At 37.1% G+C, this 72,089-nt stretch overlaps 1 protein-coding gene and 1 pseudogene across 1 annotated transcript; both read right to left on the reverse strand.

The window, feature by feature from the left end:
* Positions 1-29,355: 29,355 nt before the first annotated feature.
* LOC149248631 (calcium-transporting ATPase 2, plasma membrane-type pseudogene) lies at positions 29,356-30,718 on the reverse strand (annotated as a pseudogene).
* A 1,068-nt stretch (positions 30,719-31,786) lies between these two features.
* On the reverse strand, positions 31,787-36,979 carry LOC149248632 (calcium-transporting ATPase 2, plasma membrane-type-like). Its single transcript, XM_089450660.1, has 4 exons — positions 35,651-36,979; positions 32,428-32,537; positions 32,166-32,320; positions 31,787-32,070 (listed from the first exon to the last, which is right to left on the reverse strand). The coding sequence occupies exons 1-4, from the start codon at positions 36,977-36,979 to the stop codon at positions 31,787-31,789; spliced, it is 1,878 nt and encodes a 625-aa protein (XP_089306786.1).
* Between the last annotated feature and the right edge of the window lie 35,110 nt (positions 36,980-72,089).

Here is a 72,089-nt window from a genome sequence, read left to right on the forward strand (position 1 = left end):
CATTTAGAAGAGAAGTGTTTACAAGAGGAATTGCACAAGAACAACATTGAATATTATGAATACATTCAAGCCAACATTGATACACTATTTATGCGGTGTTGATACATTATGGAGAAAAGTTTTTTAATTGAATTGACTTTTGCTTTGGAGCAACTTTCAACATTTTGGAGTAGGGTTCATTTAAAGTGCTCAATATAATGCATTTCTCATGTATACCTTGTTTTCCTTACAAAGTGTTCTCTCAACAATATTCTTTCTTTCAAAGTGTTCTCACAACAATATTTTGCACTGCTCTTACAATGTTTATATGTCATATAGAACAACATTCACTTTGTAGCAACATTCCTTCAATATGGAGGAGCTCTGATAAGCCATCTGGAGTAGCATTCAGTCAATGATGCAGAACAATACATTGCAGGTTTTAAAGCATTAAATCAATGATGACAACTATACTAAGGACTCTTTTACAGGCTACAAGACATCTATAACCCTTGCCATTGATGTCAAAAGGAGAGGTAAGCAGAGGTTATGGGCAACAATGAGAAATATATTTGAGGAAAAAAGGGGGAGGACTAATGTGTTGCCATCAATGTCAAAGGGGGAGATTGTTGGCAATATTGTCATTGATGGAAAATGAGCAGAAAGCAAAGGCACAACACAAAGAACAACAAGGAAAGGAGCAACAACAAGGCAAGGAGAAACAACAATACAAGGAGCAGCAAGAAGCAAAAGAAGACAAAAGAGCAGAAGGAGGAGGAGGAGTTGTGATACATTAAAATGTTCTTATAATGTTGCAGAGATTACTATATTGAAGAATTTGTTGCGATGTAAAATTGTTGATTGAGCTGAATTGTTGTGATGCAAAGGCAAGACTCTAAGGCAAAGGCAAATATGTTGCAAAGATTGTTGTGATGCATTAATGATAAATATTGTTATTTGTTGTTGACATTAGATTGATGCATTTAATCATTACATATGGTTGCAATTAATATTGGATGGATTGTTTATTTCTGTGTTCCAATATTCAAGATATGAAGAGTTTGGAAACGAAATAGTGGAAGGCAAAGAGTTAAGCCTATTCACTTCATATTCCTATGTGGGATACAAACAACCAACAAACTATTTCTATAAAAGATGTGATTTTGGAAGGCATAAGATGTTAGAGAATGAGAGAATGTGAGGGAGATGATTGAGCTATTATGCATTAGTTACTAGAACTTATGAAGTTGATGTGAAGCAGATTTGAAGGGAAGAAGATATAGAAATAAAGATGGAGATATGCAGAAATTATGACCAGGTAAACCAAAACATTGTTATTTCTTGTTTGCATCAGGAGATGGTAGTCTCCTTTCAACTAGTGTCTTGATAAACATCAAGTTAGAGCCTATTGAGGTAGGAGCCTCCTGTGGGTTGTAGCCTACAAAAACATAAGGGAGTTGGAGCTTCCTTGCAGTTGCAACTTGCAAAAAATTGAGGTAGCATTTTCTTGTAGGTTGGAGCCTACAAAAAATCAAATAAAATAAGGAGTAGGAGCTTGCCTTTGCATCACAACAATAATAAGATCGTGGGTTTCTCCCTTTACGAGTTTCCACAAATATCTAGTGTCAGTATGTGTTTTTATTATGTGGTGATGTGATGTTGTGATCTTATTACTTGTCGTTCACATATTCAATATGTTGGTCATTATTTGTTAAGTTTCTCATGCAATGTTTCATTTAATGACATTAAGGAAAAGATTTTTAATGTCCTTGAATATACTAAACTGATTCACCCCCCTTCTTAGTTTAGTCAAGTTTTCATCAATATAGGTACTTCATAATTGTAAAAATAATCTTTAGTTAAATAAAAAAGTTATATTACAACTTCAGTTATTTTTCCTTGTGTATAAAAATATTGAAACTAGCCTTCAACCATTTTTCCCTTGTGTAACAATGCCTACTTAATTCATTAAATATTCAAATTACAAAAGTGGTTTGGTTGAAGAGATCTCAATAGTTAATGGCTACTCCAAGATTTAATACACTAAGATGAAGATATCATTAACCCATCATATTAACCCATATTAATACCTTCTTTTCAAGGAAAAAAAATAATTTTTATATTTCTAGAAGAAAAGAAAGCTACATTATGTATGTGTTATAACGACCAAACTAAAATAAGGTATTTTCAAAGTCCAACAAACTACTTAACTAATTCCATCTTACATCATTTGAGATGAAATACTATTGGCATAAAGCCTACAAGAAAATAAGGTATCAACCTCACAATATTTACAAAAAAAAAGTATATTTGTATCAGATAATATCTAGTGATCTCATGAAATCTATAAATGAATAGAGAGAAAACAATCTCATATTTCTAGACATAAAAAGGAAGAAGGCCCTGTTGAAAAGTGCAACTAGGTCCGGTCTTCGTAATGACATGTAATTGTGATTTTATGTAAAAGATGAAAAGAAGAAAAATAAAATTATTGTAATACTTACATCATGGGTTTCATGAGCAAGAGATTTTATTTTTTAGTTAAGGCTCCCATTGTGATCCCTTAGGGATTTGGCCATCTAGTCATAAAAGTCTAAAGAGTCATTGTAATGTAATGAAGACATGTTACACATTGTAAAGGGTCATATTTGTTTTTGTAATTCACCCTCCAATACCTTGTCACTTGTCCTCTCTCAAGTCGGCCTACAATGAAAGGATAATTCTAAAAAGGTGAAGTTGGCCTACTCTAGATATCATGTCGGCCTAATGGACATGGACAAATAACTATATATAGCAGTGCTTGACCTCATTTGGAGGACATCAATTCTGTGAAGCAAGTCTCCAATATCAAGTGCGCAAATCATCCTAGAAGAATCCCTAAAGTTAGCGAAGGAAGAAAGAAGGATTGTGAAGGATAGTGTCATCATTGTGGAATATTTTTGGACTAATATACCCTCTCGCGTGCAAGGGTTGCAAGTTCGAAGTTGGCAAGGAAGGATTGAATATTGCAGTCACTTAAAAGTGATTGTTTGGGAGGAAAACTTCGCTCAAGGAAGCCAGGTAAGAAAGGGAAAAGAGTCTCCCTATTAAGGAGATTATTCAAGAAGAAAAATTGATCTAGGGTTTCTGCTGTCAAGAAAGGAGTTGTAGACCTACAAGAAGAGGTTGAAATTCTAAAGGAAGCCGAAAAGAGGAAGAAGAAGAGAAATGTTGAAGAAGAGGCTTGTGAATTGGTCTTGGAAGGGATCTAGTGTCAAGGGTCTTTGTCATGGTCTTGGTATTCGTCAATTTAAGGTTCTATAAAAGGAATTTTGTTTAACTTTCCTCTCAAAGAGTGAGAGGTTTTGGCCCTGGCTGATCGCCTATATACTACGTATCTTGTCTTTGTAGTGTTCATGAGATGGTAATTGTCTTGATGAAAAGAACACAATAATAACATAAGAAGAGAAGATCATAATCAAGAAGTAAAAATACACTCATAAGCAATTAGAGAAATCACCTAACTATTGATGCCCTATATTTCTCAATAGTTCCAAGGCCACCATCCTCTCTCTGCTCCTAGAACTGCAACACTTATATATGAAAAGTAACAACTTGCTTGGATGGTGCATCTACCAATACATTGTGTTCTCTATAAATATGATCAACATTGATATCTCCACATTGATCAAAACTATATGGATCTTATCTGATCAAAATAAAGGTCCCCTTGACCTACATAATCGCTAGTTTAAAGTCTCAATACACTCGAAGGTTAGCTATATTATTTTCCAAAGTCAATATCAATAGAGTTAGAGTGCATGTATCTTTGTCGAATTGTTAGTAACTCTTCCAAACCTAATATTGAAAGTGAATATATTGTTATCATACAAGAATAACGCACCCCATTTGCATAGGGACCACAATTACCTTGATTGGCTCCGTCAAAGAAACATAAGCTCAAGAATTGTCTATAACAACATTTGTTCTTAAGCCTTTTGTTTTATTGGTTACTTGGTACCTTCATAAACATAATTTATTTTATTAAAGATTTCCAAAGCAGAAATATATTTTTGAAGTTAAAATAACATTACATTTCTTGTAATCCATAAATCCCATGGAACTATAATGGGTAGACGTTTGTGATTGGCCATATAAAAATATTCCATCCATTTTTTGAAACCCTATAAGCGTTTTCCCTTCCCATCTCTTGAACCTCTTAATAAAATAATCACCTTCTTCCACTCTTTTTTAGAGAAAGGGAAATCCATCAAAATATGTTTAATGCTCTCCTCATTATCTTTGCATAAGGCATAAAGACCTAGCCCTTAATACCTCCTTTGAAGAAAATTCTAGGTTAGAGCCTTGTTGCTAAGTGCCAACCAAAAGAAAACATTAAAGTTAGGATGTGCTTTTCATTTCCATAATGTTGATTTTCTTAAGATAATTCTGATCTTCTAATTTGGTAATTACTTTTCAACGATTTCTTAATCAAGTTGTCTTATGTCACATAAATCATTAAGCAATCATACATAGAAAATCTCAACAATAATGCAATAATGGAAATAGGATCATAAGGAGACAACCAAGCACACAAAGAGACACAAATTTTCACCTGGGAAACCCAAACTTGGGAGAAAACCCAAGAATTGTTTCTAGGAGAAATTATTTAGTTCAACAAAGTTACAATCTGATTTTCATAAGTCAAATTGGGTCAAACAGACAACAGAAATCCCATAGGTCAAACATGGTTAGTACAAAAACTTGGTCAAATGACCAATAACAGAGCTCAATCAAATACCTCACACATGTGTTCAAACTGCCAATTATAGACTTAGTTAAAGCCTCATAAAACTTCATAAAACTGACCTCAAAATAGCTCAGTCAAAGCCTCAAAAAACTCAGTCAAACTTACATCAGAACAACTTGGTCACAGTGAAATTGTGCCTTAGAAATTCGGTCATTTTCATCATAATTTTGGTCAAATTGTGCCTCAGAAATTCGATCAAGTGCCTCATAATTTTAGTCAAACTATCCCTGAGAAGGCTCAATCAAACATTGGGCAATGCTAGTCAAATGTCTTTGATCTTCTCTCTCTCCTTCACATGTGTAAAAAAAAAATAGATGATTTGTGTGATCTGAATTGATTTTCCAAATGAGGAGGTCAAATTTGTATATATAGTGGTCAAATCAAGTGGGTTTTGACCAAGTGTCACACCCATTTAACTAGTGGGTCCAACTTGTCTCTTTGGAGCCTACATGAGCTCAAAATTAATAATTTTAATTTCTTTTAAAAGGATGATTTGAATACCGATCATAGGTACCAAAAAATCAACACTCCCTCTAAGATATGGAGGTATTCAACTTTGATTTTCTCATATGTCCTCTTTGTTGAACAATTTATCCATCCAAAGAAAAGATTGAATGAGCCTACTATGTTAATGTATCCATCCACTTGATGTTCTATCATAGAATCACGTGGAAAGCATCATGGATCAACATCATGTAAAGGAACTAGTTACCCACTAGTTAAATACCCTTTGCAAATGGATCTAGTCACATACTAGCCAAATACCCTTTGGTGATATGGTCAGGTACCCCCTAACCGGAGTTAATACAAGACTAATCCTATGTCACCAACTATCCAAGTCGTCACTTGGAACCAGGTCAATGTTACTAACCAATGGTGAAACCCTAGGCTAATTTACCATTCCTTCATGTCATCACATGATCCTTGAATTGTAAAATTCTTACTCGATGTTATGGGGAACTCAATCTACCCACTAACCAAGTAACCCTTGGAAATATGGTTAGAACCTTTTGACCGGGGGAGCACTATGGGCCTTGAGCTCTCTGACCAATCTCCCTTTCCACATTATATGGCTCCTAGTCAATACCCTTAACCTATGGAGACTATCATCCCCTTGCTGCTACAACATCAACACTCTCTCTAACCGAGGGAAGCATTCTCAACCAATCCAAGATTGTCCCTAAAGCAAAGAAACTTCATCCTGGGATAGAGGCTTTGTGAGAATGTCAACAACTTTCTCATATGTAGAAATGCATAGGAGCCACACTAATCCCTTATGTACCATGTCTTAGTACTTGATCTCAATGTTCTTTGACATGTCATCATGGTCGTTTCCAACACCTAGTTTGAAGCCACACTGCTTCACAACTTGCCAAACTAGTTGCAATATACTCAAACTCTATAGTGTTGAGTGCGACATATGTTTGCTTCTTGTTCATCTAGGATATCATAACAAAACCTAAACTAAAGAAACATCATAATGTAGTCTTCCTATCTCCTAAACTCTTTGCTCATTTTGAATTTGTATATCCCTACATTTGTACTTCATCATTTGAGATATATCTCTATCCATATCCAAAGGTACCATGTCAGTGCCTCAACACATATTTCGTCGCATGCCTTGACTCAACCATAACCTGATCGAATTCCTTCACTAAATCTATCACCACAATTTCTTTTTGATCACCCTGATTGGGTGCTCCCTCTATCACTGAAATAGATCCTACTGTGGCAATCCTGGCTGCTCCCTTTTCCATTACTACTTCCTAGTATTTCAAGCATATATTTTGTCTGGCATGGTCCACTCATAGAAAGGCATATTTCTCTTAGAGACCTCCCATCTATGAGCATCTAATCTAGTAATCTTACAGTCCATCATCTGAAGGATATCAATAGTATAATTCCCTTGACCAAGGAAGTAATGCATCAAATCTAGATCCTTCATCTCAAACTCAGAGGTCAACTCCCTCTGAAGCTGAAGCAAGGCTTGGATTCTCCCTCTATGGAATCAAATCCTCCTTCCACTATTTATCCCTATTTCATGTGATTCATTTTATGTAGAAATTTCTCTATAGATCAGCTAGCTCTGATACCATGTAGAAATTCCTGCAAATTCTCTACAAATATACCTCTAAGATCTATGTAGAAAATATGACTGTAGATTAACCCGATAATGCAATATACCAAAGCAAAATACTATAATCTACTTCTAGTATCAAACTTGCGGAAACTTAAAGATCTAGTTGAATCAAAGTTGAACACATATAACCATAAGAAGAATAATCAATACACATGAAACACAAAAAATACTCAGGGGAAAGCCTCAGCTAAAAACCCCACTATCTGTATTATCATATAAGGTGGAAATACATCAAGATTACATAAAGCTTTAGCTCTCACAGCTAGCCAACTCTCAGTACAATCCTCCTGGATGCTCATAGGCAAACAAGACTTCTCACAAACAACCCTCCAAGCCTCCTATTTTCTTGCATTGTTTCTCCTGGGTGATCCTATTGTTACCAAGTGTAACACTGATCACTCACACTGATCTCACACCCTGTAAAACTGCGCAATCCTCAAGGAACCTTACCTTGACTGCATGGATGAGTTTCCTTTATAGGAAAACACATGCAACTGATAGTAACCTGTCCTTGACATTTAGCTCAACTGGGTCTTTCTCTGAATAGACATGCATGAGTTTCTGATGAGAGAATCTTCAGTTATCTGGAGTACACTGGTTGAGTGCATGCATGCATCAACTGACTGATAACTCACAATTAGTTCCTCAAACAGTTTGGAACTAATTTAACTGGACTTAACTTAGTAAACTGAGCTAACTAATTACAACTCAAATATAACTCAATCTTATCTCCTTAATTAAGGGATAATCTCCTTAATTTAAGGGATAATTGTTGCATGACTTCAGAAAGACTTCTAACTTGAATTTCTCCAACTAATTAATCCATAATGAATTAATTAATTATTTCCAAACAGTTGATGAGACTAAATTCAAATTTAATTCACAATTTTAATTCAAGGACAAATTAAAATTGGAATTTCTTGATTCTATTTTTATCATTTCTTGTTGCTATTTCCAACATTTTATTCCTGTCGGAAACAAGTCATATAATAACAAAATCAACGAAGATTCATCAGATATTCATTAATTAGAGAATACCATGCCTAAGGTATGTACAAAGATTTTTTTTTCAGTCTGCAGACATGAGATTCCCTCTCATGTACCTCAAAGACTTGTGGTAGCTCTATGTACACTTCTTCTTCCTCAATTTCTCCATTGACGAAAGCAGTCTCCACATCGATCTGATGCAGTTTCCAACCCATAATAAAAGCAATAGAAATAATATTCCTAGTAGAAGTGTACTTGGAAAAATGTCTCTTCATAGTCCTCTCCGTTTTTCTAGGAGGGCCTTCTTGCCATGAATCTCACTTTGTACTTTTCAATGTTGTCATATACCACATGCTTGATCTTGTAGATCCACTTGGAAGTCACCATTGACTTCCCTTCAAGTCTCAACACAATTTGTCACACATCATTCTTCATTATGGCATCCTTCCAAACTACTTGGTTGTCTACTCCCTTTGAACTAGGAGCTCTTTTGGTCATCTGGCACAGTATAGATGTCAGTACGATTTCCTTCTCTTAAACACAAATCACCCTTGTTGAGTTTATGCTTGATCCTAGGAGAACCCTCTTGTCACAAACTTTGCTTCATTTTTCTCGATGCTTCTATCTGCTACCAGATATTTGGTAGTCTTCATAATGTACTTTCAAACCTCATTAGGAGGCCATGGAAGAAACGATTATAACCAAGTAAAAGATACAAGACAAGAGGTTGAACAATAAAGTAATAATAATCAAGGAGGAAATATAAGTACTTATCTTTTGATCTGAGGATTGTAAGGAACTGCCAACTCTCTCTTGATCCTTGCCTTCTTGCAGAAATCATTGAATCCATATACAAATTCATTAAGCTAGAAATGCTAATCCTCATCATCAACTACTAATGCATGTAGCTTTCCTCTCCTGCCTTGCATGAATTTTATGAGCTAGGGTTTCTTCATTCTTGAGTTATCTAACCATACCAAAAACTTAACTATGGGCTAATGACATTTTCATGCTACCGAGTGCATACTCCTTCTAGCATTCAACATTCTTGGTCGCGTTCTAGAGTTTCACAACCCCTATGGAATTTTACATTCAAGTCATAACATTTAGGTATTATAGGGTTTATAAACCCTAAGTTCTTAAAAAAATTCCATCGCACTTATTAGTGAAAATTATCTAGCTCTGCATATATGATGAAATTGTCAACAAGGTGATCACCTTATTCCATCACGTTATCATCCAATCAAGGATGTTTCATCTCAATCAAACTACCAATATCCACTATGGTATTATAGTCCAAGCAAAGGCATCAAGATCAATGATATAATATATCCTTTGTAACTCTTGTACTCTACCTCTTTATTGACTAGCATTATTTCTTTTGACTCAAGCTACAACACCCCTCTCATGATAGTACTTGGCTCATAGCAATAATAGTGCAAATTTTCTGTTCATACAATAATCCAATGCTCCACTATTATATAATCACAAACAAGGTCCCTTTCTCACAAACAAATATTGTTAGCATGCATCATCAATAGCATCATGGAAAATGCATGGCAGTTGTATAAAATTTGTTGTAATGAAATCAAAGCATCTTCTCAGGCTTTCAATACTGCTACAAGTATACCTTCGTTTCCTTCAAGCTAGAGTATAAACAAACCACACTATTCTTCATTGAATTATAGCCTAATAGACTTTCCTTTTGATCAGATTATCTTCGTTTTCATACAGACTACAATATTCTTCTTTGAACTGTAGCCTAATAGAATTTTCTTTTGATCAGATTAGTTTGGTTTTCATTCAATCTTATCAAGCAAATGCATTCTTTGACTCTTTCCACAGTTTGGGTCTCAAAATAGGCCTTAGTCTTGGCCTTAGACACTCTAAAATTTTCATAGAGAGAGAAAGAGACTTTAGAAACCACAGATCATAAGATCATATTTACCTTAGAAAACAAATTGGACCAATGTGCCTCTAATTCGTCCTTAGGTTAGCAAGTTTTTTTTTCACAAATTCATCCTTAGAGAAGTCTCAAATTTTTCTTCTCCTTTTGAGTCTCAGTCTGCTGAATAGCCCCTTCACGACAAACTTTCCAAAAACCTGTCTTTTTCAAGTTCTTTAATGGCTACTCTTTCACCTAGGCTTTGATACCATGTTGATTTTCTTAAGAGAACTATGATCTTCTAATATGATAATTACTATCAAATTATTTCTTAATCCATTTTCCTTATATCACATAAATCATTAAGCAATTATACGTAGAAATTATCAACAAAAAGTTAATAATATTTGTAAAATCATAAAGAGACAACCAAGCACACAAAGAGACACAAATTTTCACATGGGAAACCCAAACTCAGGAGAAAACCCAAAAATATTTTCTAGGAGAAATATTTGAGTTCAACAAAGTTACAATCTGATATTCATAAGTTGAATTAGGCTAAACATACCACAGAATTCCCACAGGTCAAACCTAATTAGCACAACAATTTCGCCAAACTACCCATAATAAAGCTTGACCAACTGCCTCATAAATGCAGTCAAACTTTCCATTACAGACTCAATCAAAGCCTTAGAAAACTTGGTCAAACTAACCTCAAAATAGATTGGTCAAAGCCTTACAAAATTTGGTTAAATTGACCTCATAATTTCAGTCAAATTGTGCCTCTGAAATTCAGTCAACAACCTCGTAATTTATGTCAAAATCGGCTTTAGAAATTTTGTCAACTACCTCTTAATTTCGGTCAAATTGTACCTCAGAATACTTGGTCAAACATTAGTTAATGTTGGTCAAACTTCTTTGATCTTATTCTCTCTCTCCTCCACACTTGTGAATAAAAAACATATGATTTGTGTGATTTGAATTGATTTGCCAAATGTGGAGGTGAAATGTGTATATATAGTGGTCAAATCAAATGGGTTTTGACCAAGGGTTAGACCCATTCAACTGGTGGGGATGACCTATCTCTTTGGACCCTACATGAACTCAAAATTAATAATTTTAATTTCTTTTAAAATGATGATTTGAACACCGACTATAGTTACCAAAAAATCAACACATAAATAATTCAAGAGCATACCATAGATATCAAGCATAATATAACCCTTACCTGAGAAAAGGTGATGGTTAATCTTTTATATCATATCCCCCCCTTCTAGCCAACCAAAGGGAAAGAGGCATTTCAGTGGTATCTCTTTTCAGTGCCCAAACTATTCATTCTATGCGAAAAGGCAATTGGATGGATATTGTGTGGCAATGGTTTTTTAATTAGGTTATTAAACAACTGAACCTGTGGGGATCTAATCAATCATGTTCCTTTGCTTTTGCATGTAAAAGGATGTGGGGTAAGCTTAACCAATCAATGGCCAAACTTTAATTGCTTATTTTTGGCACTCCTGATGATTTTTCGCCATTTGAAGGAATCATAGTGAATGAAAGAAAATTGTTGATGGATGCTAGTGAGGCATTGAAAGCATAATTACAATGGAAGCAGAATACAATTGGAATTACATAACCAATGAGATCATTACCATTGATCAACTAGAGCATTGCGTTTGAAATATAAAGAAAAACACCAAGGATCAAAGAAAGTAAAGTGAACTTGAGTCTCCTAATGGATCAACACAAGTTTCTATATGGTCAAAGATGTGAGGATTTTTTTCTCATTGAAAAACCTAGAGCTAAGAGAATACTAATTATTGAAATCCCCATATCACTAGAATGATAATGCATTATTATATTTACTTACTTTTTTTATTTTTAGTAAGTGGGTTAGAATAAATAGGGGAACTAAGGGATGAAAAGGGGTTCCCAATGAAGAGACTTTCTAAATTGTAAGAAACTATTTTTTGAGTAATTTAAAATATTTGAAGGAAACAATTTTTATTGCATTCCATTGGAGTTCCACTACTACCAATTTTTTATTATTGTTCATAATAACTAGTACTTCAAGTAAGACATGAGGGTTAGTTCAATTGGTCGAGGTCTCGATTCTAAAGAACCTCACCATTGGGAAGTCATGGGGTCAATTCTCCTTAATTCCATCAGGGTTAGGCTTTGATTAGTTTGGCCGATGGAAAGTGAACCCTTTGGGTAGATATGCCTAGATTTTCCTTGGAGAAAAACTAGTACTTCAAGTAAGGACTATTAATTGTGTTACTAATTATTCATGTAGCATGAGATTATTAATTCTTATGAATGTTTAACATAAGGTTTAAATGAAAATTTGATGGGTCACAGTTGTTTTGGACTATTATATTTATTCCTTGCTCATGTGTAATGAAGGCTGGTAATTATTAGTTCATTTATTTTTCTTACATAACCCATTAGGTGATATTGCTCAAGTTATTTTTTTCTTTTCCTTTTTAGTAAACCAAAGGAATCTACAATTGGGTTTGTCTCATACTCGCGTGAGATGGGGTCGATTTTGGATGCTACCATTATAACTCTTGGGGCCTATGAACTATCCTCCTCTCCATAGACTAGGTCACAATCTTGAACCTTGGATCTCTTAGTTTGCATGATTTCACTTCACCAATTGAGTTTCCCCCCTGCGACTTGCTCAAGTTATCTTTGGTAAATCGTCTTGTGTTTAGTTTCTCTTAGCATAGAAGTGAATTACATGTGGTTAGCTTCATAGTGCTCTATTATCAATGTTTAAATTTCATCACATAAAAGTAAAAAGAAGTAATGAACCTCCACCTTCGTTCATTAATCCCATAAAATACCAAAGGTTACTAGACCTTAACCTGGAGGATAGTACTACTCCAAACAAGGAAAATTCTAGATGAGAATTTTCTTGAGGTATTGATCCCATTTATTGGTGTAGATAATTCTATCACCTTAATAGAATTGGAGTTAGAAGTATGGTTGAATGTCAAGTGATACAAACATACAAAATGAATCTTGAAAACCTTGCTTCCAAACTATATCAAGCCGAGGTCCTGAAAATATCAAGTCATAATCCTAAGGTAATATTAGGAGAATTACCTATGCTTATGCAAGGTATATTGGCACCTTTCTTGTCACACCCTTACTTCCTAGGCATAAAAACCCTATAAAATTTGTTGAGTTAACCTCAAAACACACCCTTGTCGACACAATTGAATACCTTGTAGAATTAGCCATTCAATAGATTGACCAACCATTTGGAGGAATCCCTACTACCCTAGATGGATCTTCCACCATTTCACATAATGATAAGGGTTCAAGGCATTCAAGTTATAAGGGTGAGGAGTCGAAAGGGGAATCAAAGTATTGAAATTGTGAACCCAAAATTCAAAAACATGGAGAACAACAATAATGTTGATCAACCTTTGTTATCCCATGATGCTTTAACTCTTCCAAATCCACTTCATTGGTTACCCAATCACCTAGATAAACTCTTACCAAAATATGACCCTAAATGCTCAGTTTCAAAATGCCTTCTTGGATAAATTTTGCAACGAAAACACAATTGGATCCTTAAATTTTTTTATTTATCTTTGGGTCCAAATGAAAAGGTTAAAGATTTAAATCAACAATTTACCAATTTTCTCAACAAATTTCAATAGGACACAACCCCAACTCAAGAGGTGGAGATTGATATCTACGTCAATGCCTCACCCACTACTATTTCTATGTTTATGAAGAGATGTAGCAAAGATTCATTAGCAGTTAATTTTGAGGAGGCTAAGAAAATTGAGTTTGAAATGAAAAGTTGCAAAGAGAGTTGAAACACTCTAAGAAAGAAAAAAATCCAATTGGTCTAAGAGAGGTCTTTTAGAGGAAAATTCATAACCAAAATAAAACCTCAAGGAGGATGACAAAGAAAATGTTGATTTGGAGAGTTTACAAAGAATGACTAAAAAATTTCAAATTAAATCAAATATATGAAGAAGATTTCATGGGAAGGTATATCTAGCTCAATTCCTTAAAAAAAAAAAAAAGTCAAGAGACTGCCCCATTTTTTAGAAAGCCATAGAACCTCCTTCTGCAAATATCAACATTGACATGGGGAAATGTAGCATATGGATCAAGCACAAAAATTTTGAAAAACATGTTTCCAGTGGATAAATTCCATGAACTTGATTGCAAACAAACTCCTGGATGGGTGGTCTTTAGTCGATGAAACTATGGACCAATCTCAGGGAGATGGGGTGGATGAATCTTCTGGAGGCATTAAAGATATGATTCTATGGGATGTAATGCAAAGTGTAAATATGATGGATGATGACTATGTCCATGATGAATCATTTCTAGTCCAAAACAGGAGTAAAGGTTCATTGATTCAAGTCCAAAGCCCCAAAATTTAGAACTCTAAGGAGCCAGTAGGAGCTTCAATAATCATTAAACTAGCGGTGCCTATGTTTTTTGTAGCCATTGAACCAAAAGAGATAGCTTTGAAATACAAAGCAATAGAAGAAATAAATAAGATAAAAGAAAATATTTCAAGCATGGACCTTTATAAAATCCTACAACAACATAAACTGTTGCTACAATCCTTGAAAGGAGAAGTAACACTAGGCTCATTTGTTGTATAGAAGAAGTCTATTTCTGATAATTCTCCTCAATTGGAAATTAACATTTCTTTGGCATGAAAGGAATTCAAACCTTCAACACCCCCTTTCTACTAACATTAGAGATTTTTAATTGAAATGTGCATAATTGTTTGTTTGATTCAGGTACATTCTCTAATGTTATTTCTTATTTTACGTGCAAGAAACTCAACATCACTTCTACCAAAACTCTACACATATCATTCAACTAGATAGATATAAATTAAAGGTTGTAGGAGAGATTAAAGATTTCCTTATTATGGTAGCTTCGAATCCAAACATTCATCAAGGAATTGATATCGTGGTAGTTGACATATCAAAGGAATATGGATTGTTACTGAGTCAAGATTGGTCTCAGAAACTACAAGAATATTTTTCCATAGATTAGTCACACCTATGGTTACCCCTAATTGTTCAACCTAAAAAAATAAGAATTGATTGAGAAAAATACATGAAACACACCATCGTAGATATCAAAGCCACAAATGAACCTTCATCCTTTGATTATTATATTTGGAATTTGATGTGCCGCCTACCCATATTTTTAAATTTTCTTGTCAAGAGTTTGACACACCTAATAACTAAAATTTAAGAGAGGATGTAGGGCCAATTTTACCAACCATCCAACATCAATGTCACAATATATTATACATATGGACCATGTACTTTGATGGTTCTAAATCCTAGGAAGGTGCAAGAGTGGGATGTATGTTTATTGGCCCAAATAGCAAATGTAATTTTCTTTCTTGTAGGATAGGATTTGATTGTACGAAAATCATCATAGAGTATGAATTTGTAGTAAAAGGATAGAAGAAGGTCATCAACATGAGTATAAGGTGTCTCGAGGTTTTCGGGGACTTAAAAATAATATTAAGGAAAATAAGAAATTATATCCACTACAACTCAACCCATCTTTGGAATTATCAATTATAATTTCAACAACTAATATATTACTACTTAGCCTTTAATGTCATTGTGATTCCCCGATCTCAAAATTTGGTAGCAAACTCATTAGCGATTGTAGCATCGATATTATCACTTCTATAATATTATAAGGCCTCCATATTCTCTGTTGAACCCTTATATAGGCCATATATTCTAGATAATATCACTACAAAAGAATCTTAATATATCATTGAATTTATTGATGATGGAGATAACTTCAAAGATCTATTTATAGATGATGATCATGAGCTTTGGAGGGTGGTTGAGGAACATGAATCCTTTTCATCTAGTAATGAATCTATAAAGGAGGAGTCAAAGTTAAAGTTGCAAACCATTCCCAAAGAGGTTTCCAATATTGAGATTCATTTTGTTTTAAAAGATAATTTAAGGGAACACCTAACATAAAAAATTGTAGCTCTGACCTAAATCACTGAGTGGTAAACCTAGTGTCTATGGAAAATCCCAAGCACATAAACTTAGGGAAAATTATGTTGGAAAATGAAAGAAGGGCCCACCTTAAACTCTTCAAGGATATCAAGATGAATTTACATGTTCCTACAAAGATCTCAAAACCTATGACACATGAATTATACAACATATCATCCCATTCAAAGAGAATGTGAAACATTTTTAATAGAAGCTAACAAAATACCATTCCTCTATTGAACCAATAATATAGAAAGATATAAAGAAGCTTCTTAGTGCCAAAATAATGTTCCAAATTAGACATTAGGCATGGGTAGCCAATTTGGTATTGGTTCACAAAAAGAGTAGATAAATTTATCTCTGTGTATATTTTGAAAATCTCAATAAAGCCTCGACCAAAGATAACCATCCCATGCCTCCCATGGAGTGACTCCTACAAATAGTTCCAATATCAAAAATGTTTTTTATCTTATATGGTTTCTCTAGTTACAATAAAGTGCTAGTAGCTAAAGGAGATAGGGTAAAAACCATCTTTTATACTAAGTGGGGAACACTCACATACAAATGCATTCCTTTTGGCTTAATCAATGTGGGATCTAACTTTTAGAGAGCTATAGATTTAACTTCTATAGAATGAATAATAATAAGACTGGTATTCTATCTCGATGATGTCACTATCTATTCCAAGAATAAATCAAGTTATATTCAAAACTTAAAAGAAATATTTGAAAGATGTTGAAATTTTGCACCACATGAAGTCCATTGTTTTGGTGTCACTGCAAGAAAAATATTAGGTAATATCATATTCAAAGGAGGCGTCTTCATCGATCGAGAGTGAGTTAAAGTGATTACTAGAGTGCCATTTTCTCAATAATAAATCCATGTAATCTTTTTTCAGTAAAATAAACTTTTTGAGGAAGTTTATCCTTGATTTTGTTGAAATAGTTAAACCTTTACAGAAAATAATATGTAAGGCTTCAAATTTTAGGTGGGGCATTGAGAAAATGGAAGAATTCAAGAGAATCAAGATTGTTATATCTTAGGCTCATGTCTCATGTAGCCCTAATTTCAATAAGGATTTGATTCTCTACACATTCAACTTAGACTAATCTTTAGTTGTTGTCTTGAAACAAAAGAATGATGAGGGAAATGAAGCTCCCATCTCTTCCATGAGTACCAACTTGCAAGGAGTTGAACTCAATTATCCCACAATCAATAAGCAAGCATATGTGGTTTATAAACAAATAAAAAAATTCAGATCCTATATCTTAAAAAAACATGCCAAGGTTATAGTTCTACATACTATTATGTGAATGTTATTCACTCAACAAGAGTTGGGTGAAACGAGAGGTAACTAGATGAATGTAGTCCAAGAATTTAACCTAGAAATTAAACCTGCTAATATTGTCCAAGGTCAATGACTATGTAAGTTAGCTATAGAATTTTCAAGCCCCACTGAGACAAAAGAATAGGGTTGAGAAAATGAAATATCCATGTACTCTCAATAGATGGTTGTATTCATGTTAGGATAATCCTAGTATGATGACGTGGCATATGTTTTAGAAAATGACACTTTCCCTAATCATATTACTGCTAAAGAAGAAGGGAATTCAGGCTTAATTTAGCACATTATGAGGTTATTAATTCAATCCTATTTCATTGAAATTATGATGAGGTACTATTGAAGTGTTTGTAGAAATAAGAAATACATAAGGTTTTAAAAGAGCTTCATGATGGACCAACATGTGGGAATCTTGCTAGAGAGATGACTACTCACAACATCCTATGTGCAGGATATTAATGGTCAACCTTGTTTAGGGATGTACATGCTTATGTTAGAAAATGAAAATGAGTGCAAGGAGAGAAAATAAGGCCTCTGTTTCTTTGCAACTCATAGTGATAACTCGACCTTTTTACCAATGGGGGGTAGACATAATTAAGGAGATTAATCCTCATTCTTTGAAGAAACACAAGAAAATTTTGACAGCAATAGATTATTTCACCTAATGTGCTAGGTTTTTTCCCATTACAAATATATTATTTTAACACTAATCAGTAGATATTTTTATAAATCTGCACTCGGATAGCAGCAAAAACCAGGAGATTACATTAGGTGCTTGGATCAAATTCTTCGATAGAAGAAGATATGCTTAGAGTTTATACGACACTAACATTACAATTATTCACTACATACATCTTGCTAGCATAGTGGTAGCTATATAGCAACAAAATTGCCCACATAATAACACACATTTACAAAATTTTGTCATTCACCAATTGAAGAGTCAACTGACATGGATTCTGTTTGACCTGCGTCTGCATTTCCATCTAACGATTGAGATTGTGTAGCTAGGTGTGCTACAAGGTTCTCTAATTGACTACAAAGAGCATCTATTTATCATTTTGGTGGTTGTTTTAAAGCTGGAATCCATGCATTCATTTAGACTGGTCTGCTACCATAATGGAGAGCTAGAGAAGCAATGGCATAAGAGTGTGAGAGTCAATATATTAATTTATAGGAAGGTGAGGGAAGAAGGGGCACTTGGAAGACCGCGTCCCTACATTGTATTGATTGGTCTTGTTCATCATCGGGCCTTCCTAATTCTAGAGTTTATTGCTAGCTAATGCAATGTTTAATTCCAAATTGTGAACCAAACGAACCAATGCTTGAATACCCAATGCCTCAAGATGATTCCAAAGACCGACAAAGTTCAAATTAAGAGTACTAGAGAGAAAGGAAATTACTCGATTCTTCCACGAGAGTAAGGGAAGTTAACATTGACCAATTACCATATGAGGTAGTAGGCTACTAATTAATACCTTTCCCAAATATCCACATGTTCAATGTATGGCCTTCATAATTTGACAAATTGGGTGCACAGAAAAATGATGCTTCCCTTTTTTTCGAAGCTCTAATGGTAGAGCATGGTTGCAAGTAGCAATTTTAAGAAAGCAACCTCGTCTAGGCCGGACCTCTGCACCTAACTCTCGACCAAAGCCTATGGGCTTGATGGGGCTCCCCAATCATTAAAGAGGTGAAACCATAACTTCATTCTAATCTGTCAACCTTCAACCTCCCTTAATTGGATAAGAAGGAAAATTAGATCATTAATTTCCCTCCCATATGAGAGAATTAATCTCTATACTGCTTGCACGAAGGCCATTCTTCCTACCTATGTAAGAAATGAAACTACACATTCAAGGGACCTGAACTTGGAATGCACACAGAGAGAATTTATGAGCCAAAACTCACCATTCAATCTCCCTCTAGACGTTGTGAAAGGAGGCATATGGCCCCATTCCTCCACCTAAGAGACTCTACCACCAAATGTAATGAAAACCTCCCTAATTTTTGTTTGAACCAAGGGCACATTTATGTGCAAGAGGTGGTCTATCAAATCAGAAATTTCCTTCATGATTCTAATGATTTTATGAAGTGAATACACATAGATCTTTAACATTATCATTTCTAAATAATGGGATGGATTTCCAACCTTGTTTCCCATTTATATTTTCTTTTTCCTTTTTCAAAGTGCAGACTTGATTAGCTTGTTTGTCCACCTCAGAGTTTTGGATCCTAAGAATATTGTATAATTTTTTACGCTGAAAGGATTCAAGGATGATCATAATTCTTAGAAGAAGGGGATTCAACTTATTGCTCTTGGAGGTGGAACCGTTTTTCAAAAATAGAATGGCTATTAGGCATTCCCCAACAATTATAATTCTAGCTATTCCTTTTACCTTGACAATCTGGAGACCTAGAAGAAGCTCTTACATCTCTACCATATTGTTAGATTCCTTGCCAAGACCCCAAGAATACTTAATTTCATGTTGTTCAATGGGATCCCAAAGGATCCCTCCCCATCCTACCACCCCAGGATTATGCTTTGATGTTCCATTAAAAAAATAATCCAACAAGATTTGAAGGTCTTCCAATGTTCAAATTCTGCATCAAAGAGATGAAGTTTCCAACTAGGGTTTAGGGCATGAGGTTGAGGAGTAAGGGGGAGAGAGTGCAAGGATTGACAAGGGATTTGATCCGTTGAATTTACAATTAGTCAAGGGAGAGGTCTCTTTCATGCAATTAGATCCTGTTGTGCTTGTCACATAGAGAGAGAGCTTTGAGAGATGATATTCTAGGGGAGAAAACTATGTCCTTGTAGAAATTTGATAGAAATTGCAATTTCTTAAGAAATCAAACTAAAATCGGGAGACACAAATTCTACTCTACTAATATGCGGAGTGAAAATCACAATTTAGAACAATATGAATATACATGCAACAAGAAAAACCACAAGTACACAATGATTTCTTGGGGAACCCAATTGGGAAAAACCCCTCAAGCCTCTTTGCATTAATTATTTGAATAGATAAACTATTACAATTGCATACTCTAGCTCTAAGCACCACTTGCAAAAGTAAAATTGTTCTCTCTGCTGAATGAGAACCTCTTTCCAACGCTTAACCAATTTATGGCTCCTCCAACCTCCTATTTTGTTGCACAATTATGAGCTAATCCAAGCTCCTAAACAATAGGGAAGCCCCTATTACCTTGCACAATTCCCAATGAATTAAATTCTTGATTGCATGCAAAAACCTGTACACTCAACTAGTATACTATTAATATTACACTAGCCTTTGTCTCCTCCACTCCAGCTTGGAAATTCGAATTCGATGCATGTTTGGGCTAGATCTCTAAGTTAGATTGTGCTCTTACTACACAATTGACCTTCAACTGACTCTATTAATTGATAAAGGTCTGTTAGTTGAGTACAACTGACAATAAGTGAAATAGATTGCTAAAATTTAGTAATCAACACATGCATGACTAAACTCCAAGCCCACTAACTCAAATTTGTTGATCTAGCTAAGTGACAAGAGTCATGTCACACTAGTTAACTGCCTCCAAGTTGTCTTGTTGATGTGGAAATTCGATTTACTCAATTTGACTAAGGCTAAAGTCAAATTGAGCCTTTCTTGCTAAACTTTCTAACACTCCCTCTTAGAAAGAAAGGTATTTTTCACCACCCCTATCCTGCACCTATGTAATTCGAATTCACCTCTTGACAATGCCTTTGTAAAGATGTCAACATCTTTATCCTCAGCTGGAATGTATTGTAGCAACATAATTATCCTCTACACATAGTCCCACAAATGATGATACCAAATATCAATGTGCTTCGACCTGTCATGAAATACCAGATTCTTAGAGAGCTTAATGCAACTCTGATGATCACAATATATCATTGCCAGAACCATCTCTTGACTGAAAACACCCACAAGTGTTTTCCTCATCCATATGGCCTCACATGTTGCTTGACTTTCAATCATGTATTCAACCTTTGTTAAGCTGAGTGCTACATACCTCTGCTTCATTCTATACCAAGAAATAACTGTTGACCCAACACTGAAGATAACACCTAAAGTACTTTTCTTATCTGATGGAATCCCTGCCCAAACTTCATCGGTGAATCCTTGGAGCTTCACTCCCTCTGTCCTCCCGTACCATAATCCATACTTGGTAGTGCCTCTAAGGTACTATAGCACATGCTTTGTTTCCTTCAAATACAGTTTGATAGGCCTCACCATATCTTGACTAAGCTGGTTTACTGCATAGCATATGTTGGGTCTTGTGTTCACAATATACATCAAATACCCCAAAAGATGCCTATAAATGGTAGCATCAACCTCTTCACCTGAAGTGGCATTCTCCTTCCTATAGTTTGTAGCTAGAGGTGTGTCCATAGGCTTGCAATTATCCATGTGAAATCTCTGAAGTATTTTAGAGGCATACTTCCCCTAAGACAAATAATTCAACATCACCTTGCCATACTTTAAACCTGAGGAAGTAATGCATTAATCCCATGTCTTTCATCTCAAATTCCCTTGCAAGAACCTTTTTGCAAGAGTGATCATTTGCTCATCACATGTCAATATTAAATCATCAAAATACAAAACAGGAATAAGCAACTTAACATCTACCATAATTTGATAGAGGTTCGAAGTTGCTTCACTTTTGGTGAAGCCCAATCCACTGAGATAAATATTGATTTGAGTGTACCATGCTCGAGGCACCTATTTGAGACCATACAATGTTCTCCCCAGTCTCCACACATGTCACTCCCGATAATATGTCTCAAATACTTCTGGTTGCTCCATGTAAATTTCCTCCTCAGCAACATCGTTGAGAAAAGTGATCTTCACATCAATTTGGTGGATCTTTCACCTCACCTGCGCAGTTAATGCAAGAATTGATCTGATGGAGGAATACCTTGCAACATGGGAAAATGTTTCCTCATAGTCAACTCTCTCTAAATAAGAAAATCATTTGGCCACAAATCTAGCATTGTACTTCTTGATGCTCCCATCAATTGCATGCTTCACTTTGTACATCCATCTGTAACGAACCATTGATTTCCCTTCTAGTCTCGACATAACTTCTGTATTTTGTTCTTGATAATGGATTCATATTCTTCACCATGGAATCTGTTAGCGCTCGAATTTGCCTCAGGCTGAGGAAGGCGAAACTCAAGGCAACATCAAACCAAGCTCAGCCTCGTAGCTAGCCCTACGAGGACAGGAGAGGGCTCTCTCCGGGTCTATCTTGGCAAGAGGTCTTCAAAGGGGCTGAGATGACCGATATGAATACTGATTTTAGGCTAGTAAATTGATAAGATAGTTTGATTTAAGATTTTTAGGGTTTTTTTGGAAAACAGGGAAAGGCAATTTTGGGTGCGGGGACGTGACACAGTTTTTGCAGAGGTCTTTTTGGGGCAAGGTAGGCAATCGTCCTGATGTCTTTAAAGGAATTGAATGGATAGAAATGACTGGTGAGGAGCTAAGGAGAGCGAGAAAATTTCAGGAGTTCTCCTTAAACAGATGAAAACATAGATATTAAACAAACTTAAAGGCAGAGCATACAAGATTATGAATTCTACCTTAACACTTCATTTGTTTAATTTGCAGAAGAGAATAGTAGGAAAATGATACACATAACAAACTTACAAGTACATGAGAGAAACACACCATCAACACAAATAACCACAGGAATCCCAAATAGTGCTGCAAAACCCTGGTCTTTCCTTTGCCAAAATTGCTGAGATACAATGTGTAATACAGTCTAAGCTTATCCCCCAAGAGTCCAACCATGAAAATGACTAAGAAAATACATAATATAGGCAAGCTAACACATTTCCTTGCCTCTAGGGGTCGAGCTCATCATCCTAGGAGCTGTTTCAACCAATTCTAAACTGAGCACTACAATCTAGGCAGTCAAAACAACTTGCCTCTATAAGTTAGGAAACCAATTCATTCATTAATTTTTTGCTATTTTATGAATGAATCTTCTAGAATAGGTAAAAAAAGTGTCATGTCATCATGAAAATACATTAGTTACATCAAATAGGGTGAAAAATCCCATGAAAAGTCAAAACTAGTCAAAAGTTGCGTTGTCCTGAGCTGTAGATGAAAAATTGGCAAATTTCCCTGATGCGTAGCGCGCATTTGAGCCCACTTTTGGGGCACTTCCTAGCATCAAAATGAGGCTCAAGTGGGATTTTTGGAAAGGTTTGGATGTCTACTTTCCAACCCAAGTGGAATTTCTCAATTTGGTGCCCATTTTCCCCTCCAAAAATGCAATCTCCCAAGACTGTTTCCTGTGTGTCCAAAAAGTGGCAGAAGGTCATTTTGCTTGTTTTTTGACCTTTTGGGGGCCCAAACCTCAATGAAATGTCTTGGCAGTGGCTGAGCAAGTGTAATTTGTCATGACAAATCCAAAAATGCAGAGTTTTTGTGAAATGGACCTCCCCATCTTCAGGGTAGCGCGCGGCGCGCTACGCGTTGAGGGCAAAAACCTGTTTTTAGCAAAAAAAAATTCAAAATTGACCAAAATTGCTCCAAATTTTCTGAATTTTGAGCTGGGGGTGTATCATTGAGCACCATGCTCCTTCAAGGAGGCTTCGGCCAAAATCTGAAGTGGATCGGGCCTTTTCCTCCGTTTTAGTGCCTTGGCCAATCGTCCTTTGAGTACCTTCATTTTCGCTTTGCACACATGCATGCGGGCCCAATAATGATTCTTCATGTGGTGGAGCATATCTTTGTCCTTGTTTGCCTTGGCTAGCAACTTCTATAAATGAGTGTTCACCCAGATGAGCATAGACCCTTGCTCAATAGGTGTCAAATCACCGGGTCTCTTGTGGGCCAAGTTTCGGTCTTCTCGGATTCGCCGCAACTCATCAAAAGTGTGTTCATCTTCTAGCTGCTTGTTACACTGCTCCAAGTAGTTGATTTTCCAATTGGCCGTTTCCAATTTCTGTTGCAACAAGCGATTTTCAGCCTTCTGTTGCTGAATGATCTCCTTTAGCTCCGAGCTAGGAGAACTGATGTCAAGGTCAATAATGTCTATGTCCGGATCACCTGATGGTCCCTCATCAATCATGGGCTGCTTGCCTCTCTCCCGTACCTATGCTACTGTCGAAAGCGAGGCCCCTTCCACCTGATGTGGAGATAACACTCGCTGTGCTGATGAAGAAGGCGAGTCCCCTTCCACCTGGTGTGGAGATAATACTCGCCGTGCAGATGCAAATAAGGCCCTGTGGCCTCTCTGATATGTAACACATGTTGGAGTGCTGACATGCTCGGGATCTGGAATGTGAAACTGATGTGAAGGCCCTCCCTCATCATGGACAATCTCAAGGGGTGGCTGTGGCACCGTGAAGAAGTCGCTAGAGATGAAATCCTCCCAAGCAATACCCTGCTGTGCCAACTGATGCATCACTATGATCTCGATCAGTGCATAATGATATATACTCTTGTGTTGCTGTGCGGAGTTCTTCCTTTGCACTAAGGGCACCATCCTCTCTATATTTCGGCACTTGAAAAATGGAATGTTCATCATTCGTACTCGGGTGAAATGCATCAACAAACGGATATGGTACGAATATAAACGTGAAAATCTGCCCTCACAAGTGAAATAGCGCATAATGAGCCTCATCAAGGGTGCATACTCATCCCTTAGGAATCTGAAGGGAAAAATAGCAGTTAGGTGTCTCATACACCCGGGTTTGATATATGGTTCATAATGAAATCTGTCTAGTTGCTGGCACTTGTTCCACTCCTCCCAAACATTTGGTATCCCGGTGGCTTGAGCAACAATTTCGGGTGATAGGGTGAAGTCCACTCCTGCAAGGTTCACCTGACCATTGTGCAAATGTAGGAAAAATAAGCGGACTAGTTCTCTGTGATGTTGAATTTGCGAGATCCGCTCACAATATCCAAAGCATGATTGATACTGAAAACATGTCATTGCAAGTGGACAAGCTTGCAACTGAGCCAAAGAAGTGGGCTCCTCCCTGACATGCCGACCACCTTTACCACCCTTATGATGCCTCCTTGGCACTTCTATCTCCGGTGTCGAATCACTGTCATAACTCTGCTCATAATCTGATTCGGTTTCTAACATGGTTTTGAAGGCAAGATGGCTGAAATGTATTGTTGACTTTGCACCCAATTAACTGCTGTTTGACTTTTTCAAATGCTGTCACCAAGGGGACATAAATACAAGGGGATTGTTAGGGAAAGGGGAACATGAGGGAATTAGGGACAATAAACATAAATAAGGAATTTAGGGAAGGCAACATGGGAAATCATAATATTGTGGGATTTTAAGGTGAAGTAGGGTTTGGGAATTTAGTAGGTTTTAGGGATTTTAGAGAGGAAGATTATAAAATTTTATGGGAAAATTTGAAGGAGAATGTTGGTGAAGATGAGGGAAAAGAGGGATAAAAAATGGGCAACCTTGGACAACAAAATACTTTGAAACCCTAGCACAACTAAGTCTTTAAATTTTGCACAGCATTGTAGGGTTTTAACTTCTCATTTTCATGGCATTTTTAACATATTAATTTCTCATTCATCTTGCAAAACCAAAACTAGCCATGGAGGAGAGGCCTACCTGAAATTTGCTTGAGAGAAAAGAGGATTTGGTAGCTTGCTGGCAGTTTATTGGGCGAAAAACCCAACGCGTAGTGCACCTTGCCCAACGCGTAGCGCCTGAGTAAAAATGCACTGGAAAAGTCGCGCTGATGCGTAGCGCGCCCTGGGTGCGTAGCGCGCCCCTGAAACTGCCCAATTATCTCAATGACTCTTGAAATCGCCTTTGCAAGGATTCACTTGGCTTGTGAGAGGAAAATGAGTTGCTAATGAAGAGTGATGTGCTTTTATAGGCTCCTTTTTTATTTTTATTTGCCGAAAACCCACTTTATAATGTTTGAGTGTTGACACTTTTTGAATTAATTGGCTCTGACTTCTGGTTTCCTTTTTTTGAAAAAAATTGGTTGAAATGATGATTTCTTCTGAAAATTTTTGTAGGGATGGCTTTTGAGATGCTTTAGCAAAGGAGACCAAGGCTGCGCTTCAACATTTGGAGAATTTGAAATTTTGACAATTTTTTACAAAAACGAGATAATGACCTTTGTTTTTCAAAAACAGAGTTTTGAAAACAAGGTGAAAATTTAGCTGTACAATAATGAGAATTATTGAAATGATGTTTTATGAAGGACATCCCTTTGGCCTGCTGGTCCTTTATGACCTCTCAAGACAAAAATTGACTCAACCCTAGACCTAAGACCTCGAAATTTAAAACAAGATGAATGACCCTTTGAAGATTTTATTTACTTAAACAAACCTGAACCAGCAGTGCCAAACAGGAGGGGAATAAAAGACACAAACTCCTCCACCAGAGTTATGGCATGCCTAACGGAATGCAACATGATCACACTGATGGGACACCTAATCATGAAATGCAAAGAGCTTTGATCTCTGGTGGAGGGCTACTAGACCGACTCTAACATTGGCTCCAATGGGGATGGTAGCTCCTTGGAGATGCCAAGAACCTCAGACCTCTGGGAGAGCAGACCAGTGCGTTCAACCATTGGGCGATGGAGTCATTATTTACTCATTTGACACAAATTGACTTAACAAAAAGACTGAAAACTGACTGACAAATGACTCATGACTGACTTAACTAAAACAAGAACTTACAAAGCTTATTGAAGGGCAGCAGTCCATCAAGATTTGAAATCATGATGACAACCACCTGTTTTCTTACAAGACAATATACCATCAAACTATATCAAAATGCCAATGCAACTAATCAAGTAGATGCCTTCTTGATTGATTCTCCTGATCAGATCTTCTAGTCGACAATGAATACTGGTAATTGGGCATCCAAAAATATAGTCGACCATAATCTCCTTCATCACTGAATATTGCAATAATCACCTTCACTGCTGACTGCAACAGATCTGCCATTGGATCCTGAAAAACATGAAGTCTTGCCATTGCCACCTCCTGCTGAAAGAACAAGGTATCCTTTGTTACAATTTCTGATCTACCTTCATCATGTGCTTCGGTAAAAGTATGCTCATGAGCTTCAAAAAACTCTGAACAAATGGATGGGCAGATCTCTTCTTGGAAAAGCATTTCAGCACATGAAACATATGAAGAGGAATCTGAATGGAAATCCTGAATGTTTTGTTCTTCTGTGGTGTGAATGTGTTGTAGGTCATTTGTATATGATATGACGGCCAGGTTTTCATGTTCCTTATTACATTCTTCAATCATAAGGAAAGAAACTTCAGATGATCCTTGAAGCACAATATTATCATTTATGTTGTCTACCACAAATTCATTCAGAGAAACTTTTTCACTTGCTTGAGCAAAGATCTCACCTTGCTGTTCATGAGCTGACTGAATGACCTCCTTATGAAGACTCGGTTCTAATGACAGACTGGTAGCACGACTGAGAACATTTGAATCCATACCGCTGTCTATGATCTCAACAACAAAATTCTCCTTTTCAGGATTCAGCACAAGGTATTCTTGGTCATCATGATCTGAATGTTGATCTGAAATAGCTGACTTGACTGCATCACATTCTGAAATTGAACCTTGACTACCCTGCACGTTGTCTTCTTCTGTGGGCAGATCTGAAACGACACTTTCTCGTTCATTATTTTCAGCCATATGACCATCTTCAGCCTGCTGATCTTGACAAGTATCCTCTAAGATTTCTGTGTGCTGCTGAAACGGATTTTCATACAGGGCTTCCATGATCTCTTCATCCATGAAATTATCATCTTCATAAAACTTCTCAAGGTTTTCAATAAAACTATAAGCATGCTTGCAACAGTCTTGAACTAAATTTAATGATGGATAAGAGTCCTTATATCTTTCAATGAACATAGCATGAAAATCCTTTAAACAGTAAATACAAGCAGGCGGCAAACTTTCATACCATGATTGGGCTTTACCTTCCAGAGTGGCCAAGAATATCTTCATCAAGCAATCTTCAGGAAAATCAACCTTCAACTTGCGAATATGCATGTGAAATCTAACCAGATGTAGAGAAACGTCCTTCCTACTGTTATCTCAAAATCAGATCCTGATAGGCTGCCGGTCAGGTTGACTCTAAGTAACTATTTCAAACCTACTTTAGGCTAAGGCTTAGCCTCCTCAACCTGAGAGGGCTCTCTCTAGATGGGTTAATGATTTTGATTAAGATAAGATGGCTAACTCTTGTAAAACAACTGTAACAAATATAAATGCTGGAAACATATTAAACAACTATCCATTGGGCCTATGGAGTCAACAACACCTCAACATAACAAAGATCTTGACCTTACATAGAAGTCAGGGCATTCAGCGTTTGAATATTCAGAACATACACTCATATAGGACCACACAGTTTATAGATGCATACAGGAAATCAAAGCACATTCAGTGAATTCTGAGTGATTATACATCCATACCACTGTAAACAAAACTAAGGAAAGGACAGCATCACACATTCTGAATATAAGAAATCCTTCTTGAATCCTGAGAAGTAAAATCAAAATTATATTACTGAAATGAGTCTTTACATAAGCCAAATACAAGCTGTGTCATAAAATTTTCCAACCCTGATTACATTGCTGTTTCAGCTATATATAGAGTTTTTATTCTAACTAATCGAGATTCCTCCTCAAGCATGAGGGGAATTCGAAAACTACTCCTATTGACACCTATTAACCTTTAACTAACTAATAAATACAACTGACTGTTGACTGGAGTTTTTAGAGATCTAAATCAAGTAGGATTCTAACACCGTGTTATGCTAATAATAGCCTTGATTACAATGGTTCTTGTTCTTTGACATCTGGTTCCCTTCTGGCGGTGGCTGTGATGGATGTTTGTAGCTGCTTGCTGGCCTTTAATGTCGTATCCTTTTACCTCTGCTGAGAAACAGGAAACTGTCCTTGTTTTTATGCCTTTGTTTTCCTCAAAGATATTCGGAAGTAATTAGCCATGTTCTTTATCCTTTAATTACCCAAAATGGAGTGCCACGTCCTTGATGTGCTGTAAGCCTTTCTCATGTACCTGTGTGATGGCAAAATCTTTCAAAAAGATTTGCCGCTTTGTCAATCATAATTGATCAACGGAATTGTAACATGCAGCTACAGCAGTTTCGTAGCGCGCTACGAAACTGCTGTGTAATTTCAAAAACACAGTCTTAGACTCTACTCTGTTTGTATACCTTATCTTCAATTTCATTGCCTGAAAAAGGAGCACCAGATTTGTCTTGTCCTTTAATATCTGAATCAGAAGTGACACAGCTACCATTGCTAAAAACCTGTTCAAGTAGATTGAAAAGGTCCTTATCATGCTTATTTTGGTGTTGAACACCACTCTGCTTTTTTGCAAGGTATCTTATTTTCATGGTCCTGAACTTGGTACAAAACTTCCATGGCGATACACATGTGCCACGCGATACATTTATCTTCTCTATATCTCTAGAGATTATTTCATTGAACACCTGGCAGAAGACAAATGTATTAAAGATCAGTGTGTTTAAAATTGATTCTGCATCAGAACCATGTAGCTGAAGAAGCCGTATTCCTTCCATCTCCAAAATTGCTAATACAATGAGTTGATAGACACTTTGGCCAATTATATTCCTCCACATAGAATTACTGAAAAAACTTTGAGTTCTTCCTACAGGTAATCTTTTCATCAACTCATCATTTGGAGGTTCTGTTGCCAGTGCCAAAGCACCAAGTGTATCCATAATCAGATTGACCCAAAGCAACTGAACTGCAGTGAGGGGGGCAGTTCCTGCTATACATGTTGAAACAAAATTCAAAACTAGAGCAACCACATTAACTGTCAGCTGGAACTGCACAAATTTTTGAATGTTTACATATACTGAACGCCTCCATCTTGCTACATTTACAATTGTTGCAAAATTATCATCTAAAATCACCACATCGGCACTCTCCTTCGCAACCTCAGTCCCAGCTATGACCATAGCAAGCCCAATGTCAGCTTCATGCAAAGCTGGTGCATCATTTGTGCCATCACCTGTCACAGCAACAACTTCTCCCAGAGTTGTGCGCAACTGTCTCACCAAGGTGTGCTTGTCCAATGGTGAAGATCTTGCCATAACCTGAATTTTTGGTATCAGAGTCTTCATCTCTTCTTCGCTCTTTACACGAAAATCAGGTCCTTCAATTGTCACACCATCATCTGTTAAAATGCCACACTCCGCTGCAATTGCTTTCGCTGTGTTAATATTGTCACCAGTGACCATCCTCACTGTAATACCTGCAGTTCTACAGAGTTCAACAGCTTCTTTGACACCGGGATGCACGGGATCCTTGATGCCAACAATGCATATACATGTATAACCAATTGTAAGAATGGTTTGTCTCTCTGGATCAAAATAATCTTCCAAGTCTATATAAGCAAGGCAAAGAGTTCGAAGAGATTCAGCAGCAAAACCATTAATGATATTGTTAAGATCACTACTTGCTATTTCATCCAGTGCAACAACACTGCCACTCCCATCTAGACCCTTGTTACACATTTTCAGAATGTTTTCCTGTCTCTTCTTTCAATTTCTCGGCTACATCTTGAACTTCAACGGCATGGAAAGAATTATCCTGGCAATTGATTGATCCTTTTGCAAACATTATTTCAGACTTGCTAAAATACTCAGGGGCACGTATTCTTTTCCAGAAATCCTCGCAGTCATTGTTTACTTCTGAAGCCAATAGCAGTTCACAAACTTTTTCTTTGGTTGCAACATTCCGGCCTGCCCCACAGCCCATTGCTGTAGCACCACCAACAGCATTTGCCAATACTAGAGTGGTTATCATAGGCATCAAATTTATATAACCAACAACAATAGAAGCTGCAAAGCTATCTCCACATCCTACAATATCTGCAACATCAACCTTCAATGCAGGTGCATAGAACAATCCTTTTGATGTCACCATCATTGATCCTCCAGAACCCATTTTGATAATTACCCACTTGGTGAAAAGTCCTCTATGAAGTAAATTTTGAGCAGCCAAAGCAGGGTTTGCAAGTCCAGTCAATGACTCAGCCTCGTCAGTACATGCACTAGTAATTTCTTCCCAGATATTGTCAAAAGACATAGCCCCTTGTAGAAATTCAAAGGAATCTCCCATTCCTTCATCTTGAAAGAAACCAACAAAGGACTTCCCTGGGGCCACAGAAAGAGGACGTATCTTTGCCTGTAATACTGTTTCCAGATCAAAGTGCCTGTCTGGGAACTTCTCTCTGTAAGCTTCTACATCACAAAGATTCCTCCACTCTAAAGATCCATCTCGTATCAAGGTATCAAACTGAGATTTTATAGGCATGGAATTGGGATTATCATGCAACCAATCAGCAATAACAGTCACCAAAGCAGTACAAGCACTCTCCCCGGCAGCCTTTTCACTATGCTGATCAATTGAAGCAAATAAAACTTGAGACGACAACTTCATCTAACCATCTCTACTAATAAAATCTTTCTGTTCCCAGCTGCCTATGGTGAAATGGTCATCGCCAAAGTCTAAACATTCACATCTGTCCTGCGATACTTCATTGTCATTCTTATGATATAAAGGAAGAGAGTCGATAGGGCAACATAATTGTCAGTGGTCAAAATCAATATCATCTCCACCCTCTTCTCCATATGCTTTATTCAACAGCGTCTCTCCCCTTGCTCGTGGTGACCGAAAATTCAATTTCCTCCTTTTCCAAGAAAGAAGGCTCCGCATGGAAGGAGGTTGTACAAGAGTATAATCAGAGTCTGATGAACATGGCTCCTCAATCACCTTGGAACTTGACTCTATATTTGCTTTATGATTGATGATCCAATTGTCATCAACTCCATCTTCTCTAAAGTCCAAATAGAGAGCTCCTTCAACACGATTAGCTGCAGCCAATGTCCCATAACTAAAGGAATTCCGAAAACTAAATCTATCCTTATCCTCTGGTGTTCCTTATCAATAAACATATATGAAGGCTCACGATAAATAACAGAAAGACTGTTGAACTCATCAAATATACGGTCCTTGACTTCACTGCTCTGAGTATCAGCAAATACAGAAACTGCTTGTTTAGGTGGATTAATTACACGCTCTGCGGATACTTCCTTAGAAGGTCTTTCATGAGAACCAGAGTTTCTGCAGTGACATAATCCTTTTCCATCTCTAGGAACGGAAAAAGGCGGTCAACAATGGCATTGACATCATACTACTGCAATGCAATTTTTCCAACTGCTCGGACAGACTCTCTTGCAATGGCCACATCAACATTTGCGGCATATTCACTGAGCTCCGTCACAATATCATATGTATTACTCTCATTTGCCACGGCTGTAAGCATCTCAAGCTTCAATTTCTTCACATATGAAGGATCACTGTAGCGACAATAAAAATGCTTATAATCTGATGAAAACAGTATTGGAGCACGTGTCACCAACAGATGTAGATGGCTCAAGACTAGACGAAACAAATTGATTGTAGCTAACACTACAGCACTATCGGATATGATAGCCGAAGTGTATAGGCTGACAACTGTTGATGGATTTTGATGGATATGACAGCTGTGAAAGAATGGCTATGGATTCGAACAAATCACCAATTTCGTAGTGCAGCCAGTGCAAAATATGAATTATGCGCTACAAAATCATCTAAAACATGTTGCGCTGCGAAACTGCTAAAAGGATTTATGTGCTGCAAAACCACTTTAAAATGATTACAGGCGCTATGAAATCACCTAGACAATTTCGGCTTTGAAATGAGTTTGGACATATGATATCCATGTGAGATGTGAGACCAATGATAGACTAAAACAGAGAATGGACCCCGTTATATATACCAACAATACTCTTAACAAGATTCCTATTCAAACTATTTAGACTCTAAAACCAGATGAAAAGACTAGACCCAAAATTTACACCAACCCTTTGGCAAACAATCGAACTAATGTGAACAATTTAGAAATTTTTCTTCAGTGATAACAGTGGCTCCACTTGGGATAGTGTGCTCCTGTAGTACACTAAGAACTCGTAGGTCCAGTGCATTATTTTTTTTTTTTTATGACAAACGGAAATTTGCTTGACAAACATCCCTTTCCAGCTTCTTGGGTCTTCACCTCGGGCTTAAGCTTGATGACCACTGTAGGAGAAAGAAATCTACATCTACTGAAAAAATGCTCAGTCAACCTTGAGCTTATTTGCATTTTCCTACCTACCTACCCTAACAATTCAAATTTCTTTCAGCTCAATCAATGTCAAATTTCCAATGTAGCCAATCATTTGTCTTATCTGATATTTGAGTTCTTTGACTGCATCGGAGTTCAGAGCCACAATGATATTGTGATGACCACTGCCACTGAAATTGCCTCTGATCTTCATAGAAAAACTGAAACACTGGAGAGTGAAACTCTTCCATGTATTTAGCTATAGGATCCCAGAATGCATGACCAGCTTGATGATTCTTGTAACTTTCTGGTTGTGCAAACTGATCTTCAACAACAGTGTACAGTTCCTCAATCGTGAAAGAGAAAGGAAGCAACACTCTCTCCTTGTGTTCTGCCATAGAAAGCTTCTGAAAATAATGATCATGATTATGAAGACTATATGCCTGAATTTGACCTTCTAAACCTTCAATGTCTTTCTCAATGTCCTCAGCAACTTCATCCAAAAATTTCATCTTATCCTCTGCCTTACACTCAAATGATTTTAGATACGAGGACAAGGACAAAGAAAAATTTTCATTTGTTTCTCCATTACTATGATCATTATTCCATTGTTTGAAACCTTGAATTGAAGGAGAGTTTGCCACCAACTCTGATCTATCTATCCATTCCTCCAAAAACATAAACCAAAAGTCTTCAAATGACTTAATGGATTTGGCAGGAAAGCTTTCAATCCACTGTTTGCATTTCCCTTGGAATGAATCATAGAACAACATAATGCAAACATCTTCATGCTTAACCCTAAGAAGCTCGGTAAAATCACAAAAATCTGATATATGCTTCAAAGTTAAACTCAAATCTTCTCCGTTGAATTTTGGACCATTCCTTAGAAAATATGCATCCTTGGGAAAATGATTTGGGAAACCATGAATTCCTGAAAAATTTATGCATGCATACCTTGAAATAAGAATGGTAGCATCTGGGTCCTTCATAACTCCAGTGGAATCACCATGAATGTATGAATTTTGAATTCTTCAACAATAGAGTCGCTAAGGTAGATTGCAGCCTCGAAAATTCTTCTGAGCTCCTGCTACCTTCAGAAGTTCAGTCTCTTGATTTCAGGAATGAATAATCTTCAGACTCCCGGCAGACGCACCAAAATGTTATCTCAAAATCAGATCCTGATAGGCTGCTGGTCAGGTTGACTCTAAGTAACTATTTCAAACCTACTTTAGGCTGAGGCTTAGCCTCCTCAACGTGAGAGGGCTCTCTCTAGATGGGTTAATGATTTTGATTAAGATAAGATGGCTAACTCTTGTGAAACAGCTGTAACAAATATAAATGCTGGAAACATATTAAACAACTATCCATTGGGCCTATGGAGTCAACAACACCTCAACATAACAAAGATCTTGACCTTACATAGAATTCAGGGCATTAAGCATTTGAATATTCAGAACATACACTCATATAGGACCACACAGTTTATAGATGCATACAGGAAATCAGAGCACATTCAGTGAATTCTGAGTGATTATACATCCATACCACTGTAAACAAAACTAAGGAAAGGACAACATCACACATTCTGAATATAAGAAATCCTTCATGAATCCTGAGAAGTAAAATCAAAATTATATTACTGAAATGAGTCTTTACATAAGCCAAATACAAGCTGTGTCATAAAATTTTCCAACCCTGATTACATTGCTGTTTCAGCTATATATAGAGTTTTTATTCTAACTAATCGAGATTCCTCCTTAAGCATGAGGGGAATTCGAAAACTACTCCTATTGACACCTATTAACCTTTAACTAACTAATAAATACAACTGACTGTTGACTGGAGTTTTTAGAGATCTAAATCAAGTAGGATTCTAACACCGTGTTATGCTAATAATAGCCTTGATTACAATGGTTCTTGTTCTTTGACATCTGGTTCCCTTCTGGCGGTGGCTGTGATGGATGTTTGTAGCTGCTTGCTGGCCTTTAATGTCGTATCCTTTTACCTCTGCTGAGAAACAGGAAACTGTCCCTGTTTTTATGCCTTTGTTTTCCTCAAAGATATTCGGAAGTAATTAGCCATGTTCTTTATCCTTTAATTACCCAAAATGGAGTGCCACGTCCTTGATGTGCTGTAAGCCTTTCTCATGTACCTGTGTGATGGCAAAATCTTTCAAAAAGATTTGCCGCTTTGTCAATCATAATTGATCAACGGAATTGTAACATGCAGCTACAGCAGTTTCGTAGCGCGCTACGAAACTGCTGTGTAATTTCAAAAACACAGTCTTAGACTCTACTCTGTTTGTATACCTTATCTTCAATTTCATTGCCTGAAAAAGGAGCACCAGATTTGTCTTGTCCTTTAATATTTGAATCAGAAGTGACACAGCTACCATTGCTAAAAACCTGTTCAAGTAGATTGAAAAGGTCCTTATCATGCTTATTTTGGTGTTGAACACCACTCTGCTTTTTTGCAAGGTATCTTATTTTCATGGTCCTGAACTTGGTACAAAACTTCCATGGCGATACACATGTGCCACGCGATACATTTATCTTCTCTATATCTCTAGAGATTATTTCATTGAACACCTGGCAGAAGACAAATGTATTAAAGATCAGTGTGTTTAAAATTGATTCTGCATCAGAACCATGTAGCTGAAGAAGCCGTATTCCTTCCATCTCCAAAACTGCTAATACAATGAGTTGATAGACACTTTGGCCAATTATATTCCTCCACATAGAATTACTGATAAAACTTTGAGTTCTTCCTACAGGTAATCTTTTCATCAACTCATCATTTGGAGGTTCTGTTGCCAGTGCCAAAGCACCAAGTGTATCCATAATCAGATTGACCCAAAGCAACTGAACTGCAGTGAGGGGGGCAGTTCCTGCTATACATGTTGAAACAAAATTCAAAACTAGAGCAACCACATTAACTGTCAGCTGGAACTGCACAAATTTTTGAATGTTTACATATACTGAACGCCTCCATCTTGCTACATTTACAATTGTTGCAAAATTATCATCTAAAATCACCACATCGGCACTCTCCTTCGCAACCTCAGTCCCAGCTATGACCATAGCAAGCCCAATGTCAGCGTCATGCAAAGCTGGTGCATCACTTGTGCCATCACCTGTCACAGCAACAACTTCTCCCAGAGTTGTGCGCAACTGTCTCACCAAGGTGTGCTTGTCCAATGGTGAAGATCTTGCCATAACCTGAATTTTTGGTATCAGAGTCTTCATCTGTTCTTCGCTCTTTACACGAAAATCAGGTCCTTCAATTGTCACACCATCATCTGTTAAAATGCCACACTCCGCTGCAATTTCTTTCGCTGTGTTAATATTGTCACCAGTGAGCATCCTCACTGTAATACCTGCAGTTCTACAGAGTTCAACAGCTTCTTTGACACCGGGACGCACGGGATCCTTGATGCCAACAATGCATATACATGTATAACCATTTGTAAGAATGGTTTGTCTCTCTGGATCAAAATAATCTTCCAAGTCTATATAAGCAAGGCAAAGAGTTCGAAGAGATTCAACAGCAAAACCATTAATGATATTGTTAAGATCACTACTTGCTATTTCATCCAGTGCAACAACACTGCCACTCCCATCTAGACCCTTGTTACACATTTTCAGAATGTTTTCCTGTCTCTTCTTTCAATTTCTCGGCTACATCTTGAACTTCAATGGCATGGAAAGAATTATCCTGGCAATTGATTGATCCTTTTGCAAACATTATTTCAGACTTGCTAAAATACTCAGGGGCACGTATTCTTTTCCAGAAATCCTCGTAGTCATTGTTTACTTCTGAAGCCAATAGCAGTTCACAAACTTTTTCTTTGGTTGCAACATTCCGGCCTGCCCCACAGCCCATTGTTGTAGCACCACCAACAGCATTTGCCAATACTAGAGTGGTTATCATAGGCATCAAATTTATATAACCAACAACAATAGAAGCTGCAAAGCTATCTCCACATCCTACAGTATCTGCAACATCAACCTTCAATGCAGGTGCATAGAACAATCCTTTTGATGTCACCATCATTGATCCTCCAGAACCCATTTTGATAATTACCCACTTGGTGAAAAGTCCTCTATGAAGTAAATTTTGAGCAGCCAAAGCAGGGTTTGCAAGTCCAGTCAATGACTCAGCCTCGTCAGTACATGCACTAGTAATTTCTTCCCAGATATTGTCAAAAGACATAGCCCCTTGTAGAAATTCAAAGGAATCTCCCATTCCTTCATCTTGAAAGAAACCAACAAAGGACTTCCCTGGGGCCACAGAAAGAGGACGTATCTTTGCCTGTAATACTGTTTCCAGATCAAAGTGCCTGTCTAGGAACTTCTCTCTGTAAGCTTCTACATCACAAAGATTCCTCCACTCTAAAGATCCATCTCGTATCAAGGTATCAAACTGAGATTTTATAGGCATGGAATTGGGATTATCATGCAACCAATCAGCAATAACAATCACCAAAGCAGTACAAGAACTCTCCCCGGCAGCCTTTTCACTATGCTGATCAATTGAAGCAAATAAAACTTGAGACGACAACTTCATCTAACCATCTCTACTAATAAAATCTTTCTGTTCCTAGCTGCCTATGGTGAAATGGTCATCGCCAAAGTCTAAACATTCACATCTGTCCTGCGATACTCCATTGTCATTCTTATGATACAAAGGAAGAGAGTCGATAGGGCAACATAATTGTCGGTGGTCAAAATCAATATCATCTCCACCCTCTTCTCCATATGCTTTATTCAACAGCGTCTCTCCCCTTGCTCGTGGTGACCGAAAATTCAATTTCCTCTTTTTCCAAGAAAGAAGGCTCCGCATGGAAGGAGGCTGTACAAGAGTATAATCAGAGTCTGATGAACATGGCTCCTCAATCACCTTGGAACTTGACTCTATATTTGCTTTATGATTGATGATCCAATTGTCATCAACTCCATCTTCTCTAAAGTCCAAATAGAGAGCTCCTTCAACACGATTAGCTGCAGCCAATGTCCCATAACTAAAGGAATTCCGAAAACTAAATCTATCCTTATCCTCTGGTGTTCCTTATCAATAAACATATATGAAGGCTCACGATAAATAACAGAAAGACTGTTGAACTCATCAAATATACGGTCCTTGACTTCACTGCTCTGAGTATCAGCAAATACAGAAACTGCTTGTTTAGGTGGATTAATTACACGCTCTGCGGATACTTCCTTAGAAGGTCTTTCATGAGAACCAGAGTTTCTGCAGTGACATAATCCTTTTCCATCTCTAGGAACGGAAAAAGGCGGTCAACAATGGCATTGACATCATACTGCTGCAATGCAATTTTTCCAACTGCTCGGACAGACTCTCTTGCAATGGCCACATCAACATTTGCGGCATATTCACTGAGCTCCGTCACAATATCATATGTATTACTCTCATTTGCCACGGCTGTAAGCATCTCAAGCTTCAATTTCTTCACATATGAAGGATCACTGTAGCGACAATAAAAATGCTTATAATCTGATGAAAACAGTATTGGAGCACGTGTCACCAACAGATGTAGATGGCTCAAGACTAGATGAAACAAATTGATTGTAGCTAACACTACAGCACTATCGGATATGATAGCCGAAGTGTATAGGCTGACAACTGTTGATGGATTTTGATGGATATGACAGCTGTGAAAGAATGGCTATGGATTCGAACAAATCGCCAATTTCGTAGCACAGCCAGTGCAAAATATGAATTATGCACTACAAAATCATCTAAAACATGTTGCGCTGCGAAACTGCTAAAAGGATTTATGTGCTGCAAAACCACTTTAAAATGATTACAGGCGCTACGAAATCACCTAGACAATTTCGGCTTTGAAATGAGTTTGGACATATGATATCCATGTGAGATGTGAGACCAATGATAGACTAAAACAGAGAATGGACCCCGTTATATATACCAACAATACTCTTAACAAGATTCCTATTCAAACTATTTAGACTCTAAAACTAGATGAAAAGACTAGACCCAAAATTTACACCAACCCTTTGGCAAACAATCGAACTGATGTGAACAATTTAGAAATTTTTCTTCAGTGATAACACCTACCATCATCTTTAAATGTAGGCAAATTCCTTGACCAATCTACCTTCAGAATTTTATTTGGAAAACCAGGGATGTGATCTCGGCTCATGGGAGCGTATCTTCTTGCAACCCGATCCATCTTGAAAAGCTCAAAGCTACTAATCTTCCTGCAGTGAAGTCACCATGAAGCATTGATCTCTGGATTTTTCAGTGAATGAAGTCGCCAGGTGAATTATTTCAGCCTTGCCAGTGTCTAATCGGTGTCCACCATCAACAATCAGATCTGAACTTGATACATGTACTGGGGCAATTAATAAGTTAGATGTGACGATTACAAGCTAGACCGGATATTGACTGAAGCAGCGTTTATCTACTTCCACTAATGCAAAGCAAAAGCGTTTCGAAGGCTACCTGGCATAACTTCAGGCTCCGTCTATAGCTTATAAAACAAATGACATCAACAAGCAAACCATTTGTTCTTCCCCAGTATGGTCGCCAATATGTTAGCGCTCGAATTTGCCTCGGGCTAAGGAAGGCGAAACTCAAGGCAACATCAAACCAAGCTCAGCCTCGTAGCTAGCCCTACGAGGACAGGAGAGGGCTCTCTCCAGGTCTATCTCGGCAAGAGGTCTTCAAAGGGGCTGAGATGACTGATATGAATACTGATTTTAGGCTAGTAAATTGATAAGATAGTTTGCTTTAAGATTTTTAGGGTTTTGTTGGAAAACAGGGAAAGGCAATTTTGGGTGCGGGGACGTGACACAGTTTTTGCAGAGGTCTTTTTGGGGCAAGGTAGGCAATCGTCCTGATGTCTTTAAAGGAATTGAATGGATAGAAATGACTGGTGAGGAGCTAAGGAGAGCGAGAAAATTTCAGGAGTTCTCCTTAAACAGATGAAAACATAGATATTAAACAAACTTAAAGGCAGAGCATACAAGATTATGAATTCTACCTTAACACTTCATTTGTTTAATTTGCAGAAGAGAATAGTAGAAAAATGATACACATAACAAACTTACAAGTACATGAGAGAAACACACCATCAACACAAATAACCACAGGAATCCCAAATAGTGCTGCAAAACCCTGGTCTTTCCTTTGCCAAAATTGCTGAGATACAATGTGTAATACAGTCTAAGCTTATCCCCCAAGAGTCCAACCATGAAAATGACTAAGAAAGTACATAATATAGGCAAGCTAACACATTTCCTTGCCTCTAGGGGTCGATCTCATCATCCTAGGAGCTGTTTCAACCAATTCTAAACTGAGCACTACAATCTAGGCAGTCAAAACAACTTGCCTCTATAAGTTAGGAAACCAATTCATTCATTAATTTTTTGCTATTTTATGAATGAATCTTCTAGAATAGGTAAAAAAGTGTCATGTCATCATGAAAATACATTAGTTACATCAAAGAGGGTGAAAAATCCCATGAAAAGTCAAAACTAGTCAAAAGCTGCGTTGTCCTGAGCTGTAGATGAAAAACTGGCAAATTTCCCTGATGCGTAGCGCGCCTTTGAGCCCACTTTTGGGGCACTTCCTGGCATCCAAATGAGGCTCAAGTGGGCTTTTTGGAAAGGTCTGGATGTTGAATCTCCAACCCAAGTGGAATTTCTCAATTTGGTGCCCATTTGCCCCTCCAAAAATGCAATCTCCCAAGACTGCTTCCTGTGTGTCCAAAAAGTGGCAGAAGGTCATTTTTTGCTTGTTTTTTGACCTTTTGGGGGCCCAAACCTCAATGAAATGTCTTGGCAGTGGCTGAGCAAGTGTAATTTGTCATGAAAAATCCAAAAATGTAGAGTTTTTGTGAAATGGACCTCCCCATCTTCAGGGTAGCGCGCGGCGCGCTACGCGTTGAGGGCAAAAACCTGTTTTTAGCAAAAAAAAATTCAAAATTGACCAAAATTGCTCCAAATTTTCTGAATTTTTAGCTGAGGGTGTATCATTGAGCACCATGCTCCTTCAAGGAGGCTTCGGCCAAAATCTGAAGTGGATCGGGCCTTTTCCTCCGTTTTAGTGCCTTGGCCAATCGTCCTTTGAGTACCTTCATTTTCGCTTTGCACACATGCATGCGGGCCCAATAATGATTCTTCATGTGGCGGAGCATATCTTTGTCCCTGTTTTCCTTGGCTAGCAACTTCTCTAAATGAGTGTTCACCCGGATGAGCATAGACCCTTGCTCAATAGGTGTCAAATCATCGGGTCTCTTGCGGGCCAAGTTTCGGTCTTCTCGGATTCGCCGCAACTCATCAAAAGTGTGTTCATCTTCTAGCTGCTTGTTACGCTGCTCCAAGTAGTTGATTGTCCAATTGGCCGTTTCCAATTTCTGTTGCAACAAGCGATTTTCAGCCTTCTATTGCTGAATGATCTCCTTTAGCTCCGAGCTAGGAGAACTGATGTCAAGGTCAATAATGTCTATGTCTGGATCACCTGATGGTCCCTCATCAATCATGGGCTGCTTGCCTCTCTCCTGTACCTGTGCTGCTGTCGAAAGCGAGGCCCCTTCCACCTGATGTGGAGATAACACTCGTTGTGCTGATGAAGAAGGCGAGTCCCCTTCCACCTGGTGTGGAGATAATACTCGCCGTGCAGATGCAAATAAGGCCCTGTGGCCTCTCTGATATGTAACACATGCTGGAGTGCTGACATGCTCGGGCTCTGGAATGTGAAACTGATGTGAAGGGCCTCCCTCATCATGGACAATCTCAGGGGGTGGCTGTGGCACCGTGAAGAAGTCGCGAGAGATGAAATCCTCCCAAGAAATACCCTGCTGTGCCAACTGATGCATCACTATGATCTCGATCAGTGCATAACGATATATACTCTTGTGTTGCTGTGCGGGGTTCTTCCTTTGCACTAAGGGTACCATCCTCTCTATATTTCAGCACATGAAAAATGGAATGTTCATCATTCGTACCCGGGTGAAATGCATCAACAAACGGATATGGTACGAATATAAACGTGAAAATTTGCCCTCACAAGTGAAATAGCGCATAATGAGCCTCATCAAGGGTGCATACTCATCCCTTAGGAATCTGAAGGGAAAAACAACAGTTAGGTGTCTCATACACCTGGGTTTGATATATGGTTCATAATGAAATCTGTCTAGTTGCTGGCGCTTGTTCCACTCCTCCCCAACATTTGGTATCCCGGTGGCTTGAGCAACAATTTCGGGTGATAGGGTGAAGTCCACTCCTGCAAGGTTCACCTGACCATTGTGCAAATGTAGGACAAACAAGCGGACTAGTTCTCTGTGATGTTGAATTTGCGAGATCCGCTCACAATATCCAAAGCATGATTGATACTGAAAACATGTCATTACAAGTGGACAAGCTTGCAACTGAGCCAAAGAAGTGGGCTCCTCCCTGACATGCCGACCACCTTTACCACCCTTATGATGCCTCCTTGGCACTTCTATCTCTGGTGTCGAATCACTGTCATAACTCTGCTCATAATCTGATTCGGTTTCTGACATGGTTTTGAAGGCAAGATGGCTGAAATGTATTGCTGACTTTGCACCCAATTAACTGTTGTTTGACTTTTTCAAATGTTGTCACCAAGGGGACATAAATACAAGGGGATTGTTAGGGAAAGGGGAACATGAGGGAATTAGGGACAATAAACATAAATAAGGAATTTAGGGAAGGCAACATGGGAAGTCATAATATTGTGGGATTTTAAGGTGAAGTAGGGTTTGGGAATTTAGTAGGTTTTAGGGATTTTAGAGAGGAAGATTATAAAATTTTATGGGAAAATTTGAAGGAGAATGTTGGTGAAGATGAGGAAAAAGAGGGATAAAAAATGGGCAACCTTGGACAACAAAATACTTTGAAACCCTAGCACAACTAAGTCTTTAAATTTTCCACAGCAATGTAGGGTTTTAACTTCTCATTTTCATGGCATTTTTAACATATTAATTTATCATTCATCTTGCAAAACCAAAACTAGCCATGGAGGAGAGGCCTACCTGAAATTTGCTTGAGAGAAAAGAGGATTTGGTAGCTTGCTGGCAGTTTATTGGGTGAAAAATCCAACGCGTAGTGCACCTTTCCCAATGCGTAGCGCCCCTCTGGTGCGTAGCGCCTGAGTAAAAATGCACTGGAAAAGTCGCGCTGATGCGTAGCGCGCCCTGGGTGCGTAGCGCGCCTCAGCTGATGCGTAGCACGCCCCTGAAACTGCCCAATTTGCTCAATGACTCTTGAAATCGCCTTTGCAAGGATTCACTTGGCTTGTGAGAGGCAAATGAGTTGCTAATGAAGAGTGATGTGCTTTTATAGGCTCCTTTTTTATTTTTATTTGCCCAAAACCCACTTTATAATGTTTGAGTGTTGACACTTTTTGAATTAATTGGCTCTGACTTCTGGTTTCCTTTTTTTGAAAAAAATTGGTTGAAATGATGATTTCTTCTGAAAATTTTTGCAGGCATGGCTTCTGAGATGCTTTGGAAAAGGAGACCAAGGTTGCGCTTCAACATTTGGAGAATTTGAAATTTTGACAATTTTTTACAAAAACGAGATAATGACCTTTGTTTTTCAAAAACAGAGTTTTGAAAACAAGGTGAAAATTTAGCTGTACAATAATGAGAATTATTGAAATGATGTTTTATGAAGGACATCCCTCTGGCCTGCTGGTCCTTTATGACCTCTCAAGACAAAATTTGACTCAACCCTAGACCTAAGACCTCGAAATTTAAAACAAGATGAATGACCCTTTGAAGATTTTATTTACTTAAACAAACATGAACTAGCAGTGCCAAACAGGAGGGGAATAAAAGACACACACTCCTCCACCAGAGTTATGGCATTCCTAACGGAATGCAACATGATCACACTAATGGGACACCTAATCATGAAATGCAAAGATGATCCAGGTGGATATTGGTGGCCACCTGCCAAGTCCACCTAGACCCCCACCATTGTCCCTCTTGACATTTTCAGTTTCCTTAATTATAGCACAATTTACTATTTTTAGCAGTTTTTGGGTCCTAAACTTCCGGAGCCGTTTTGAGGCCCTAAACGACGTTTTTTTGGGAAATCCCGCTCCCTGCGATTTTTTAGGTAAAAAATCGTTGTTTGCATTATAGTCCTCAGAAAGATCTTTTCAACGGGCTATCATGCGCGTAAAACGGAGATCGTATGCCAAAGTTACGACCCCGGGAAGTTGATGTACCAATTTACCCAAACGGGGCCCATAGTTTGGCGTTTTCATCTTCTAGGGTTAGGTTTTGGAATGTTAAGGGTTTTCCATTGTTTCTCAATAATAAATAGGCCTTCGAGCCTCATTGTAAAGACAGTTCGAAACAGTTCAGAGGCATGTAGCCGACACATCTCTTCTCAGAGATAAGCTACCATCGCCCTAGCTGGGTTATTTCTATTTGTAAGCATATTTCAATATTCTCCATTAATTAAATGAAGTATTATTTCCGCGGCATCTCTGTTTTTATGGTTATCGCATATTATTATTTCTGTTGCATCTCTGTTTTTATGGTTATCGCATCTCTGTATTTATGGTTATCTCTGTAATCTATTGCGTTCCTGCTTAAATCCGTATCAAAAGAGCTTTGATCTCTGGTGGAGGGCTACTAGACCGACTCTAACAGAATCAACCCAAATAGATTGAGAAACTGCTTCCTCAAATGAAGAAGGGTTTGAATTAATGAGCTTTGTCATGAGATCCATGTAACTAGTGTACCTCTCTGGTGACATCCTTTGCCTGCGCTGTGATGTAGGAGATCCCACATGCTCCCATGCATCCTATATCAATATCTTAGCTTATATGATTCACTTTATCCCTTCTATGGATGCTTATGGTTGAGTGGGTGTCTCCGCTTAGCCTCCTCTATGCTCCATTTTTGGTTGCTCCAAAACTTCTTGAAGCTCACTCTAAGGCTCCTCCTTTGGATCTAGAAGCTCCTTCTCTGGTGAGATACTCAACTCTCATTTCAGAGAGAATCACATAGCCTTCTCCTCATCAAACTTGACATCTCTCCTCACTAATGTCATCCTTAGTGAAGGTAAATACTCCTAGTAATCCTGTGGAGTCTTGTTGTATCCTACAAAAACTCCCAACTTTTTTGTAGGCTCAATTTTCTTCCTTGAATCCTTGGAGACATGACAATAAACTGAAGATCCAAAAATTATTAAATGAGACATATGGCAGGCTTTCTCCCAGATAAATCTTCTTCCGGTGTGATCATACCAAGTATTCTATGAGGACTCTGGTTCTGCAAGTAAACTGCTATGTTACATGCTTCTACCCATAGATGCAATGACAACCCCTGATCATGTAGCATAGCTCTTGCAGCTCCAACTATGCTCCTATTCTTCCTCTCAACTACCCCATTCTACTGTGGGTTATGGGGTGCTATCAGTTCTCTTTGAATACCTTCTTTGGCATAGAAATCCTTGAAGTAATTCGAAACAAATTCACCTCCATTTTCACTCCTGAGAGACTTCACCTTCTTCCCAGTCTCCTTCTCAACTAATGCCTTAAATTATACAAATTTGGAAAACACTTCATCCTTTTTCTCATGAAGAAAATCCAGCATTTTCTAGAGAAATCATCAATAAAAATTACATAGTACTTATGTTTTGTTGTGGAGGCTGTAAATAAGGATCCACAAACATCATAGTGGACTCGCTCAAATATTTCATTTGCTCTGCTATCTCGGCCATGGAAGGTGGATTTGACATATTTACCTATTGTGCAACCCTTACAGACATCCTGCTGGTCAAGGGAGTATTTATGGAGACCATTGGTAATTTGCTACGTTATTTTTAAGGAACCATGGTGTATACGACCCAATCTCCTGTGCCAGAGTTCTCCAACATCTCAACTCTGCACTTTTTTTGCCTTGTTGCTCAATGCAAAAAAATATCCCACATCAAGTTTTTATAGGTTCTTCAATCAAAATCCACTATGCTTCACTTTCCTGGTAGCTATGTGTCTCAAAAAGGCTTTCCCTTTACTAAACATAACATCATAGCCTCTATCCTCTAATACTGCTATAAAGACCAGGTTCTTCTTCAGCCCAGGTACAAACATAAAATCTTTAAGGTGAAGAGGGGAAGCTTTCTCCCTCTCAAAGGTGACAATACCAATTCCTGTAGAAATGTACCTCCCGTCATCCTCCAATTCAATATGCACATGGAGATCCTTCTCCTCCAGGCTATAGAAAAATTTCTTGCACCCTGTCATATGGAACGAGGCATCGACGTCAAGGTACCACACACTCCCCATAATAGTGCTGGCCATGCATGCTATTAGGGTGAAGTCTAATTCGAATTCTGAATCCAATGCTTCACCTCCTGCTCCTCCTGAAGGCTTCTTGTTAGACTTCTTGTGTGGACATTTTGTTGCATAGTGCTCGTATTCATGGAAGTGGAAACATTTTATCTTGCTCAAGTCTTTCTTCTTGCCATTATTTTGGCTAGATTTAGGTTTTATTTGGGTCTTCTTTCCTTTTCCATTCTTCCCCTTCCCAACCAAGGACAAATATCTTCATCCTCTACTTTGGATGATACTCCATCTCTGGTATTTCTCCTGATCTCTTCTTGAACCAAATCAGACCACAACCTTTCCCAATTTGGTAATTTTTCCCTTCCATTCATAGAGTCCTGGTAGTTGTGCTAGGATTTTGGAAGGCTTAGAAGGGCTATGATCACTATATCACCTTCTACAACATTCTCCCCAACCCCTCCAAGCTCATCTCAAACTTGAGTGAATCTAGAGAGATATTATGGAATGGTATCATTTTTCTGCATCCTAATGTTTCAAAGTTTGTCTTTCAGGGCCAATTTTCTATGGTCATTGCTATTTTTGAATAGTTCAGTCAATGTCTTCCACATAGAAAATGGTGTTTCTTTTCCATGGATATTTGAGACCACATGGTCTCTAAAACCTTCCAAAAAAAATCTCCTTGTCTTTGCAACATCCTTCTTCCATTGGGATAATTGTTGTGCATTAGACTATTGGGGTTTCATAATGTCAGTTTTAACATATTCTAACACACCATTATCATCAAACATTACTTCCATTTGGTCCTTCCATGCTATGAAATTCAAGCTACCCTCCCGGGCATACTCCAATATCAACGCATTGAAAGACATTCTCCCGAATCTGAAGCAAATCCACTATACTGAAGCTGCAAATTCGAAATTCTTGAGGGAAAAATTCAAAAGATTGGTTTTAATGTGATTTTAGGGCTTTAATACCATGTAAAAATTTGATAGAAATTGCAGCTGCTCAAGAAATTGAACTAAAACCAAGAAACATAAATTCTACTCTTCTAATCTACAGAATGAAATTCACAATTTAGAACAACATGCATAGACATGCAACATGCAAAAAAAACAAGTACAATGGTGATTTCTAGGGGAACCCAACTAGGAAAAACCCCTCAAGCCTCTTTGCATTAATCAGTTGAATAGAGAAACTATTACAATTGCATATTCCAGCTCTTAGCATTACCTACAAAAGTAAAATTGTTCTCTCTAGTAAATGAGAACCTTTTGCTAGAACTTAGCCAATTTATGCCTCCTCCAGCCTCCTATTTCTTTGCACAATTCTAAGCTAATTCGAGCTCCTAAAAAATAGGGAAGTCCTTATTTCCTTGCGCAATTCCCAAAGAATTGATCTCCTGACTGCATGCAAAAACTGTGCACTCAACTAGTATACAATCAATGTTACACTAGCCTTTGTCTCCTCCACTCTAGCCGGGCACTTCGAATTCCATGAAAGTATGCGATATTTTGTGGTGATTGATCATTTAACTATGAGATCTCTTAGTTAGACTATTGTCTCACTGCACAAATAACCTTCAACTGACTCTACTAATTGTTAGAGGTTAGTTAACTGAGTACAACTGAACATAATTGAACTAGATTGCTAAAAATTAGCAATCAACACATGCATGACTGAACTTCAAGCCCACTAAATTGAATTTTTTGATCTAATTGAGCAACAAGAGCCTTGTCACACTAGTTAGTTGTTGTCATGCTGATGTGGAAATTCGATTTACTCATTTGACTAAGGCTAAAATCAAATTGAGCCTTTCTTGCTAGACTTCCTAACAATCCTTGAATATGACATTATTTCAAGAGAGCCAACCTATAACATCCCCTTGTTGATTCAATGTGTAAATTAAAAAAGTATAAGACCAAGGACATGGGACAAGTATTCCAAGCTTAATGTTGGGAAAAACATAGTGATGGGTATCACTAGTGATTAATTTATGGCTAAGGAAATTGACAAAGGAAAAGAGGCATTAATTGGCATTTATTTATGAAAATAAAGGAAAATAGGAGAAAAGGGAGATGAAAGGTCACAAATTTTCATGAAAGGGAAATTGAAGTAAACATGAAGGAAAATTAAGAGAATAGAGGCCTCAATGATAAAAATGCTTCTAAGGATCAATTGCTAGCTTTTTGTTAGTTTAGTTTTGGAGCTCTCTTCTATTCTCTCATACTATTGCACTCTGGAGCACTCTAGTACTCACTTGGATTTGGAGAAAGAAGGAAAAGGAAAGAAAGAAAGTGCAAGGGAATAGGTGGATCAACAACTACAGTGGGATTTCTTTGTAGGTAATAGATTGCATGTGTGATTTCCTTGTTGATTTATGGATGCACGGTATATGCATGTGATTATGTGGTTATGTATTGTCATTGGCATGGAGGATTGTCTGGATTGACAGTGGTTTTAGCCATGCATTTCCATTTCCTAGATATCCATGGTGTTATGGGTTTTTCCACTTGATTTTTTTTGTGATTGGTACTTATAATTCCTTATGGTTATGGGTTGGAACAAACGCTCTGGAAGCCTTGGAACAACTTGGGTTGAGTTACTAGTCTTGGACCGTAGGTTGGTAAAAATTATCTAGAGCCCTTGGTGGGTTGAGTTACTAGTCCCTGGATCCGGGTTGGACAAATGCTCTAGAGCTCTGGAAGGATGTTGGTTGAGTTACTAGTTCCTAGAGTCTTGGACAACTTGGGTAGAGACCAATTTGGTTGGTGTTAGTGATGTCTGAACATGAGGTCGAATCATTGGTTGAGGGTTGATGTGGTTTGGCTTCTAAAATTCTTTGTTTGGTTTGTCTTGGTTTATTCCATGAGATCCCACATTCATGCTTAGAATATGGCGCGTGGGTGATTGGTTGAAGGATAAATTTGGTTCAGCCCAATCTATGACTGGGTGGTACATGGAAGTCCCTGACTTGGTTGATATTTTCATATGTTAATAAGATATATTATTCTATTGTGATTCATGTATATTTGTAGCAAATATGTTAGTGATATTGGTCGATTTTCCATGGTTTCTATGCTGGTAATTTTATGGTTATATGTTGGCTATATGATGTGTATCATCTATTGCTCTCGTCATGAATGGTTTATTTATTGATTGGTTGATGAATGTATGGAAAAATAATTGTTGTTGTAGCTATGTGAAGAGAGAATAGGGCCTTCTTAGTGATTCTCAAATGAATCTCAGACTATTATGATCATATATGCATTCATGACATGTAGCTTATAAGTTTTCCATTTGTTTGACTAAATGTCTGTTATGTTTAAGGCAGTCTAGGTCAAGTTCTACCACTAAGTTTGAATGTGTATTCTTGTTGTTATGTCACCTATGATTTTGAAAGGTCTCGAACAATTCTAGGAAGTGGTATGGAGAATGACCTTGAATCGTGGCTCAAATCGTGGGACTGCAGCCTCTGGAATGGACAATTTGGGTCACAACCTCACTCAGGCAGGCCTGTGAGTGCAGTTGGAGGCCTTTAGCCGCATGGTGGCCTTGTCATTCATGTGGTTGGGGGTTAAGTTGTGTGAAAATGATCCCCAGTTCAAGGTTTGGTCTCCTAGGGTGGTTCTTTGGCCCATGAGTGTCCTGTAGCCTTGAGGGATGTTGTGAGTTGTCATTTTGTGGTAAAATTATTGGCCCCACATCCTTAATTGGAGATGGGATGTTGGCTCATGTCATAGTAACTCCTCATCTCATGTTTACTCAGGTAGACCATTGAAAGAGGGTAAATGTGGGAGGGGTGGTTACAGATTAGTATCAGAGCACCCAGGCTCAACACTTGGACTGGATGAGTGGAATGTGTTTGTCATGCATGCATGTTCGTTGTCCCGTGTGTTCATTAAGCATGCATTGTGATATTCATTGTTTTATTTGTGTCATCATGTAGACGTTGATGGCGTTGATGTTGAGATTATTGATATGTTGATTTTATTATATATACATGTGTCGTGCTAACCCAGATTGATTATGCATATGAGATAGCCTCCCCTAAACTTCACTGAGGTATGTTTGATCATGTTTATATTTGGTTTATTTAACATGGTATGTTTGTAGGAAGAAAAAGATCAAGATGACTAGCAAAATGGTGGACTACAGTTCACGTGATTCTCCCTACATATCATATGAACAACATGGTGATGAGTATTCTGCTGACATAGCATATACATTGAGAAGTTTGAAAGCAGAGATCATAAGTTGTAAGCTGGATGATGATAGGATCATTCAGTCACAGGAAAGACTTTCCAGAGCACAGGAAAAGCAAGCGAAATTTAATACAGTCATCCTTTAGAGTGTATAAAAATGTAAACTTTGAAACGAGAACTGATACTGTTACCCGTTTCATAGAGATAGAAAAAAAGTGACCTGATTTTGAAAAGGAGTGATGCAGGACACACATGTTTTTTTTAGAGCATAGTTTTTGGCACTTTAAATTTTTTTATGTACATTGTGTTTTAGAATGGTAGCGATTTTCATGCTGATTTAAAAAAGTGATAATTCTGTATCAGGCCCTTTTTTTAAAAGCCCTATTTTTTGACTTTAAATTTTCTAATGTATGAAATGTAAATCATTATTTTCTAAATTTAATAATTTTTGAAGTGGTCTTCTTCTTCATATTTTCTAGTTTTTATTTTATTTTTTTGTAGTGAGGTTTTTATTGTTTTGCATATTTAAAGAAGAAGGCTGATATTTTAAATTTTCGATATTCTACATATTTATAAATCGTTATTAATTTTTCAATCCACATGAAATAATTGTCTCTAAAAAACAATAATTTTTAACAATTGACATAAAAATAACCATTTTTAACATAAATATAACTAAAAAACTACACGTTTTGATAATTTTTTGTAATTTATTGCTAGAATTGACATGTCAAAATCACAATTTTGATAGGAAAATTTTAATTAAAAATGGTTAGATAATAGTTTTTTTTTCTTTGAATTTCATGTCAAAAAAATAATAATAATCACTTTTTTTTTCCCAAAAAGTAATGATTAACATAAAAATTAATGCGAAAATCACATAATACAAATATTAAACGCATAAAAACCTTAACTGAGTGCTTATTCTTCTCATAATATGTCAAATTAAAAACATTACAAGTATAACTAATTAATAGTTACAAAAAATGAGCTTGATTCCCAAGCATAACATAAATTTACTCAACAATTTCACATAATCCAAACTCTTCGTCCTCTAGAGTTTCATCATTGACTTCTTCCACAATATTTTCTGCTTCATTTTGCTCATTTTCCTCTTCTAATGGATCTTTGATGTCTGCGAATCTCTCAATGTATGCCTTTCCAATCATTTCGTATAATGGTGGTTAGGGTTCCTTTGCCTCTTTTGTCACACGTGATTCACTAAAGTCCCCTTTATTCAACTCAATTTATTGCATTGTATCTGGAAGAAATTGAAGAGCATTAATTCTTTGTTGAATAAAATTGCACTATATTAGATCTTTTTCAATGGCAATGCAAATTCTTCCTTTTTGAAGGCAGCATGCTAGTGTTGTACCTAATTATCAATCACAAAAGAAATAATGAAGTAAATTAGTACAATGACATATAAATTAAGAAATAACATATTGAAATTCAATTCCATATAATAAAACTTACTTGAGACAGAAAATAAATCCATCACCCAATCTCCTTCATTTGAACATATGTCTATAAGATAGTTAATCAATAACTGTGCTTTTTGATAACTGTTAACTATCTCTTCTTTTGCTTCTCTGTCTTCATATGTTAGTTTTCTCACAACAACATCATAAGTCAGTGTTTGGCTATGACTCTTTCTATCTACCCAATTAAAAATCATAGACATATAGGTATCATCTTTTGCCCAACTATCAATACGAATGAACTCACAATCATTTATAAATAGTTGATCTTCACGGTTAAGAAGATTTGAATTTTTCCTGTAACATGAAATAGTAAAAGTTTAATTAACTTGTACATAAATAATTTTTTTAACATTAATCAAATATACATTTTAAACGTCTTACCATGTAAGCTGCATCCTTGAATTTGTTTTCCCCTTGAAGCTTGACAATAACATTGCCAATTGTGTGTCTAAATGAAATGTCACAAATCTCCATAATGGTGATGACATGACTTCTAAAAATCCTGCAACCACTTTACTAAGAGCTTGATAAGTATAAGGGTCACTATCATAGTCAATGTTTGAAATATTGAAACCATGGGGAATATCTGCAATAACTAGGGCATAATCCCTTTTAGGTATGAGTTTAGCAATGTCTTCACAATCGCCTTGTATTACTTGATATTGAATAGTGTCAAGCCCATTCCAAATGAAATGAGTAAGAGTTGGATCAAGTTCAACATTCTTAAGACATTGCTTCTTCAGTCTTTCGATCTTAATTTTTTCAATAAAGGTTCTAGAACTATCTGGTGCTCCATTTGCATCATTACTCATATTTTATAAAATAAACAAATATATGTGTAAGTTATAAATTTAAAATAGTATACAAATGAATAAAAATGAATGTATAAATCAACATACCTTTTTAAGTGCAAGATAAAAAAATTTAATGTTGATGTAGAACTTGAATCTGGATAGTTGCGTACAACATCATCCCATCTATCTTCATTCACCAATTTAACCTTTTGTTCTTGAATTTTCATGTAAACTTTGTGACTACATAGATAAAGTAAAAAAAGTTAATATAATGATATGTATAACAAATATTACCAAGAACAATATGTCATATTTAAAAAGAAAATTATAATCTAGAAATAAATAAAAATAATTCAACAAACTTTTGAAATTCCTCAGACATTTCCTCCAATGATAATTCCCCTAACCTCACACGAGATAATATTGCTTTGACAAGTTTTTCATCCTTCACTCCTTGCAATGCTCTCCAAGGTGTGATAGTCATATCTTTTGGAAGCCGCTTCATTTCAGGACCTGATTTACTATTGCTACATATCAATGGCTTAGACCTTTTAACCTTTTGGTTTTTAATGCCAATGTTATCCCACATGCTAAAATTCTAATTAATCAACTCCCATATCTCTCCAGTTCTAAATGCCAACTAAAAAATGTTATCGACACCTCTGAATAAATCACTAACTTTGCTGCCTTTATCGCCTTTGAATTTATTTTCTCTTCAATTTTATAGCTTATTTCCATACAACATTCATTTGGGAAATATACAGTAACATTTATCCTATCCCCACCACATTTTTCTTCAAATTCACTATGAATAAATCTAACCCTTTGGATGAATGTCATAGACATCCTATATTCATTATCTGAATTATGATCCCATGCCACTAATTTTGCTTCTGTATCTGATAAACCAGCATAAATGATACATTTCATTGTTTCAAAATGTGGGTTATTGTGATATTCCTCCATCAATTTTCTTTGAGCTTCTACATAATGGTTTCCCCCAAGCACATAATAATTGTATTCAAAACATTTTGACTTATCAAATGCTTCTTTGTTGGGAACTTGAACTGGATCAACAAGAAGCACATAATTAACCACATGATCATATGGATTATACCTCATCAATGTCTTCAAGTTGTGAACATGTAGATGGTGTGGCTTTTTTATTTGATATTTACATTGTCCTTCACTTGCCTTATAGATTTGTTTGATATTAAGCTGAAATGTACGACCACCCTCAATTAAGTTTATCTTTGTCAAGTTTTGTCGAATGGCATTTTGTTTTGTTTTGATAATGCCATCCTCTAAATCAGCTCCAGGTGTAATGATTTCTTTGCTTTCTTTTGAAGTTTCACTAGGTTGTTGACTGTTGGTAATGACTACTTCAAAATGTTCAACTTTACTTTTCTTCTTCATAACATTCTCATCATTAACTAGAACAGATTTATTCTTGGGCATTGTTACTTTTGGTCTTTTACGGATCTTCTCAATTCCAATGTCATCCTCAGTAATGACAACATATTCTTCACTACCAGTTTCAACTTCCTCATCTTCAAAAATAACTTGTCTACCTTTGCTAGATTTATCCACTAGAGACTTTTTTTTTGGCTCCCTTGGATATAGTTTTGTAGCATCATGAATTACTACATTTTGCTTGTTTGCCATATCTTCTTTTGACATTGAGTAGAAACTGCTAACAACTTTCATAATATCATGCTCTATGAAGTGAATGCCTCCCAATCTAATTGAACAACTTTCAACGAAATTCTGCCAAACAAAATATCATATGTCAATAAAAACAAGGTTATAAAAATATAGTGAGACAGTTACAAGAATGCAAAACACAAATATAAATAACAATACTTATACTATTTTGTGTCATCTCATTTATGATTTGTTTACACAGCTTTGTAGATACATCTCTCGTGTCATACAATGAAAATGATAACTGGTATTTAATCCTTTCATGTGACTTGGGTAGTTTTGTAAGTATGTAAACAACTTCACTATCTGGTACCGAACACATGTCTACGACCTTTTCCATCACCTCATAAATTCCATTATCATTAGGTATATCAACATATATATATATATATTTGCACATTTTGGCTTTCTCTTTCTTTCACATACCAAACATTTGATGGAAGTTTCACTTTTGATTTCTTCCAGTATGAAATCATCTTCTTATCATTTGAGACACTTGAAAGATTTGTAGCCATCAGCTTAGGTGAGGTTCATTCACCAATGTTTTTTGAAGATCCACCTTTAAGAGTCTTTAGTCCAGAAAGATTCACAGAAACCTTCTTTGACACCATTTTCCTTAAAAAAAAGGCACATATAAATTAGTAAATCACAAAAAATAATAACTTAAATTAACACCGAAAACGATAAACGATAATTAATTTTATAAACCATAATAATTAAAAAAATAAAATTAAAAATACATCGCCTTGCCGCTGTGCCCTGAAAATCGACTGGCCAACTGAGCTGGCCATTGGGTTTGGACCCCCTAGCACACCCTGGCGGCCCAAAAAATTCCCCCCCCCCCTCCCGAACCCCAGCCCCACCCCAACCCGGTAGCCCAACGGCCCATGGAGGTGGCAGGGCGATTCTCGGAATCAGTCACCACCCTTACGGGCCTTTGGGCCACCGGGTTGGGGCGCAGTGCCGAGTAGCCATCCCTACCACCCCCAACCGACGGGTTCGTTTGCCAGCTGTGAGCATTACTGGGCCCACCATGCCGACTGCGGACGTAGTGGGTAAATTTGGCCCACAAAAATTTTTAATTAAAAAAAAAAAAACTCCATTAAACTTATTTAATTTTAAAATTTGCAAAGCAGAAAAATTAACTAACTTTTCAAATGCAAGAACCCTCTGTTGAATATGTTGTTGATAACAATGTAGCTGCTCCACAAATTCGCTCCAAGTCTTTTAACGAACCTCGGAAAACCTTGGTGTGAATTCAGTAATAGTGATAATGAAATTTATTATATAGGTGAAATTACATAAATGTTTTACTGTACAGTTAATGTGGGATTAATTTGTTTTTAAAAAAATTTAACATGTTAATTTTGTTATGGCGATATAGAAAACTATGATAAAGTGAATATTATGGAATTGTTTTACAACACCGTGAATGTGGGATTGATTTGTTTTAGAAGGCATTACAGAAATTTTAAAAAACATTCAATTGTCTAGTAAATATTATATAGTTTAACTATTAAATTAATTTCGGTAAAAGATTTAGTTTACAATTTTAAATTTAAAGATTTATTTCATAAAAAAAAATTAGTTAAATTTTTTCAATAAATTGTAGAATAAAATAATGGAGGGAAATACATGAAACGAAATTTTTGGAGGGAAAATTTCATTCTTTAAGCTATATAATATCATTAGGAGAGTCTGCATTTGTATCATTCAACCTCTTATATTTGAAAGGAATGGATTTTTCTAATAGTGAAGTTTCGCTTTGTGAAGCATCAACATCTTTGTTGCGTAACAACTCTATTCATATTGATGAATATAACGGAAATTCTTCCACTATGAATAGAAAGTCAATTCTTCCACTTAGTCCTAATCCTAAGGACTATGAGAGCAACACTGATGAAAGAGGGGATGAAGAATTTCAAATAAATAAAGAGTCATGGTTTCCACTTAGTCCTAATCCTAAGGATTATGAGAGCAACAATGATGAAGAGCATGATGACGAATTTCAAAAGAATGGAGTGTCACGATGTCCACTTAGTCCTAATCCTATGGACTATGAGAGCAACAGTGATGAAGAGCATGATGACGAATTTCAAAAGAATGGAGTGTCACGGTGTCCACTTAGTCCTAATCCTATGGACTATGAGAGCAACAATGATGAAGAGCATGATGACGAATTTCAAAAGAATGGAGTGTCATGGTGTCCACTTAGTCCTAATCCTAAGGACTATGAGAGTAGCAATGATGAAGAGCATGATGAAAAATTTCAAAAGAATGGAGTGTCACGGTGTCCTCTTAGTCCTAATCCTATGGACTATGAGAGCAGCAGTGATGAAGAGCATGATGACGAATTTCAAAAGAATAAAGTGCCATTCTGTTTACTTAGTCCTAATCCTATGGACTATGAGAGCAGCAATGATGAAGAGCATGATGAAAAATTTCAAAAGAATGGAGTGTCACGGTGTCCTCTTAGTCCTAATCCTATGGACTATGAGAGCAACAGTGATGAAGAATTTCAACTGAATAGAGTGTCATAGTTTCCACTTAGTCCTAATCCTATGGACTGTGAAAGTAGCAGTGATGAAGAAAATGATGAATAATTTCAAAAGAATGAAGTGTCACGGTTCCACTTAGTCCTAATCCTATGGACTATGAGAGCAGTAGTGATGAAGAGCATGATGAAAAATTTCAAAAGATTGGAGTGTCATGATGTCCTATTAGTCTTAATCCAATGGATTATGAGAGCAGCAATGATGAAGAGCATGATGACGAATTTCAAAAGAATGAAGTGTCACGGTGTCCACTTAATCCTAATCCTATGGACTATGAGAGCTGTAGTGATGAAGGGAATGATGAAAAATTTCAAAAGAATGGAGTGTCATAGTGTCCTCTTAGTCCTAATCCTATGGACTATGAGAGCAGTAGTGATGAAAGACAAGATGAAGCACTTACTCCTAATCCTAAGGGCTATGAGAGTAGCAGTGACAAAGGACAGAATGTAGCAATTTAAGTAAGTAAACAATCACATTTTCAACGTAGTCCTAATTCTAAGGACTATGAGAGAATCACTGACAATGCACATGAGGAAGAATATCCAATAAACATCGAGTCAAATTTTCCATTTAGTCCTAATTCTAAGGACTATGATAGTAGTATTGAAGAAGGGGAAGATGAAGAATATCCTCCAAGTCAGTATTTGAAAAGCACAGCTAATCGTAGTGTGGATAACATTCCTCAGAATGATGATGAAAATGCTTATACAAATGATGATCCAATGATGGAGATGTTGCCAAGAATTATTGTATCGAGGAGTAGGAGCAGACCTTTTCGTATCAATGCAAGATGTTCTAGTTATACAAGAGGTAGAGTAGAATATCTGATGAGAAGAAGTTCTATCAGCGCTCTCATTTCAAGTGATTGTTGTCAAAAATATTGCTTGAAACATATGGATTTCAAATTTGCATTAGAGAAAAGGAAGAGATATTTGTCAATGAATAAAAGCATGCAAAATTCATATTTAATTGGGTGCATGAAATCTACATTGTCAGGTTATGATTATCATATTGGGTCTTTATTTATCTGTAGAAAGGCTTTCAAAATGTTTCATTAGATGGGTAATTTTCGTCTCTCGAGAATTCAAGAAAATTTGGAAAAGGATCCCACATTTTATTCAGAAGTACATCATAAACGACAGTTTGGGCCATTGTCAAATACTGTAATGTCATGGATGAAAGATTTCTTTTCAAAGCATGGAGAGTGTATGCCAAATAGAGAATCAATACATATTCCAAATAATTTTTCAAGACAAGAAATCTACAACTTATACAAAGAATATGCAAAAGGTGTTGAGGGACATGGTCGGTTTATTACATATCAATATTTTGTGAAGGTATGGAAGAAAGAATTCAACAATGTCCATATTCCTAAGAAGACAAGGATGGATATTTGCAGTAAATGTGCTTATCTTAAATAAAAAAGGGAAAAATGTGAAGGGTCAGAAAGAGGTAAGCATCCATAACTTTAACTTTTAAAATTGTATAGTCATCAACTATGAAAACGTATTTTTTAATGGCTTTCTTTTACGTTGTGTAGATTCAATTGTCAAATAACTTCAGGAGCATCGCGAAAAACAAACAAGTGAAAGGAAAAATTTGTACAAGCATCGAAAGAAGTGTTATGATAATCCGAATAAATATTTGGGTTTGATAATTGATGGTATGGCCCAGAAGAAAATACTTTTACCACATTTTGTTCGCACATACAAAAATTTATAGGAGGAAAATTTTATTATCACTTGGTCGGTTGTATGGTCTTCAATGGGAAAATGTTGCCAAGGGTGTACTTCATAGCTCCAAATATTCATAATTATGCAAAACTGATAATAACCATAATTCATGATGTGCTTTCTCATTGGTCTGGTAATCTTCCTGAAGTTTGTATCTACAATTGAACAACACTTGCCGTGAAAACAAAAATCAGGTTGTTTTTGGATATCTAAACATGCTTGTTGAATTGAGAATTTTTCAGAAGTTAAAGGTTGGTTTCGTTCTTGTTGGGCACACTCATGACCGTATTGATTAGATGTTCAATCATTTTTCAATCATATTGAGGAGGAAAGAAGTTGGGAGCTTGCCATCATTAATTGAATGTATTAAGAAACCATACATGCTAGAGCCTACTTTTGATGTGTTGGAAGAAACTGTTGACATGCGAAGGTTTATTTTGGGATCGCACGGTGAGGAGAAATGCATTAAACAACTTAATGACATTAGCTTCCAACATCAATTTCATATCAAAAAAATTGATGGGAAAACACTAATATAGGGCAAGAAGTATTCAACTACTACAGAATGGGCACCGTCATCAGGATTGGAATTTTTGAAGTTCATTCTAGATCATCCAATATTTGCATCAAAAATATTGTTATTACAATCAGTTGGTGAAGTTCATAATGCACACAGATAGAATAAAGATAAAAATTATTTTGATTTCCTAGAAGAAATTAAAAAATGTAATAGATATACATATGAGTAATTTGACATTGTTGATTCAGTTTGGTGGGAGTCATTTTTCAATAATCAAAGTGATATCATTTCAACAACAACAAATGAAGATATACCTTTGAAAAATCCATTTATTTGGCCACAAAATGTGTCAAATGAACATGAGGAAATAAACATTGTTGAAAAACAACAATCTCAAGGTATTATTAATTCTTCACAGGCAGAGGAAAGAGAGATGTATATTGGTTCTAGAAGATCCCATGCACAACATGAAGCCATGGAAGACCTTTATAGGGGTTCAATACAAGATATTAAGGAGGGTTGCATGATCGCAGTGCTAGCAGATGGAGATCCCAATGGTTATCCATTCTGGGTTGCTAAGGTTATAAAGGTCTTTACAGAAAATGAGGATGTTACAGGTGTTGAAGTACATTGGTATGCCAAAAATACACACCCATTCAATGGTGTGTATAAGCCAGAGATGGTAGTTGACAAAAAAAAATGGCGGAAAGAGAAAAAGAAAGGGTACAAATATAAATCGCCACTACACAAACCTCTTAAAATTGGAGAATGTTGACATACTTGTTTATGACTTCAATTTAACAAAGAGAGGAACTCTTCGCTTCAAGACAATAGAGATTTTGAAAAGGTTGTTACCAAAAGGAACAATGTTGAGATGGGAGTCTATTGAAACCAATCGTAGATCCAGAAGAATTTTGAAACCTGAAATGGTGGGCATGCATGTGGACTCAGATGGGGCACTAGTTAATGAAAGAGAAGAATATGGAACATCTTCGTCTACATCCAGTCATTCATCTGAAGATGTGAATTCTGATGGTGTGCAAGAAAATATGAGTGATTTTGAATAATTGTCTAAGACAGTTTATATAACTGATGTTTGCATCGTATCTTGAAATAAAAATTTTGATTTCCATATGGTGTTAAATCAGAAGTTATGAGTCATTTTTATGTTGTTGGATTATATGTCTTAATTATGATGATCTTTATTATTTAGAATATCTAAAATGCAACATTAAATTAGAGATATAATGTATGTTTCATTCAATATATAAATAATGGCATTTTGATTAATTTAGTCATGTAATTTGTTCATAATGTCATGCTTTTTAATTTTGTTAAACACACATGGACAGCAAGAATAGTCTGAAGGATAAAACATGAGAATGCAAATTTTATTAACAACTGATATAAATTTATATTACATATTGTGACCGTTGGGTTCCACATCCCAAGGTCTCTTGGACTCCTTTTGTCTATTCGGCTTCCACACTAACCCATTGAGGATTAGGTGTCCAACATTTCCCCCCCTTAATCCGAAGGGTTATGTATGAGTCCAAGAAGAGAGCTGTAATACAAAATGTGCAAAAATGCATGGCAGCACTAGGCTGAATGTGCTCTCTGAAATGTTGGTATAAGGGGCGGTGGTTTAAGGATGACCACCAACACTGGAATGCTTAGTGCAGTTCCCGGAACTCTTCCAAAACTGGCAAGAAGCTGAAGTCTTCTGCTAGAGGAAGTGCTCCTATTGATTTGAAGAGGGAAACCTTCAACCTTGAAAGGGAGGTCTCACCCTGAATAAAAGGGAGAACTTCAACCTGAAAAGGGAAGTCTCAACCTGTGATGGTTTAAGGATGACCAACAACTCTAGAATGCTTAATGCAATTCTTGGAACTCTTCCAAAACTGGCAAGAAGATGAAGTCTTCTGCTAGATGAAGTCTTCTGCTAGATGAAGTGTCCTCAATTTCGTTCCTGGAATTCTTCTGAAACTGGCAAGAAGTTGAAGTCTTCTGCTAGAGGAAGTGTCCCAGATTACCAACTGAAGGCATGTTCACGGGCATCTTTGTCTCTGGCTACAACTCTGAAACTGGTGTGGTAGGTTGTGGCTCAGGCTCGTTTAATGTGACTTTGAAGCTTGTAGATGACCATCATTTCCCCCCCGTCAGATACAAGGTGAGATGATGGAGAAAACTCAACTGCAAGATTGTTCAATACTCTGGAACAAGTTCTGACATGTGATTGGAATATCTTCTTGGCTATTGATGCCCATTGCCAAGAAGCGATCCATCCAAGATGAATCTTTGTTCTTGTAAGACGTTTGTTTCTGAAGCATCTGTTTGAAGAATGACTAGTTTTATGATAGTGCTTACATGGATGAAGATCAAAACAGTGATCTTTCAGATGGCCAACTCGGTCACAGTGTTGGCATTTCACAATCTGTTGTTGTTGTTGTGGAAGAGGGGAAGAATCTGGAACAACTGACAGCGAACTGTCATGAGGAGCAGGTGAACTGTAATGAATGAATCCAGAACTCTGAAACTAAATGGGCTTTGAGTAGTCTGGAATATGAAAGGGAAAGTCCTTGTCATATCCAAGACCAGTTATGTGCTTGTTGTGGACAAGCTATTCCCAAGGTCTGATGATGGGCTTGGGAAGTGCAGACTGAGTTTTTGCATCTGCATGTACAACTGTTGCTTTATTGGGCACTGGATCTGAATGAACTTCAACAATATTGTCTTGCTATTTATGGGAGTCTGCTTCATTGTTCTGAACAGAAACAAGTTCAGAATGACTCCTCCATTTTAATTCTTCTTGCTGTAGCTGAGATTCGAGTTGCAAAAAATCAATTTTCTCTTGTGCATTTTGTAGACAGACCTGAATGTCTGTGAGAGAAACTTTGTTGACTTTTAATGTATCATGATTAGTAGACAATATGAGAGTTTTGAGGAACTCTAATACTTCACTGATTCTGGCCATTTTTTCTTCAATGTCAGATTTTACACCTTAAAAAATTGATCACAACTACTACCCAATGCAGAAAAGTAATACCCACTCATAGTACACAGCAATATCCTTTATAAATATGCAGCAAATGAAGCAAGGAATCCATGCATATATATGTAGACAAAAACTAAAATGAGTTTTAAATATAGTGCCACAACTGGGGCAGCAGCAACTACAAACTTTCTTGGATCCTTCAAATACTAGAAAGAGCTATCACAGTAGAAATATCAACAGTAAATTTCTCTATTAAATCATCCTCTATGAGATCAAGAACATCATGATCAAATACCGATCCATTTTTGTATACAGACTGCACAATCAATCCATAGGAAAATGGTCGAATGCCAAGCTTTGCTAGCAAAACTACCTCGGAAGAACCAACCTTGTCTCCTTTCTTAATAAGCTCCATGGGTGTTTTAATTTCAATAGTACCTTTGTTAATAGTTCACTGGTAATGTAGCTTCAGCAAAGATGTCTCCAACTTATGAGTTCCTTTCAGGGAAAACAACCATACATAATAGCCTTTAATTGGCCATGTCCAGTAGTGTTATTAACTCTAAAACTCGTACCAGTCATATGCAAATTGCACCAACAGCTTCCATGTTCAATTAGTGAGCAAGATGGGCTGATATTCCACTCGATTTGGTCTCTAGTCTTGGTCCAGAAACGTCCTTGCACAAAAAATAACAAACTCAACAATGCAACGCCCTCTCAGATATTAACACATGTCTTAAAAAATGTTTAACTCGATGAAAAAAGGTTTAACACACATGCAACATATACACCTGGGCAACACGACCAACGAGGCCAACTCTGATATTATATACTGCAACACCAACTCTGATATTACAAACTGCAATGCCAAGACGCGTGAGGCAGCAACGCTAAGCTCCTACAATGCTCCCTTAACTTCGCTTGGCTTCTCAATAGCTGAACTTTCTTGCTCTCAAGTTTTTGTACGAAGGAGGCCAAACAGACATTTCCGATGTTGAAGTTGCCCAGATGGTACAATATGAGTCCGCGCAAATACAGTGCAGTTTTGGGAGATTGCCAACAGTGATTTATTCGATGGGCAAGGCCAACCCCCTTCCTTGTCGTTCTGGCTATTGGTTACCGGTGGCGCGGAGGGAAGTTGGGTGTGGTAGGCTGGACGCAATTTGCTGCCTGCGAATTGGAAAGTCGGCTCTGTTTATGACTCCGGACTTCAGATTACAGAAAGAGCACTCGAATTCAACTGCGCTTCTATTTACGGCATCTGTCCCTATGACATTACACCTAGAGGCTGGTTGATCTTGTCAAGGAGTAGCGTGGAGAATGCAAAGTAACGAGAGTGAGTTTGAGGCCTCGGATGATGAGCGTCCAGCAGGTGAGGTTGCTGGAGACGAGCTTTGAAACCAAGAGCAAACTCGAAACAGAGCAGCAATAAGATGGTGCCAAAAATGTTATCACTTATTTCTTTAACCCGTGCAGTCCAGAACTCTCGGTGTCAGGGAGGTTTGCTACACATTTAGTCGGCTCCGTATCAAATTAACTAAATGAGATCTTGTTCCTCTTGAACAGGTGCCATTTATATTAAGATTTAAATTAGAATACTGACGCTGCATCCAAGCAATTGACTTATTTTAAAGCTTATATATTAAATTAAAAGAGTCCAGCTGCATCCAAGTAGTTATGTCTTCTGTTTAAGCTTATACATTCCGACACAAGCGTGAATGGGTCAACCATATCAAAAACTTTGAAACTTATTCCATTGGATCAAGCCAATGACTACTGCGACCAAACAAACTGCTAACATTAATTTCCAACTGAAACTGAAAAACTGTACAGCGCTGGACACAAAACTATACAACAGAGGTATATATCATTAGCGTGATACCATATAGCGCTCTGATACCAACAACGTTCCAATACCGAGCATGTAGTGGTCCTTCATGCAGTACTCCCTCACACTTCTGGCATCCGAATTAGAAGTAAAAGGCTTGCGCTCTCAGAAAAAGCACATGCTCGAACAATGTGCTTGTGCACAAAACAGTGCAACTCATCTCCTGTCAACGCATCCCATATTTTGGCACTAAAATCAGCTGATCCTGATGAGCAAGACAGGATTAGGATTCTTCTGTCTACCTCCAACGATTACGACTGACAATTCCTCCAACGCCTCTAGCAACGTCCAGAAGGTATTATGCAAGGAAAATATTATAGCAGAGCAACGCAGCATAAAAAAGGTCGGTCAGAGAAGAGGGTGCAGAAAATTATTATGGCAGAGAGCCCAGGGTGCAGAAAATTATGCACAGAAGACACGCAGAGAGGCAGCGTTTGCAGCAGGTCTCTTGACATAGGGCGCAGGATTGACAGAGGGCGTAAACAATATTGAAAACGTATATGACACTGCCTGGGGCAGGCTATAATAAGGTGCAGCAGCAGGTGAATGATTAATAGCAAGATTTAGTGGGGCAGAGAGCCCAATTTAGGTCCTGTGTTCTAACAGTTGCAGATTTCAGAGAGTCTAGATAACGCTGAGGTTTAGAAACAAACTCACAGAAAATGACCACAAAAATTAGTGGCTTAAATTGGAGCAGGACCAACAATCGCCCGCTCTGATACCATGTTAAACACACATGGGCAGCAAGAATAATCTGAAGGATAAAACATGAGAATGCAATTTTTATTAACAACTGATATACATTTATAGTACATATTGTGACCGTTGGGTTCCACATCCCAAGGTCTCTTGGACTCCTTTTTTCTATTTGGCTTCCACACTAACCCATTGAGGATTAAGTGTCCAACAAATTTTATGGTTGAAAACTTTCCAATTTTTTTTGTATCTTTAATGTTATGGTTGAAAACAATTAGAATTTTAGCAATCTTTAGTGTGATGTTATTATATGTTTAACAACATGGATGAAAACTAATAGAATTTTAATGTATTTCAGATCCCATTATTTTATCTTTATGGTCATTACTAAAACATGTTGAATTTATACTTAGGAAAGAAAAATGTTATTCTACCAAAAACATTAGTGTGTTTTTTTCCTCATAAACAACTATTTTTTTGCACATAAAAATTCGGTTTTACTAGCATTTTTTAAAAATGTTGAAAATTGACCCTAAAAAAAACCATCATTCCAATATCAACACTTTTCGTTTTCAGGGTTTTTTTTTTCACGAAAATTTTGTTATCGCTGCCATTTTAAAACATGTTCAAAATTGACCCTTAAAAAAAAACCATCGTTCTAGTAGACACACTTTTCGTTTTTAGCACTGTTTTTGGTGTTTTTTCAGGGTTTTTTTTACCAGAGTTCCCGTTTTCAATTTATCGTTCACGTTTCAAAGTTTACATTGTTATATCATATTTGCAGAGATAGAGACCACTTAGGATCAGTCATGGATAGGAGGAAAGGACCAATGGGACATATGGCAATAGGTCTCTATTAGGATACAAGTTTGATAGGGATGACATAGTTAGATATGGTACATTCATAAATACACCTGATAGGAGGGGTAATGACCATGGGTTATATTCTAGTCCTGCTTCAGAGAGACATCATCATCATCATCATCGCCACCATCCATATAGGAGGAGCGAGAAGTGGTACTTGCCAGAGGAGTTCAAGAAAGAAAAGCCTCCCACATTTGATGGAGAAATGAAGAAGTCACAATATGCAGAAGCTTGGTTACTTGGGATGAATAAATTTTTCAAATTGCATGATTATTCAAAAAATATTAAAGTTGGGATAGCTACTTTCAGTCTTAAAGGGAAATCAAACATTTGGTGGGAAGATGTAAAGAATTTCACAGGCATTCAAGAAGAGAAGTTTACTTGGAGTGAGTTCAAGAGACTTTTTAGGAAGAAGTATCTATCTAAAAGATACTATGATGATAGGACAAAGGATTTATATGAGTTGAAGATGGAATTTATGACCAATGAGGTGCATTTTAGCATATTATTGGAGTTGTTGAGATATGTGACTTATCTTAAGGAGGGGAAAGAAAATATTCAGAGATTCATCAATGGGTTGTCGGTATCATTCAAAGACAGAATTGAGTTTGATGAGCCTAGATCATTGGAGGAAGCCATCAAAAATTTGAGGCACTATTATGGTCAATCGAAGCACAAGGTTGAGTCTAAGAAGGATTGGAAAGGTATTGAGAAGAATAAAGGAAAGTGGGCTAAGAAGAGAGGAAAACCTTAGGATACAGACGACAAGGAGAATGTAATGCCGCACAAGAAGTTCAATGCAATTGATAAAGGACAAGGATTTTAGTCTGAGGAGCAGAACAAGGGTGATGGCAGGAAGCCTTTGCAGTGTTGGACTTGTGGCAAGGATCATCGCAGGAGAGATTTTCCACAACATCAGGGTGGCAGACCACAAATTTACAGTGCTCAGGAGGAATATATAGTTGGGGATGTTGGATAGATTATTCCTCAGATTTATGCAACATTGGATAATAGGCAAGTTGATCATCAAACATATATTATTGAGATGGAAGGTAATCTTTATGATCAAGTTGTTTCTATTTTGATTGACCCTAGATCTAACTATAGTTATATCAGTCCCGACTTGGTGGATAAGTGTTGCTTGAATAAAGAAGTGCATGTAGAGACTTGGCCGGTGAAGTTGGATACATGTAAGAAAAGATTTCATCATTGGGTAAGATCTTGTGCATTTGAGTTGAATGGTATATCTACATCAACGCATCTAAATGTACTTATGTTGGGTTCATACAATATGTTGTTGGATATGGATTGGTTGTACATTCACAAGACTAAGGTAGATTGCCATGATAAGGCTATTCAGTGTTTGGATGATGATGGAGAGAATATAATCTTATAGGATAAGAAGAATCCTACATCAGTGAGAATGGTTATAGCTATGCAAGCAAAGCACAGTTGCAAGAAGGGTGTGTATTGTTTGCAGTTCATATTTCTAGTGATAAAGGTATGTATGATAAGGATGTTGAAGTTTTGAAGAGGTATCCAATTTTGTAGCAATTTCAAGATGTGTTTCCAGCGGAGATTTTAGAGTTATGGCATTATAGGGAAGAGGACTTTTCTATTGAGTTATTTTCGGGAGAAACACTACCATCTAAGGCACCTTACAGAATGAGCACTCCAAATTTGGTGGCATTAAAGTTGCAGCTTAAGGAAATGCTTGACAAGGGAAACATTAGGCCAAGCGTGTTACCTTGGGGTGCACCAATATAGTTTGTGAATAAGAAGGATGATACTCTTAGGTTATGCATTGACCACAGGGAGTTGAACAAGGTGACAATCAAGAATAGGTACCCATTGTCGTGGATTGACAATTTGTTTGATTAGTTGAAGGGAGCAACAATGTTCTCGAAGATTGATTTGAGATCAAGGTATCACCAGGTACGCATCAAAGAGGAGGACACCTACAAGAATTCTTTCGAGGCTAGGTATGGGCATTATGATTTTGTTGTGGTTTCTTTTGGTTTGAATAATGCTCCAGTTACTTTCATGTGTTTGATGAATAGTGTGTTGTGTCCTTATATGGATAATTTTATGATAGTATTCATTAATGACATATTGATATATTCTAAGAATATAGGAAGAGCATGCAAAACAGCCAGAAATAGTGTTGAGATTACTAAGAGAGAATCAGTTGTATGCCAAGCTTAGTAAGTGCAGCTTCTTTAAGACAAAGGTTCATTACTTGGGGCATGTGGTCTCTAAGAAACGTATAACAGTGGACCCAAAAAATATTAGAGTTATCATGGAGTGGGAACACATAGGAATGTGGATGAGGTTAGATCATTCATGGGGTTATAATGTTATTGTAGGTGGTTCATCAGGAACTTCTCAAGTATTTCCTATTCTATTACATCTTTGCAGCGAAAAGGAAAGAAATGTGAATGGACAGAGGAATGTGTAGCTAGTTTTGAGAAGTGGAAGCAATTACTGATAAATGCTCTAGTTCTAAATATCACAGATCTAGATAAAGATTTTGTGGTATGTAAAAATTCTTGCAAAAGAGGACTTGGTGGAGTTATGATGCAGGAAGGATGGGTGGTATGCTACAAGTCAAGGAAACTGAATGAGCATGCGTAGAACTATGTGACTCATGAGCTTGAGTTGGCAGCGATTATTCATGCATTGAAGATGTGGAGGCACTATCTTCTTGGTAGGAGGTTCATTTTGATGAGTGATCATAGTGGGGTGAGATACTTATTTGACCAACCTAATCTGAATGCTAGGAAAGCTAGGTGGTTAGCTACTCTAAGTGAGTTTGAATTCAAGATCAAGTACATTAAGGGTACAAAGAATAGGGTTGCAGATGCTCTTAGCATAAGAGTGCATGTAAATCACATTTCAGCTATGAGTTCATATGAGACAGACTTTCAAGAGAGGATTTTGCAGGTAGGTTAGCAAGATGACAGGTACCAACAACTTAATCATAAGTTACAACAACATAGTATAGGTGATTAGGGTGTGGATTATCATCTCACGAAAGATGGTTTGGTGAGATTTAGGGACAAGGTCTATGTGCCAAACAACGGTGAGCTCAAGAATATTATCTTGAGGGAATTTCACATTAAACGATATTTAAGTCACCCGAGATATCAAATTACTTTGACAGTTGTGAAGAAGTTTTGCCATTTTCCGTATATGAAGAAAGAGGTGGTTGAGTTCATCGATAGGTGTTTGGATTGTCAATAGGTAAAAGCAGAGTGTAGGCATCAAGGTGGTTTATTGCAGTCGTTTCCATTCTCGGAGTGGAATGGGATGTCATTTCCATGGATTTCATTATAGGTTTGCCAAGGAAATCTAGACAACATGATTCCATTATGGATATGGTTGAAAGTTTGACAAAGATGGCTCACTCTGTTCAAGTGAAGTCTACTAATTCAGCCAGTGAGAATTAGGGGACTTTTGAGTTCTAAAATGGGCCTCCTAAGAAAAATGTACAACCAAAATAAAATTTATAAGATCCAATAGGATTCAAGATGATGATGTCAACCATGGGGGGTGATTCACCATTTTTGGAGTAAAAAAGTAAAAAGATTAAAAAATAATAAAATAATAAAACTACTTTTTCAACTCGTATTTTCAACTTTTCTCTCTATGGGTTTACTCAAATTTCGAACGGAAATACTCGTTGGATGCATAATTTGATTCCTCATCCAAGGAGTACCCATGTTGCATACTTTCGATGGACCCTTCTACACGAAAAATGAGAAATGCATGAAAAAACATGATTGCAATAACGTTTTTCATGTATTTTGCATTTTTCGTGTAGCAGGGTCCATCGAAAGTATGCAACATGGGTACTCATTGAATGAGGAATCAAATTATGCATCCAATGAGTGTTTCCGCTCGAAATTTGAGTAAACCCATAGGGAGATAAGTTGAAAATATGAGTTGAAAAAATAGTTTTTTCTTTTTTCCCTCTAAAATTTGATGATGTCATCTAACCTTATATTATTATTTCCACTATTATTTTATAATTTCCTTAGGAGGCCCATTTTAGACCTCAAAAATCCTATAATGGGATTTCATATCTTTATCAGGTATATAGTGAGATTGCATGGTGTTCCTAAGAATATTGTATTCGACCGTAACACCCTCTTCCCACATTTACCCAAACTTACTGGTCCACCAATGTAAATATGTGATGAAGAGTTACTATGATATGATTCAACTGCCCAGGTAAAATAAAGGAAGTGGAATCAACAAAAACAAAACCAAATTGGCCTTCCTCGGGAGCTATAGGAACTTCAGGAGCCAACCAACCCCTTCAAGGGTCCAACCCCTGAGAGAAATTTATTTTTTCATTGAGCTAGAGCCTCTGTCACTCCCATGACAAGGCATGCATGCGATTGGGGCCCTTAAGTCACTCCCACAACAAGGCATTCATGCGATTGTGGGATTTTTCAGGCAGTTTTGTGCCATCGAATCTAGATTCTGAGCCACCTTTTAAGGGCTAGGTCTCAGGCCACCCAAAACTTCATGAAACTTCTAGAAATGATAATTAACAATGAGATTAGGTTACTAATGCAAACAATTGAACATATAATTGACCCGACCCCCACTATCCATGACAGGCATTTCATCAAACATATCATAAACATGTAATCTACAGGTCACACCAATAGATCTAAGCATAGGGATCTCATACTTATCTAAGAATCATCAAGAAGGTCTAATGACCACTCATATTAGCTGAAATAACATATATTAGGTGATGCATTTGATAATCAATCACATATTCATCAAAAATGTCAAGAGCCATAAACAATATACATCATATAACCAATATATAACCAACTAATAACCAATGTATAAACCAACAATAATCAACATATAAACCATGGAAACTCAGCCATAATGCCGCCATCATAATCAATACATATTCTTATAGATCACAACAGAAAATACCTCTTATAATTATTTGAAAATTCTAACCAAGTTAGGGACTTCCACATACCACCCAATCATAGATTTGGTTGAACCAAATCTCTCTTTTAGCCAATTACCCCCACATCATATTCCAAGCATGAATGCAGGATCTCATGAAACAAATCAAACAAAACCAAATCAGGGCTTCCAGAAGCCAAACCACCTCAACCCTTAGCCAGTGATTCCACCTCATGGTCGGACATCACTAACCATAATCATATCAATCTCTACCCAATCTATCAAAGGCTCTATAGTGTTTTTTCCAACCAAGGCTTCCAGGACTAGCAACGCAATCCACAATTGTTGTCGGGCTTCAGAGTGTTTGTCCAACTAGGGCTTCCAGGACTAGTAACTCAACCCACCAATGGCTCCAGAGTGTTTTTCCTACCAAGGCTTCTAGGACTAGTAACTCAACCCAAGTTGTTACAGGGCTTCCAAAGAATTTGTCCAACCAAGGCTTAAAGAACTAATAACACAACCCACAACCATAAGGAACATGAGAACCAACCAAAAAACAAAAGGAAAGAAACCCACAACACCATGGTTGTCTAGGAAATGACAAGGCTAGGCAAAACCACTATCAATCCAGGAAATCCTCCATGTCAATGAAAGATTATACCCAGGAAACCACATGCATGTGTAATGCATGCCGAAACTAAAAAGGAAATCATACATGTAACTTGGTACTTGCAAGAAATACCCATTGTAGTTGCTAATCCCGATGTCCTATTGCACTTTCCTACTCTTCTTTTTCCAAATCCAAAGTATGTCACACTCCTCCAAGAGTGCTCCAAGAAAACTCTAAGTGTCCAAGAGTATGAGAGAGAGAGAGAAAGTAAAATGAGAGCTCCAAAACTAAACTGACAAAAAGCTAACATTGTCAAAATCCATGAATTGATCCTCAAAATTCTTTTTATCATTGAGGCCTCTATTTTCTTCATTTCCCTTCATTTTTCCTTCAATTTCCCTTTCATGCAAACCTGCAATATTTCACCTTCCTTTTCTCCTATTTTCCTCTA

Source organism: Pinus tabuliformis, chromosome 7 (assembly GCF_031772625.1).
Source record: "Pinus tabuliformis cultivar Carrire ecotype Pingquan chromosome 7, CPIR1, whole genome shotgun sequence".
In the NCBI taxonomy this organism is placed as follows: domain Eukaryota; kingdom Viridiplantae; phylum Streptophyta; class Pinopsida; order Pinales; family Pinaceae; genus Pinus; species Pinus tabuliformis.

Coding starts and splice junctions, on each gene's coding strand:
- LOC149248632 (XM_089450660.1), bottom strand. CDS start 36,979: ATGTGTAACAAGGGTCTAGATGGGAGTGGCAGTGTTGTTGCACTGGAT. Junction 32,538..35,650: donor GCAATGAAATTGAAGATAAG/GTATACAAACAG, acceptor TCATATGTGAAG/AAATTGAAGCTTGAGATGCT. Junction 32,071..32,165: donor CAGTCTTTCTGTTATTTATC/GTGAGCCTTCAT, acceptor CATTGGCTGCAG/CTAATCGTGTTGAAGGAGCT.